Raw genomic sequence first — 72,089 nt, 5'->3', positions numbered from 1 at the left:
TGTTAATTTATATATTAGCACGAATGTGGGAAAGCGAAGAAAAGTTGTTTGCTAATCATGATTCATGACAAGTTACCCACAAAAACTTGAACAAGAAGTACTTAAAATTAAGAGTTTAAATCTTAATTTGGAAGTACAAATATTTTTTCTTGATTGCATTGTAAGAATTTCTACAATCAAATGAGATTTTGAATTGTTTGGTTTTTGAGCGAAATCTTTATGAGGATATGATTTATGTAATCATAATTATTCTGGGTTTTCTATTTCATAAATTTGATTTAGAATTTTATTACTCAAGCACGCCATGGTTAACAAGTGATGGATGTTATATTCTGAATTACATCAAAATTGTGGGGGTGTATTAATAAAAAAAATTAATTTTTCTTAAAATACTTAAAACGTGGAGGTGCTTGGAGAAAAGTAACAGTTCCTGATAGTAGGTCCACAAAGAATCTTATTTCTTTGATTATGACAAAATTGGAGTAGAAGTAAAATGTCTTCGTTAACTTCTAAAGAACACCTCTATGTCTATAATTTGAATTCAGTAATGAGAGTTGTAAGATATATATAACGCAGCGAGTAAAAGGATTCAAACCATACCTTGTGTGATAGAATCTGAAATGAAGAACCTTGTAGATAAATCACGTGCTTCTTTAATCACGAACTAAGAAGACCCAACAATGGGGTGATACCACAGTATGAGTATCATCCACTCTGATATTCTATATATTCAAAATATATAATCAGATATATAACCATATATATCCATCTATCCATATCTCCTAAGGATATGATAGATGTAGATAGATAGAGGGTTATCCTAACAAATAGGATAATCAGGAAATCAAATTCAAATTACATAGGTAATTTGAATAGGCCATGGGTCATGCCACATGGGCACCCAAATTTGGGTCCAATACCCGGCCCAATTTCCAATATCTCCCACTCGCACATGAGTTGGCATGACACTGCCACATCTCTATCTCAATCTCCTAAAATATTTAACAATCTCATACTAGCCAATGAACCGTGTGACCGCTGAGAAACGCCTGCATGTGGGAGCTCTATACTAGAACTCAAAAATGAACCAGCATAGAGACATCAACCTGAAAATAAAAATAGTGTCTCATATACCTCAGAACCATCTAATTACACTGGTCTAAAAAACATCTCTAATCCCTCAAAAGAGCATGTTTGACCCTCTCAATTCTTAAAATATATTCACACTCAATCCGCCTTTCATACAGAGCGATGAGTTGCTGGCAGTGAATATACAACAGTGGTGTAATACTAGATGATCTTCCCTTTACCCTCATGCCATTTAGTTTAGGATTGACCGTTTTTCCAGTGATGTCCCTTAAGGCCGAATCATACATGACCTCAGGCAACATACCAAAGTAGCAGAGCATCAACCCCTTACCTTATGACATAATCAAAAGTCACAAAAGGGTATATAAATGAAAGTCATATCAATAATGACACGTAAGACTCACACGGTGAGGAAACAGGGATCCATTCTCTCACCTCATTACTCGGTCACCAAGCACATGTAGTATGAATACATGCTACGGTAGAATAACTCTTCTAAAGAGTGACGTCATACTTGATACACCGTACAGATCTTAGTCTTGCTCACCTTCCAGGGGCCAAATGAGATCTCGCATCTGGCTAATCATAACAAGCATGAAATAGAAAGTGGGTATTAACATCCATGTTTGGTCCTTAATACGACCTCATCTTGGTTGTAACCAAAGCGACATATATAGTGGATAATTTAAGCCTTTCTTAGCTCCAAATAAAAATAAACCACTAGTCTCATCCTTACTCGCTCCCAAGCGCTAAGGGCAATTGTTCGTGTGACTGAGCCAATCTTGTCTGTTGACATCATCATCTGCTAATCATTATGACACAAACCATAATAGTGTCAACATCCCATTACCTCACAACAAATAAGTGATCAATTTTAAAAAACACAACCACAGTCTGCACAATTCTAGATTCCAAGCATAAGCCTTATCAGCACCTCTTGCGATAAGCATATACAACAGAATCTACCATGTGCGCCTCACATGAAGTGGTTCAAAATCACTACCTCTGGCGTAATTACCTCTCTAAAGATATTTTGGTGACCAATCTGCGTTCATTCAAGATGCACCCAACTAGCGCATTGAATCTTACAAGGGGCAAATTTATATACTACTAGTAAAGCATTCTATCCCTAGTTTAATGAGTAAGGTCAATGTCTAAACTACTCAGTTGACCATTTACCAAAGATAACACTCATCATGTCGAATATGCCCACATAGCGTACTTCAAGCTCCCACAACAACAACAAAAAAAAAAAACAAGGAATATAGGTCATCTGTTTCTCCCAAAGACAATCCGAGGATTCACTTAATAGCTAAGGCTCTAGCTTTTACCAATAGATAAGTCAATGAGTTTGTAATTTCGCATCTAGAATCATTCTAGGATATTCCTTATGTAAGTCATCAAAGACAAACCAGGAATTCTCCCAAAATAATCCCTTAGGATCGTACATCCGAGCATATAAATTACATCACCCATGTCCATCATATCTAAAGCAGAGGACTACCCACCCTAAGTGGTGACAACCTTATAAGTTCCTGGCTCATAATGACTAAGTAAGGAAAAACTTCTTTTGGACTATTGATCATGCCTCAGTGGTCTTTATCAATCATCGTTGGCCTATCATGGCTCGACGAAATCTAAAAACCACTATTTAGATAATTGTTTTAGGCTGTAAAAGATTCATTGGAACTAGCAATCTTTTTGCGCTCCTAACTTTTCACCATAAAAGCAAAAGGTAAATCCCTACAGATCTACTTATCTAATTCTCCAACGAGAAATTGGGTCACAACGTCCACAAATCAATGTTCCGAACTTATGTCAATCATAGCCTAAGTCGAAATAACCTCACTCCCCAGGAGGAAGTCTTCTCATGGTCTACACTTTCCTCAATGGTGCGACTTTTCGATATCTAGTGAGCCTTATGCCTCAACAATGACTATCCAAATTGCGCATAACTTTAGAACAGTTTCGCGTCATAATGGAAAGTCAACCAAATTATAGAAATGGTTAATCCTCAAAGACTTTGTTTTAAACTGCGCAACATTGATCCACTTTTTAAAAACAGGGGACTAGAGCCTTTGGCATTATCCTAGGCTGTTTATCATCTTGCGGAGCAATCATGAGTGTTTCCTTCTCAATCATCCAGTGATGACGTGAAAAATTTTCACATTCGCTACCACGCAACAAAGAATGTAGAGTATTCTTCTCTAATGGAGTAATCCACTAGTAGGCACATCACTCCCACTGTCCCTAGGATATTAGAAATTTCTTTCCATTCTCAACTAGGCTACATAAAGCGCTATACTTAGAATTCTCTATCTTATAGAGTTCCAAAACTCTATTCACGTCACCTTTACTAAGAAAAATTTATGTGACTTAGTTACACTACAACAAAGTTGCTTACCTATATGCACATGACTCGGAGGGTTTACATGACAATGTACAATAATGCGCCACATGACCCTAAGTGTTTACAAGACAGCATACAATAATGCGCCATAGAACCCTAGGTCTTAACTTTGCAACCTTATGAGAATTAAATAAAGATAAGCTGCTTAACGGTTACAAATCGCCCATAGATGGCTCTCCGCTAACCCATTACTCAAATGGAGTGTAAAATCTGATATGGAGGGCACTTAGTTAGGGATATAGACAACAAACTAAAGTGCAATTCCCAATTGGGAAACATTTCGCGCCATCATCCACCTAACATTAACAATACTTAATTTTTTATCTCTACTACACCATTGTGTTGCTAAGTACTAGGAATAATCAATTTTCTAAGCATCCATTTCTCTTCACAGAGTTTTGTAAAATAACTCAAATAGATACTCGCCACCTTGGTCAAAACTAAAAACACGAAAGCTGTTATCTGATTGATCTCGATCTCATATGTGTAATGTCAAAAATCATCTCAAAACTTTTGACTTATAGGAGATCAAATAGTCTTGACTCAGATGCGTATCATAATCTTAAAATGTGTCGAGATTGAGGCTTAGCTATCATACCCTTACACATATCTAGTCACAAATATTATAGTGGACTAAATGCAAAATGCCCTTCTACAGCTTTCCTACTTACTTGTGCGCAACCATTGCGAACAAAGTTACACATTCACATGAGAGCAGAATGTCACAAGCGAGTGGGCCCGAGAGGGCCTACTCAAACCATCCATGTCATATTCTCATTAATGTGATTAAGTATAATAAGCCAGCGGTTCATGACCAACGTCATAAACTAATTTCAATCATCCTAATGTGTGAGTTCTTGAAGACAAGTTTTAAAGGTTTAGGCCTAACTAGGTAATGACCCACGACTAATTCATGTTCACTAGATTATAAAAGGATGTCATGGAGATATTAAGTGCGTCTAAGTCGCAAATTTAACTAGTAAGTGTTAATCCCCTGCACCTTCAAGTCAATTTTATTCTCCATACACTTTACTGCATCTAGTTGAAAGATGACGATACTTCTCTTGCCATCTCTATTTCTCGCTTCATATTTATTTACAATTAATTCTACTATCCACAAGAAGGAGAGAATAAGCTATCAATCTATGACAGCTCCCAAAGTAACTTAAGCGTGAATTAGGCTAAAGAGTCTAATTCAACACAATGCTCTCACGAGCCATGCGTCAAATTCTTAGAGTCACAACAACCTTGTTGGCCTTGACATTTTCATTACTATGCTGCAATGTTTGCGCTTAGTGGTAAATGTTATTCAAAAGCGTTAGCCTAGCTAAGGAATCATACAAAGAAGCACCTCATCATGTCTCACACTCAAGTGTGGAAACAGTAAGTGTCTAGACTTAGACAAGTTGGCAATGCTAATAGATTTTGCAGTTACTTGGCGCTAATCTTTTCACTTAGTGTTAATAGATTTTTGCTGCCACTAAACGCTAATCTTTTAACTTCAAGTGATACTTTAATGTACACTATTATAGTGCGTGAAATTTTGCTCCATCCACTTCCAATAGTTGGGTAGAGAGCAAAACACTACTCATACTGGCTACTCGTCTTACACTTAATGACTAATTCATTTAAGCTCGTATTTCTTGGATGACGTGATTCTTGAATGTTACTTCATCCAATGATGCAACATTATTACAAGTCAAATTACAAAGTCAATCCGCGCTGCTCAATAGTCAAGATCATATACGGATCTATTGAGGGCTTTACTAATTTCACAACTCCAAAACTTGCCAATCAAAACTACGTAGCATGCCGCTAACCATAGCGCACACATCAGTTTTTGTTATGCCAAACAAGGCAACAAAACCACGACGACTTTGAGTCATGTTTCCTTACTTTGGCTCAATTAAGGTCTGACCTAAAGTCTCCAAGATATTTTGCTCATCTAAGGAATATGATTGCATTGTTCACATTTAAACATCTCTACTAAGTCTAGGTCACTCAAATTAACTTCCATAAGCTAAGTCAATTTAGAGAGAAATTCGCATTGGGATTAATTTGATTAGCATAATATAATTTTGCTGCAAAAAACTAAATTAAATATTGACAATATTACACAAGTCGCAAGATCGAAAATTCGCTATGCTCGTAATCATCTCTTGCGCCACAGGTGACAATTATCCAAATTTTAATTTAATTCATGCGCAAAATATTAGTTTTCGAAAATAAATCTACAAAGATTTCTCTCAACCGAACAACCTCCCACTAACTATGGCATGTCTAAAAGCATGATAAAATATTCTAATTTCATACAATAGCATCTTAATGTTGATTCACAATCAACTCATGCTATGTTACATTTAATAATGAAATTTAAATAAATAAAAAAAAACTAATCATGCTATTCTAATCATAACATATTAGAAACTCTAGGCAAAAAATAACAATATGCTGTGTTTAGTATTCAGATTATGCCATAACAGAAAGTATATCACTTCTGAAATTTTTCTGGAATTTTCTAGTATTTTTTGGAATTTTCTGGAATTTTAAATAATTAATAAATATACATAAAATCATAAATGAATATTCTAGAATCTAGGAAAATGCAACAATCACACCAGTAAATAGTATACCATTACAGTAGTCTACTGTAAAAATTTCAGCCTCAGAAACTTAGTCATGCAACACTAGAAAAATTTTAAAGCATAAATAATGAATTATTATTTCAAGAAAAATATTTTTTATTTTTATAAAATTTTGAAAATTTTACAGTAGATAAAAAATTTAATTCTAAAACCAACAATACCAACCATGCTTAAAACAAAGCTATAACGAATTATTTATGACCATTTAATGCGATTCAGAATTTAAAAAAAAACAAATAGTGCCTTACACCCAGCAGCCAGGCCGACGCACAAAATCACGCGGCTTGGCTCGGCGCGCGGCGCACAACGCACTCGTGCGTAGCGCAGACAACTCACGCGTAGAGAGCGCGGATGGCGCGTACGGGTTGTGGCTGATGCGTGGCGGCGCTGACGTCGTTAGATGGCGCATAAGGCTCACGCACCGCCTTCCAGGGTGTTTTCTGATCCAATTTTGGTACTATCGGACTCTATTCTTCAAAATAAAATCAATGGTAGTATCAAAAATGACATTTAACAAACCCAAAAATAGGGTGTGTCATACTCTCTCTCAAATGAGAGTGGAAGTGCATAAATTCTATACTTCATTTGTTTTCTTAAGCCATCAAAAAATACAAAACGAATCCAAATTGCGGTTTGCTTTTTCTCATCAACCGTAAATCGGAATCAGACCCATAATATACCGTTTCGAAGGTATCGAAACAAGAATTCCAAATATATAATTTTCATAACATAAAAACAAAGCATGTAAAACCAAGATACAATCAAAGTTACAAAAAATTTAATATGAATCTCTATTTTTCTCAAAATCCGACCGCTGGATTTTTATGAAACTTGGCAGATATATTTTACATGAAATATACTACATCATATGTAAATTTCAGGTTGATCGGAAAAAGTTCAGAAAAAGTTCAGAAAAATATTAATTATCATGCATATATCATGTGTATATATATATAATTATATACATATTTTAATGTACAAAAACAAGCACGAAAATACCCATTTAAGGCTCTGATGCCAATGTAAGATATATATAACGCAGCGGGTAAAAGGATTCAAACCATACATTGTGTGATAGAATCCAAAACGAAGAACCTTGAGGATAAATCACGTGCTTCTTTAATCACGAACTAAGAAGACCCAGCAATGGGGTGATACCATAGTATGAGTATTGCCCACTCTAATGACAGTGCAAAGGCTGGATCGCTCTCTGATATGGGAGAGAGTTAGAGAGAGAGTATGGGAAAAATGTTATGGGTAAAAACCACATAACGTATTTGATATTCTAAATATTCAAAATATATAATCAAATATATAATCATATATATCCATCTATCCATATCTCCTAAGGGTAGGATAGATGTAGATAGATAGAGGGTTATCCTAACAAATAGGATAATCCGGAAATCAAATTCAAATTACATGGGTATGTAATTTGAATGGGCCATGGGTCATGTCACATGGGCGCCCAAATTCGGGTCCAATACCCGACCCAATTTCCAACAAAAGTGACATAGAACAATGGTAAATCTCAATGAAATCAAAGTGTTTGATCAGAGAGCAAATGAGAGAAAGTTCATCGAGTGGCATGTGATTAAAGCTTATTAATTTTGAATTGCCATAATGGCAACCCAACCTAACTTATTAGAGATTCCAAGATTAAGATTCAAAGGGACAACCGAATTATGGATGACTCACTAGAAATCACTAAAGGAGTCTATCTCCTATCCATTTCTATGATGAGAATGATATCTGTAACATATGTTGTATGCAGGGGACTTAGAGTAAGCTATGCTTTTAATGATTACTTATATCTTGAAAAACCTAGGGAGGTATCTTTTAAGAGAAGTTTTTAAGAGATTCGAAATAAGAATCACCTATATGAGTGTGAAAGGGGCCACTTCTATGAGAATTGATAGGTTGAATTCTCTAAAGCACTCACGAAAACCATGAACTGCCTAAGGCTAAAATGGGCACAACCAAAAGAACTAAGCTGTATTCGGAGATATTTTATATGAATTCTATTGTCTTGGCTTACATATACAGCTGAACAGTTCAAGGCATAATGTCTACTGATTAGCTAGTAAGTCCGATAGTCTTCCACTAAGGAACGTTTAAAGCCAAAAGCTACTTATCCTGATGTAGGATATTTCCATTTTGTACTCTCTTTGTCAATGTCTGTATTTCATTTGCATTTGTGTCATCAATTTCATTCATGTGGGGGATTGTTGAAAAATTTTAGAAGTGAATGGGAATTGATTCCATTTGAATGAAAGGGTTGCAACCCTTTATGGTGTCGCTTCATATGAAAGGGTGTGAACCTAAGGGTCATGACCCTTCTAAAGGTTGCAAATACTTCTATAAAAACCGTTTCCATGGCATTCATAAGTTAAGCAAGTGTTAGGATTCATACATATGTCATAGTCAAGTATAAAAAAGACAGTGCATAACACAAATTGGTTCGCTATACACACAGAAAGTTGTGCAATTTCTATATGGGGTGATCGTTGTATCTTGGAGGCAGGACGTCCATTAATCGCAAGCACTAGTAGCGAGGGTGAAATTCTGTTTTAAAGATACAGTGTTCAAGCATTAGCCTCGGTCATAATCTATATTAAATTTACAGAATTTCTATAAGAAATTTCTTGTATTTTATTTTATTATTTATTTTCATTAAATTGATTTTTTCAAAAATATTTTCCTATAATTTTGTAGTTTGTGGAGTTAGGGTTTCGGTGACAATGTCCGACGTTGTTTCGGCAAGTCCCGACGGTGGAAGCCACAAGATCTGCGAGCAAAGCCCCAGGTTGAACGTTCGCGAGGAGGATAGGTTCCTCTCGCCAATATCAATTGGCAGCGTCAGCTCTATCTATTCTGATCTGCTTTTTTTTCTTTTTCTTTTTCTTCTTCTTCTTCTAAGTCTAGTCTTTTTTTTTTTTTTTTTTTTGATAAACTGTGCGAAATTGTTCATTTTAGTTGTCATTTTCTATACTTTATGAATTGTTGTTGTTGATGGTGGTGTTGATGTTAATGGCAGTGTTGGTGATGATGTTGATAGATGGGAGAGATCTAAGAGATTTGAGGAGAAAGATCTTTGAAATCTATAGATAACAACCCTAAAACTCTCACCCACCAGAATAACAATTTTCAGAAGCTTTAGCAGCTACAACAGTAGAGAATGTGAAGACTTGTGATCTGTTTAAATACCCAGATTTGTTTAAAAATTTTAAACAGATCATTCAACGCTATTGTTGTTGGGCAAAGTATTTCAATAGATTGATCTAGAATTTATTTTTGGTTGTTGTTGAACAGAGAAGGGGAAAATGTTCACAAAAAAAAAATAAGGGAAAAAATTGAATAAATAGTCAAAAATTTTGAACATATAGATATATAAATTTGAACAGATAGAAAAAAATTTGAACATATGATCAAAAAAAAAGTCAATAGATAGTAGGGGTGGTCGCGGTTTGGATTTGAGCGGTTTGCGGATCGGTTTGGACCCGCCCGCACCAATGCGATTTGGAGAATGTCAACCCGCAACCGCCAGCAGTGCGATTTGCGGTTTGTGCGGATAGGGCTCGCAAATGTGCAGGCGGTTTGCGAATTGAACTTTTTTCTTTAAAAATTTATTTTTGAACCTTTTTTTTTCCCATTTCTAACATTTTCTCATTCTTACCAGATGAAGAGTGTAGAAGATACAACAGTCTTAAACTCCGATTTCCTGAATTCATAACTAAAATGGCCATTGCACAAACCGCTTTTGCAGAGCTAAACCATCAACATTCATACATTCCCACATAACATGTTCCAATATAGAAATTCTAAAGCACAATTTTACTACAAAATTACCTCTGCAGTTTGTAAATTTTTGATAAGTACTGACACTTTCCAAATACATCATCTTCAATAAGTTTGTCCTCCAAAACTTCAACCCGTTCAGTGCTAGTCTTGCTCTGTTGCTGCATTTTTAAGACCATTTATATCTGAGCTATCTGATATTGCAAAAGCAATATGTCATTTAGCAAACAAACCCATACTTTGGTATGAAAGGAAATAAGAAAATCTAGACATGCCCATCATATAAAAAAAAAAGAAAACCATAATTTTTGAAATTATTGATAAGCCATATCTCCTCCAATGACAAAGGCATGACAATTTGACTTTAGATAAGCCCCATCAACAAAACACGGGTTAGGGAAATTATCCACAAAATTTTCCAAGAAGACTCCAATACTGTGTGATAAAAATTTGAGATAACAGTTCTTTAGAGTTCACTGTATACACAACTAGCATATTTGTAGTCAAATTCTACATTAAACAAAAAAACAGAAGTGAATAAATTAAATTAATATTCAGGGTCATTCAAGAGGATTAAAATATAACTAACAAACATAAAAAATATAGATGAACAGTCGAGGTTTTTTAAATAAAAAAATTTTTAAAAAAAATGTAAGTGCTGGCGGGCTGTGGTGGTGCAGGTCAAACTCGCAATCCGTCCGCAACCTGAAAATTGATATATTTCAAACCGTACCCGACTCTATTTTGTTTGCGAAACCGCCCATAAGTGTGCAGGTCAGATCAGGTAGGGCGGGTTGTGTGGGTCGGATAATCCTATGCCCAACCCTAACAGATAGATAAAGAATAAAATTTGAAACAAAATGTCTTTCAAAACCAACAAAAAGACTTGTCACCAAACTATTTCACAAATAATAGGCCTCTTATCAACAAAAAATATCTACCGAAACAAATGCCTTAACTCTCATTAGCTTGGGCTTTTCAACAATTTTTTCATTTTTCAATTATATATTCATATCTAACTTCACTATTTCTCCTTGTACTTTTCTTTTTCTTATTCTTCTCTCTCTCTCTTCCTCTCTCCATTCTTTTGTTTTTCTTTCTCCTCTCTCAGACCTATGGATTCAAGGTGGTAAGTGTCAGTAGTGATGGTCTTTGTTAAGGGAAAGGAAGGGAAGAGAAATGTCACGGTGGTAATCGTCGAGAGGAGAGAAGGCAAATTTGGGAGATGGGGTTTAAGGGAAGGAGAAGGATTGAGCGTTTTAGCTTTGGGGGAAAGGGTGGGGGAAGGAGAAGAGAAGCTAGGTGGTTGCAAAAGGCGACGAGAAGGGGCTTTGGAAGTGGAGGTAGGCAACAGTGAAAGAGAAGGAATTAGAGACGAAAAGGAGAAGTTATTTGGTGATCTTAGAGTATTGCTCCACACCATTTATATTTGAACAAGTGTTCTAATGTCTTTTTAAAAGAGACAAATAGGTGGCAAAACCTATAATTTTAGCCAATAATATTCAAGTCGAGGCACTACATAGATTTGTCCCATGAGCAAATTATAATTTCTCGAAGAGAAGGGGTTGGGGTTTACACAGGAGTGGTAGACAGGTAGGGGTAAGGGTATTGGGCTAGAAGAATGTGACGTTGTGCTAGTGTGGTAGGGGTGGTATAATGAGAAATTAGAGATTTAAACGTTGAGGGATTAAATCTTTAATGTTAATTTTAGATAGGTAAAAAATTGTAATTAAAAAAAATTATAAAATAAAATTTGTAATGAAACAATTTTGTTGTGTAAATAGATTAACTTAGGGCATCTCTAACTGTGCATTATATTTTTCACTAAATTTGAGTAAAAACTATCTTTGATATTACCTACTCTAATAGAGAGATTTGACTTTTTATCAAATCACTGGTCGACCGGACAGACGATCGGCCGATTGACCAGTCAGTGCAAAAAATAAAAAAACAACGGCTGAATTGTTTATCATAATAATTATGAAAGAAGAGAAGCATTGTTTGGTTGAGAACGTTTAGGAGTTACCGAAGAAGAACAATAAGAACAAGAAGATACACCAAATTCTCTATAGTTGTGCCAACATCATGAAAGCACACACCCACCTCTTCTCAACACAATATCAAAATAATTCTCAGAATCCAATCATTTTGGGTGAGGAAAGAAATCGGGAAAAATCACACACGAAACTTGCTTTTAAGTTCGTATTTATAAATTATAATCAGTTAAACAAAGGCAACCCGAAAGTATTGAAGGAAACAAAGAGCATAACAATTAAGGTTGTATACATTAGCTAAAAACAAATGGAAGCAGAAAATACTCAGCATCTAAGAAGCACTTGGAAAGCTACTGGCTCAACAAAAAATAAAAGGAAATAAACATCTTTCCCTAATTTTACAACCAACAGAAAAATATAAAAATAAAACAATAGAACAATTAAACAGCATTCTCATACAACGTCTTGAACTAAAGAGATAGAAATCATAAATTTGCACTCTGTATAAATTATAATCTGTCAATCATGGCCTCTTGTGAAAATTTTCTTTTCCTAGAGAGGAGGGAAGGTGCAAGCTGTTTGGTACAAAGAGCATTTTTTTGTAAGCTAGAATGCAAAATCCAAAATTGCAACCCTACCACCATTTCTAGGAAGGAATTAATGTGTCCTAGTGAAGATGGTATGACATAAATCTTCTCTAATGGTTTTGGTAAAAGTAGGACTAATCACAGGCCTCTAACTAAAAAACTAATGCCACATGTTATGTTATGAAACTTTCAATTTGAATTCGTTCAACTCTTCTTTCAGAGTCAATTTCGCATTCACTCGGAAAATGGTTTGATCAACCAAATATATGAAGTGAATCACCACCAGGCAAAGAACGTGTTTCCACCTGGACACACCTCAATTGGTGTCTGGAGCCCATCTCAATTTACGCTCAAAGTTAGCCAAAAGTCATGGTTGCACAAACTATTTTTCCAACACTCTGTGTTACCTATTTTTGTGGGAATTGTTCAAGGAAGAGGATGATCGGGGAGACATCTAGCCGGACGTTCAGTCTTTCATCTAGTGGGTCCTACCTCAACGGTTATGCACCGTAAAATGATAAAAGATGACCCAGATCCTCAATTTGGTGAAATATTTATTATATTCTCAATTTGATACAAGTTTAATGAAACCATTGAAATACAAAAATATTGGAGATGGCCTTAGGAGAAATCAGTGTGGCATTGTTTCAAGTCAAGTGGGTTGGTGGCAATTAAAAATAAAGATGTGGTTAAGGGCATGAAAAACTATTCTGACATAATACATTTAATTATAATTATATTATAGGGATTTTGGACAAATTAAAAGTCTCACTTTATTTATTAACATCTCACTTTAGTTTTTCAGCTTTTAATTTCGTTAGTTTTATTAACAGTAGATTAACGAAAGAACCTGATTAAAACTTGATTTAAAGTTAAAGGAATTAATTCTTACAATTAAAAATGAAAAAAAAAACTAAAGTAAAATTTTAATAGAAGTGTAAGGATAATAAATATAATTTACCTGTTGAATTTTTTAGTTAAATACATTGGTGGATCTTCCCATCTCTCTTAGGACGGCTCTAATCTTAACAAGACTTAAAAGTAAAATCTTAAAGAATAATTATTTCTTATTTGGATAAATTATCAATAAGTCTTATTTTTGGGACTTATCCATTAAATTGATAGATTTATCAAGTAATAAAATTATCAGTCTCTTTTATTTTTATGAATAAATTTATAGTGATAAATTTATCAATTAGGACCTATAAATAAATAAATCTAATTAATAGGACTGATTAGTAAATGGTTCTTTTTCTTTTTGTGTAATTACAATTTGGGACTACTCAAACTTTTTGACAAAAAATTAGGGTTTTGGATTACAAAAACTAATTTTTTTACTAGACTTTGAGATAAAGAGTGATTTATTAAGCCTTTATTAGTGATGGACTTTGGATAAATAGTATTTTTATCATCTTTGCTCTGTTTGGTTAAATTTTCACAATCTATCTCTGAAATTTTTTCAAAAACTAGTTTTAATAAAAAGAAATCAAAAACTCATTATTTTCATATGGTTTTTTATTTCTTTGGGATGAAAATAATTTTAGAAAATTCAAAAAGAATTTTGTTGGCATTTATTTTTGTTAAACGAGTTTTTTTTAAAAAAAAAAAATTTAAAACAGATTCTGAAACTCAACCAAATAGATTATGTCTTTGGACAATAAATTTTATTTTTTCTTTTTTATTTATGGGTAAATTACACTAACACCCGCATTTAAAAATGACAGATCCTCCTCACATTTAAAAAATTACACTTACCCCTGTCAAATTAAAATGACATATTTATCCCTTAACCTTTGTCCAAATATTTTGTTCATGTCATTTTAAGTGAAATAACAATCATATTCTTTGGCTTTACTCATACAAAAAATTGAGTTTTTTTTATTTTTTATTTTTCATTTGTTTTTAATTTTACTGAATTTTTTTAATATCTTAAGCAATTTTTTTTTTTGTTTATTTTTAGATACACCTAATCTAGATATACTTAAGTATAATAGTTTGTAAATTTTTTTTTTTAAATTCGCCAAATACAAAAAATATAAAAATTTAATACAATATCATATTTTGTTGTATTCAATAATTTTTTCAAAAAAAAATTTGTACAAATTTTATACTTTTTAAATATATCTAAATTAAATTGATCTAATCTAGGTATAATGGTGAAAATAAAAATGAAAACTTATATTCATATGTAAAAATTTATGAGTTATGCTAGGAACTCCAAATAAATTACTAAATTTTCTACCAAATCTCTCACATGGGTGTGGGACCTACACACATGTGATTTGTGTAGATCCCACACCTATGTGAGAGGTTTGGTAGAAAATTTGATAATTTGTTTGGGGTCCATAGCATTTTCCAAAATTTATTCCAAAAAAAAAAATCATAAAAATGTTGTGATGGTGATATTGTTGAAAATATAAATTATGTTTATGAGTGTTTTGTTTTAAAATAAAAGGTCACCATTAAGGTATATCATTATTTTTGAAAATACTATATAAAATTTAGATTTGTATATCATCACTCAATAAGAATATATTCATATAGAATTTAATGATGGAAAGTTGTTTAATGTAGTCATGATGATAGGAAGAAGAAATAGTTGAAAAGGACAATATTTAAAAAATTTTAGGGCATGACGTCAACAATCCAAAAGTAATTTGTAATGAGATTACAAACTTCAGAAAGAGGAATGTAATTTTTCAAACACGGAAAAAAATTTGTATTAAACAAAAATTTCAAGGGTCAGTCTAATTTACTATTTATTTATTTATTGTGACTTTGGATGAAGATTTGTTTATTAGATTTTGGACAATAAATTTTTTTGTTAAGACAAAAAAAAGGAGACCTTATATGGCCAACACTGTCTTTTGTACAAATTTAATATATAATTTTAATAAATTGAATTGATTAAAAGTTTGAAGGAGTTGGGGTGTGTGTGTGATTATAGCCAATGGACATATTTTCAAAAGGGTTGGTTTGAATAAATTAAAATGGGGCATCATCATTTTGTGATGGAAAGACGGAGAATGTGCTGTCACGGTTGAGAAGATAAACTTAAAGCATGCAGGCTGCCTTCAATAAAAAAACCAGTTCACAAAATGACTACTTCAACCAAAGCCCTAATAGTTACATCTTTATCTCATTTGGATTTTTAATTTTTTTGTTTTTGTTTTTTATGTTTTGGATTGGTTTCTTGAAAATTGATTTAGCACAATGACCTTGATGAGGCAGTATGGATGATAGTTTACTAGTTATTTAATTTTAGTTAGGATTAGTAAGAAGAAAATGAAATAAGGGCCATTTGGGAATATGAGTTAAAAGTTAAAAGTCAGTTTTTAATCCAAGTCACAACACCTCTTACATAAAATAGTCAAAAAAGTTAAAAAATTCAACTTTTAACCATCTTTTTAAAATATGTAATGAGTTTGGTCCTAATTTTATAGTACCAATATCTAACATTTTTCATCTCTTTTTAAAATTTTATCTAAATTCATGATTCAAATACCGTATTAGGTTGTGTTTGGTTAGAGGATTTGATGAAGGAAATGGAAAAGGAAAGAAAAATAAAAAGAAAATAAGAAAATTAATAGGAGTAGAATTCCAAGCTATGTTTGGTTAAATTGAAAAATAAAAAAAGAAAAGTGCATAAGTGAATTCAAAAGACAAAAAGTGAGATTGCATTTCATTTTTACTTTTTTTCTCCTATGTTTTCTATTATAATCAAATAAAAAGTGAAATTGTATTTTCTTTTTCATTTTCATTTCTCTAATCAAATTTTTCAATCAAACACTATCTTCATTGATTATTTTGTAGTCATATGTGTATTGTTTGTTGTGCAAAAAATGTTTATTAACACATGTTGGGTAATTGGTTAAAGATTGTACTCTTCTTTTCTTCCTAACTACTCTCTTTATGGACCATTTCATTGTCCATGCATTGTGAGATTGTCTTCTAAATAATTTCTAAGTATATGATATAATTGAGTTGAATGGAATTGAAATTATTAAATTTGTAATCAATTTGTCTTGTAACAATTTATTATTTGCTAAAATATAGTTGAAATTGTTGATTATGTGTTGAAATTGATATGTAGTTATCAATTATTTGTAAAAATTGATCCTTTTTCACATTTTTTTTTTTAAAATTGAGTTATAATAAAGGGATTACAATCAGCCGTATATTGAGTTGTTAAAAAAAATCAAGGAATTACAAGATCAAATTGAGCTCAATATTGGTACAAAAATTGAGGAAAAACCAATTTAACATTCCTTAGGATTATCATTAGGCTAGGCTTGTCATGGCACTTTTGAATCGGTAAGACTCATTATGTTTCTCATTTTTTTTTTTTTCTCTTTACCAAATTTTATCACTTTTAGTAAAAAACGAAACTTAAGTTTGGAGAGATGTGTCTTTCTCACAATTGTCTTATTTTTTTTCTTCACAATTTCTCACCTCATTAATTAATCAAACAAGTGATAAGAAATGTCATTTTCTCCACAAAAAAAAAATTTCCCACCTAACCCTCGAACTCAAACTGAATATTAACTAACAATTTTAATTGTGGGTGAGGCATAGCTTTCATTCGATTCGGTAGGATTGTTTTTGGCACGCTTTGATTTTTTTAAAGAATTTGACTAATTTCAAGTGTTTTATTTATGGTTTGTTAAATTTATTATTTTTGTAATGGGGTTTAGATTCTACTATTTTTTAAAAAATTAGTCACCATAAATTATCATATTATTCTCTTTACTTTTTATATATATTTTTATAAAAAATATAAAATTAAAAAAAAATTAAAATAGTCAATTTCTAACTAAACCTATCCTTACTCTCAAATCAGCATTTTGCTAGTTCCGTGACCCGACTGCAATATCGTGAATATGACAACACCCAAGAAAATAGAGACAAACTGATTGACTAGATGATTTTATAAGTTCTTGTCTGTAGGTTATTTATACTGAAAAAAATACATTAATTACATAATTGCCATAAAATAATTTTATTAGATTTATTTTTTTAAAAATAAATAACAATTATGATATAAAAATAAATTATATATTTATTTAAAGATAAAACATAATATAATAAAATAATATAATTATTATTATCAAATTAATTTAATTTTTTTAATAGATGACAATGCAAAAAGCTTTATAAAATAAAAAATTCACATCACTATAATAGAACTCATAAAAAACCCAAACAACACTATCTAGTCACATTCTTCTACATCAAAATTTGAATGAGTCTGTATTACATAATAATACATAAGGGTTTTTTTTTTAAGGTCCCTAATATTATGATTTTATAGCATAAAAGACACCAAATATTTTCATAATGTCTAAGGTCCCTCAACAATATTTTCATAATGTCTAAGGTCCCTCAACCTTGATCCAGAGAAATTTCAGTCCAGAGAAAATTGGTCCAAAGAAATTTCAGTGCAGAGAAAATTGGTCAAAGAAATTTTGGCCTAGAGAAATTTCTCTGGACCAAATTTCTCTAGATGAGTTTCTCTACTTTTCTTCTCATTCACATCCAAATCATTGTGATTCATTAGGTAAGCAACATTGTTCAACTGAATTCAATTGGAAAAATTTCACATTGTAATATGTAAGCAACATTAGAATGGGATAACAATGGCAACTTACCAGAACCAGAGAAATTCTGAAAAAATCTGAGTATTTCTCTGGTTTGTTATTGAAATATCAATTGAGAATTTCTTTGGTTTATTAAAAATAACAATTGAGAATTTCTCTGGTTTATTAAAAATAACAATTGAGAATTTCTTTGGTTTGTAATATCTGGAAAAATTTCTGCAACTTACCCAAATCTGTTCTTCGCTTTTTTCCAGTTGAATTTTTCAATCGAAAGTGTTTCTCTGTTGAACAATGTTCAACTGAATTCAACTGGAAAAATTCCACATTGTAATATGTAAGCAACATTAGAAGGGATAACAATGACAACTTACCAGAACCAGAGAAATTCTGGAAAAATCTGAGAATTTCTCTGGTTTGCTATTGAAATATCAATTGAGAATTTCTCTGGTTTATTAAAAATAACAATTGAGAATTTCTCTGGTTTGAGAATTCACCAGGTTGGTTCCTTTCATTTACAAAAACATTCTGTGAAGATCAATCAAACATTAGCCAAAAAATTCTATTTTCTGTCACCATTCGAATCCAACCACTTAGCTTACTTGATCTTCTCAAGCTGAACCTAAGTATCCTTAGACAGCTGCATTCTCTCAACCTTCAAATGTCAACCATGGCAGCTTCATTTTTTGAGCTTCACACCGCACACACACAGCTTCAACCCATGCACATACACAACCCATGCACACAGTCACACACATACACGGCACACACACACACCACAACACACAGATAACTAGCTATATCAACATTACCTCTCCAGAGAAATTTTGAAATTTCTCTGGATCAATCCAGAGAAATTTTAGCGGCTTGGTTCTTCTCTGATCTGTCACTTATATGCTCTATTACCTCCAGCTGTTGATCTATCCGAACGGCATTCTAGGTGAACCTGATTTTGGATCTTTCAATTCTCATGAATCTGATTTTGCTTTGGAATTAGGTTTTGTTGGGAAAGATTTCAACAGAAGCCCAAAACGACTTAGAGAAGGTGACCAAGATGACCTATGCTCAAGTGGCGATCTATGGTTTCAGCGATAAAGTAGGTCTTCTCTCATTTCCTCAAAGAGAGGACACATTTAAGATGACGAAGTCGTACAACAGCAAAACCGCTGCAATCATCGACAACGAAGTAAGAGAATGGGTGGCAAAGGCATACGATCGCACGTTACAGTTGATAGAGCAACACAAAGAGCACGTAGCTCAAATCGCAGAGTCGATCGATGTGTCCCTGGCGGAGAAGCTGAGTGCAGGAAGGAGAGCAACTGGTCAAGGGTTGGGGATTTGGAGCCAGCGGTGATCAAGCTCAGGACAACGTGGATGGAGAGGGGATGGGGTGAGGGACCTTAGACTACAAAAGAATAGATTGTGGACCTAATCCATTACTAAAAGTTGGATAGGGATCTTAGACCGATTTTTCCTAATATATATATATATATATATATATATATTATGCCCTATAATTTTGTTTAGTTGAATTTTATTGCAAAAAAATAAAAAAATGAATTTTGAGCTTTATAACTTTGTGAAAGTTGTATTTTTATCCCAATGTATACAGAGTGAAACTATTACAAAATTATAGCGTACAAAAATAAAAATTAGGACCAAGTTATATAACACGAGTAATGAATTTATTATGCACATGACTAGGTTACATATGGCCAGCTTAACTTCAAAGATAAATGATAGAGAACAAAGACCAGGTGACCATTCATTTTAAGTGGTTTGAGATTTGGCCTTTTTAAAGATTTTTTCAATTTTTTATAAAATAAAAATAATTAATGTATTTGAAAAAACTATTTTTATTAGCTTTTTAATTATATAAAAAAACCGTGATTGACATGATAATATGTCCTTTTTTTTCATTTGGTACAAAATTAAGGCATTTGGTATAAAATTAAGGATATTAATGGTCTTTTTACCCGATGTTTGACAGCTTTTGACAATTCATACTGTTGAATTTTTAAATTTTGGGGGGGGGGGGGGGGAACACTTTTTTAGGCTTAAAAATCAACCTGTCAAATGAGCCCAGAGTCTCTTTGTATATGGCGAATTTGTCATGGTTATTGATAGGTAATTTAGCCTTTTGATTTAGGGATTGTTTGGAGAGCGACTTTTTCGTTAAAATTGCCAAAGGTATTTTTTGTAAAGCGGTTTAGAGTATCTCTAATAATAAGTTATTGGAGTTATTATTGTCATAATTTGACAGAAATTTACATAAACCTTGCTCCAATGGCAAGTTATGACAGTTGTTAAATTTGACAAATGTCAAAACTTATGTCAAATTTTACACAAGTTTTGACAGTTGTCATAACTATCAACGTACAAGAAAAATATCCCTTCCTCTCTCCCTCCTAGCATAACATCCCACCCTCTCACTCGTCGGCCATTTTTGCATAACGAAAGCTAGAAACTAGTATGTATGGAATGTCCGTGTAGGAACCCACATTTTATGTCCTCGTCATGTTCATGAGCATCGGTATGATTATGGCTTGTTAAGCTTGCATGTGTATGTTTGTGACTTGTTTCGCTTAAGCGAGTGTGATCCATGCCTTGTTTTGAAGCCTTGTGATTTGTCTAAGTGTAGTGTGCTTGTCTTGTTCCTTCCTTGATGTGAAACTTAGGTCACGCCTTACCTGAGTTATGTTAGCCGATGTTATTCCAAGCCTAGGTTACGTTATGCCTAGATCATTCCAAGCCGAGGTCATCCTCAGTCTAGAAATATCTTGGAACCCCTTGTTGACCTCCGTCCTTGCCTTGACACATTAGCCGAGATGTTACCTTGCACCCAAGTGATCTCGTCCTGGAGTGGTATGACCTAGACCGAGGTGTGGCGCATCTAGGCCAAGATGTGGCACAGCTTAGTCAAATGTTGTCCTTCCTAGCCGGGGTCATTGTCACCTTAGTTGCCGAAGTCCTTTTGTTAGCCGATGTCACCCCTTGCCGGAGTGCCATTCCGTGTAGCTTGTTAAATACGCCTTGTTATTAGCCGATGTCATTGCCTCGTCAGAGAGCCCATACCGCTTTACTTGTTGAACACCCTTCCACCATGCTTTGTCTGGTCTGTAAGCCACCTTTTCAGGGAAAACCCAACCAGTCGCCGCCACGTGTCTCAGTAAAGGGTTAACCCCAGAACCGGGTAAAGAAAACTATCATTTGGTATCATAACCTTGCCTTGTAGAGAGAGAAACTCTAGGAGGAAGGAGTTTTAGAGTGAGAAAGTAGATCTTCAAGCTTGATTCCTAGAGATCGAACCGTTAGATCCGTGTTCTAAGGTTAGATTCTTGATCTGCTCATGATGTTCTTTATATTCATGTTATTGCATTGCATGATCGGATATGATTTGTAAGCCATGCATTGTTTTGAAGTTCGGTTTTAGAAAGAGAAAATGACATTCATGTGTTCTTCAAGAAAAAGTCTTGTTTTGATCCGAAAGCTTGCATAAAGAATCATGTTTTTGTGTTTATTTCCGCAAGAATTCCAAGTACGGGTACCCAGGTCCATGTTTTCAAACTCGTAGCATGAAAATCCCAGATTTGTGATAACAGATTGTGATTGAACATTCATATTTTTCATGTTTTCACACTCATGTTCTTCATGTTCATCAGCAGAGGGAAACCCAGAGTTTCCCGACCTCTTTTCCTTGCATGTGGCCCTCGGGAACACACCTCGGCAAGGAGGTGTGGAACCTCGGCCTAGACCTGGTTAGTGCCCAGCATGCTTTTCCGAGATCATTTGCGTACATAAGAGACTTGTTTGAAAGTGCATTCAATAGGCTTTGCCCTGTGTTTGTAGGACTTGGGCTTGTCTCGACCCCGACGTGTGAAGAACTAAGTGAGTGGTATTTTTAATAAAGCTATGTTATACTTGTTTTGATAAATCTCGTTTTGCTTGGTTTTGACAGAAAGTATTTGATTTTAGCATGAATGACTATCCCTATTTGTATATCAAACACTATCTTGTTTTGATGGCATGTCTTGAAAGTCCTTAGTTGCAGGGGACTATAATGCAACTGCACTCTTGTCTTGAAAGTCCTTAGTTGCAGGGGACTATAATGCAACTGCACGCTTGTCTTGAAAGTCCTTAGTTGCAGGGGACTATAATGCAACTGCACTCTTGTCTTGATATGCCATCACCCCTGGTAATGTGTAAATGTTATTAGCATCCAAGGAACTTGAAAGGCCGGCAATGAACTTGATTTTCCCTTCGATTGTAAAGTATGCTATGTTTTGTTTTGAAAGAAATCTTGGATATCAATCATGCAAAACCTTTATTTCTAATATCATTCACTGAGTATCCAAGCTCACCCTCTCTATATATATGTAGGTGATGAGCAAGAAGGCAATGAGGCCTAGACGTGTAGCCGATGTGTTTTTGGGTGCATTGCCGACGTGTTTTGGATTAGCATTTTGTACCATCTTGAAGATTATGCTTCTTAGCTTATATTTCATGTGCACTTGTATATGTCGGCTTGAGAAGCCTTTTGGTCAAGATGTATTTTGTATCTCATTCCCTTATTGTATCTAAGTTGTAAGACTTTGTAAAAATGTATGTCATTTCATTGGACTTAAGCACGGCTCTCACGGACTATTTAGATTCAGTATATATATATATGTTGCTTCCGCACTTGTAAGCCCCATATTTTATACTCTGATTGTGTGAAAATCTTGTAAGTCGGCCTTCGGTAATCTCGGATTACTGGCCATCACGGCACCAAACTACTAGGGGCGGTTTGGGGGCGTGACAGTCCGACCAGTTGTCCGCCCAAACGTCCTATACATACCAATTTATGTGTTAAAATGGAAAAAATGACAACCCTCTATTGGAGCATCATTACTATAATTTTATCATTTTCTACTATTCATTGTCATAATTTGGCAATGTCAATGCTATAATAGCATTTGCCATTGGAAATGCTCTTATAAGTTAGTTTTTTATTTTTTATTTTTTAGCTTATTTGAGTTACATTATCTTTTTATTTTTTGCACGTCTTTTCATAATAAGTAAAAAAATTAATTTATTTTATACTTCCCAAAACAACCCAAAAAGCCAAACCAAATTATCACATTACTCTCTTTACTTTTTTATATAATTTTTTAATAAGAAGTCAAAAAATCAACTCAAATAGCCAATTTTCAAATGAGTTTAGTCTCTCTTTCTCTAAGTTTGTACTATTGTCTACTGAGGTTTCACAATATTATATGTGACAATAATATCACATGACACTATCACATTTAATGGACAATCTCAATTTATGATACTTTATGATAAGGATCACAATATTATTGGATGTCTTGGGATTTCATAATTTTTTTTTTTTTTTTTTGGGTGATAGTTTAATTTTTTGTATGAGAAAAATAATAATAAATGTGTTTGAGAATGATTATTTTTCTACTTTTTCGATATTGGAATTATTAATTTTTGCTCAGTAATTTGTAAAAAAAATAAAAATAAATTATAAATACATTCCTTAAAATTTACTTGAAATAAATTTTGTCTGTGATTCTAGAAATTACGTTATTTCTCCTTAATTTTTAATTTCATAACAAATAATCCATTTTATTAATAAATCATCGAGTTAATTAATAGTTTTAATGAAATCAGAAATTTATTTCAATTAATAATTCTAGTAATTTAATCATTGTATAAGAGAGTAGTTAAGAATTTCATTTTTTCAGTTGATTCTGTTAAATAAAAAATTCTAACAAGAGGGTAGTAATTTTTCAAATCACAAGAGACAGTCTGTAATTTTAGCAAACCTCAAAGAGTTTATTTGTACTTTACCCAAAAAAATATGGAGTAAGTCTACTTACACCACTACTTTACCTCTTTACATCCTCCATATGAGGTTTTTTTTTTCTTCTTCTTCCAATTTTACTCATGTGTGAAATTACCTTTAAGTACAAAATACTAAAATTAAATATATTTTATTATCTCTTTACACCCCTTAGTCCTCAATCTCTACTTCTTTTCTTCATTTCTCAATTTTTTTTCTCTCTTGCACATCTCTTTTCAAAAAGTGAGAATTATAGAATCATAGTGTTTTGATTATAGAAAAAAGTAACGGATGAAGAAACGGTAGTGTAGAACCATCAAAAAAGTGAAATAGTGAGTTTTTTTTATTTGTTTGGTATGTTTTTATTTCGTTTTTTCAGACTGTTCTCCTACTTTTGTTTAGTGTTTCGAAATCAAACAAAATAAAATAATCCAGTATCACATTACAAAAAATATATGTCTGGTAACCAACTACCAAATAAAATACACATTTCCGGTAACTCAAGGCCGAATTTTTAAAATTTGCTTAGCTACTCATTATCATGTATTTCTAGTTTCATTTTTTATTATTATTATTATTATTTTGCTTGGAAGGATTATGCTTCTACCGATTGTAACAATGCAAGTACTGCATTATTAGTGGACTTTAATCATAAATTCATTACAGACGAGATTTGTTAATTTTTTTTATGAATACGATCTTTTCTTATTTTTAATTTGTGTTAAAATTCACCTACTACACACCTACCACTACCACCTACTACACACTCACCTACTTCACCTACTCCTCACCTACTCCTCACCTACCCTCTTCTATATATAGGAATCATGAATCATTGTAATATATATCAATACATCAATCAATAATATACATCAATTTTTACATGGTATCAGGGCTATAAGATTTAGGCCTATACTCCTTTCTTTCCGGCGGGCAGCCGACCGGCAACCTTGCATTCGCTGCTCGCGGGAGTTTTTCAACACATATCACAAACACATACCAGAAACTCTTCTTTCTTTGTTTTCTCATCTTCATCGTCACTAATTTCTTTCTCTATGGTGACTCCACCCGAGACATCCCTTCTCTCTCCTAATCTACCTCCAAAAAAAATTGCATTGTTCCTTTAGCCGGGTGCATGAGCTTCACTCTCAAAGCTGCTCCAGAGTAATAAAAAAAAAAAAAAAAAAAAAAACCTACCCTTAGCCGGAAGCCGGCGGTTCGGCCGGAGCAAAAGAAGAACAAGCCGTTGGCGTCGAGAAGTTGTATCCCAAATGTACACCATCCGATCTGAACTACCAGCTGTGACCTTGCTTCCATCAGGTGACCATCCACATTTCAACAAGTTCTTCTCACAGTTGTGTTGATGACCTTCCAATATCTTCACACAACGATTTTGAGGAGCATATGGCCTCATGTCCCATATGCAGAGCTTACAATCCTTGCCATTGGTAAGAAGGTAGGACCCATCTGGCCTCAATTGCACAGAAAAATTTCTTTGTCATGTGAGCCAGATGCAATGACTGTTCCGGCTGGATTGAACTTCATCGTGTATATAGCACTCTGATGACTTGTTAACAACATGATAGGTGATTCCAGACTTGATGTTCTCTGCTTTCCCAATCCCTTTTACTCTTTTTTAAAACCCCCACTTTACCTTTCTTTATTTTTTTTTTCTTCCCTTTTCCAACCCATGTGCACTTTTGTTTTTATTCTACTTTTTGACCCATCATTCCACCACCTCCCTCTTTTTTTTTTTCTGCCCACTCCGTGATGCCTATTTTTTTATTCTTCTTATTATTATTATTATTCTTCTTATTCCAAAAAAAAAAAAAAATTCCAAACCCCATTGCAACCATTTTACAAATTTGCACAACCAGCCCATATTTTATTCATTTTAGGAATCAACTCCGATCACCATTTTACACACAAACAAAAAAACAAAAAAAAAAAATCAAAAAAAAAAAAAAAAAAAACAACAACAACAACAACCACAACAAACCAAAACACAACACCAAAAGATTTGTTTTTTTTTCTCTGCCGACGGCCACCCACCGACCTACTCTGCCGCCGGTCTCTTCTTTTTGCCTCCGTCCTGGGCGGTCCTTAACAGTGTTGCCTCCGTATTTCCCACTCCACTGGGCATGATCACTACTCCCTGCTCCTCCACTGCAGAATATGGCAGACCTCCAAAACGGAACATCACGGTGGCCTTCCGCTTCAGCTCCTTATTTTTCGCCTTTAGCACACTTATCTCTGCTCGCGCATCCTTATACATGCGTTGGAGCAGAGCCAGCTGGGCGTTTAACTGCTGCACCTCATTTGTCCTACTCTGCAGCCGGTTCGACAAATTTGTAACCGCAGTCATGGTTTCCACACATGACTTCAATGTATACTGATTGGCCTCCACATCCGACTGCACTGCCATTCTTTGCTCCACAGACCGCATAGGAAAGTTCAACGGAGCAAACTCCGGGGCGCTTGGTTGAGGTTCCAGTGCCACCGCACCAGTTATCTCTCTTGTTGACTCGTTGAGGTCAGGAAAGAGAGTGAGCAGACCGCGGGAAGACGAAGCCATTTTTCTGGGCAACAGAGTGTTACAGAGTATCTTTCTCAGCAAAACGAAGAATTTTTCAGAGGTTTCTCTCAGTTTTTCTATCTCAGCTTCTGCCTCAGCCTCAGCCTCAGCCTCCGTCTTGGTTAAATAGCCGAGGCAGCCACGCGTATCGCGCGCCACTTGACGCCAGACGACAAACGGGCGCGCCAGCCAAGGCACTCACGTGTCTCGCCATCATATCTGGCACGCCTTTTTATGGATTGGGCACGCCTTTTGATGGCACGCCTTTTGAAAGATTGGGCACACCTTTTGAGGGTGCGACTTTTTAGGGGTCCGACTCCAAACTCAAGTTGGTTAGTTCCTATCCCCCTTGAGTTTGCGGGGGCTGTTAAAATTCACCTACTACACACCTACCACTACCACCTACTACACACTCACCTACTTCACCTACTCTCCACCTACTCCTCACCTACTCCTCACCTACTACACACTCACCCTCTTCTATATATAGGAATCATGAATCATTGTAATATATATCAATACATCAATCAATAATATACATCAATTTTTACAATTTGTATTGAGTTTTATTAATAATTTGATGTATAAATGTATTTATTATCCTTAGATTTTTAATAGCTATCAAGCATTAATTAAATAGGCTTCTGACGTTGGGAAGAAGATTAGATTTGTCATTGTTATAAAGACATCAGATGTGGGAGGTAATAGCAGAAAACCAAGACTTACACTTGAGCTGCATTCGAATGTAGTGCATTACGTGCAACTATTTGGTTCATAGGAAATGGTTGATAACCTTACCTCTATCTTATCCTACTTCGAACTTGGCTCTGGATTTAATTATTGGATGACTATGCTCAACATGGGCCATTTGATAGCATCATACTATCGAGTCATTGTTTATTATTTATTTATGCAACAATAGTGCTTGACGTTTCTGCCACTTAGATCAGTATCGACTGCGACACCTGATCAAAGAGATATCTACATAGGATTTGCAAATATGGAAACCATTCCGTGCAGGTATAAACTACCGAGCCTACTTAGATCATTACTATGTCCTATTTTGTAATTCTACTTATTGATGTCTTTGTTATAGATTTATCAGCAACCTGGTCATTTAGTACTTCCGATAGGAAATAATTGAATTCATTTTCATCACCCATGTGCTAGTAGATGGGAGAAAGCATATATTACCCATATTCATCAATTCTATACGCTTGTCAGCCCTGATGTAGTAACTTCCAAAACTATCGATATAAACAAATTGTGATAACATGTTTGATTGATAAATGCAAACAATGACAGATTTTATGGATGCTTTTATAGATGCTCATACATTTGATATTTTTATGGATACTTTTAGGGCTGTTCAAAAATCCATTCAAACTGGTAATCCAGACCGAACCAGACCGAATCGTACGGTTTGGTTCGGTTTTATTAAGAATTGGTTTGGTTTCGAATTAAGAAATATGAGAACCATAAAAACGGTTCGGTTAATGGATTTTATAAAAAAATCGCGGTTCGAACCGAACCGAACCGAATTTTAAAAGATATATATATATATATATATAATATCAAGTTTTATTTTTATTAATTGGTTTTTTATAATTTTAATGATATTAGGATGATATAGATATGTAATATTAAGTAATGCCTTAATATTATTAGTTTTTATCATGAGTTAAATGTAATTAGTTTGAGTAATTATTTTGCTAATATTAACAATTTGTTTTTGTAAATAGAAATTTTTGGAATCGTAAACCAAACCGAAACCGAACCGTTTTTTCGGTTTGGTTCTGGTCCGGTTTTACAAGTGTAACGGTCTGGTCTGGTTCTCAAAATCACAGAACCGTTAGGATTGCTTCGGTTCTTGGATTTTCTCAGAACCGAACCAATCCGGACCGTGTACACCCCTAGATACTTTTTAAGTATGCTTTTAGTGATGCGTGTTTGATTTATGGATGCTTGAAAAAAAAAAGTAAATCTTTTAACGTACAACGACAGGTGACTAGACAAATCTATTATATTTTGTAGCGATCCCGATTTTGACCCGGTCAACTTACAGGGGTCGAGCTGCCCGGTCAGCTTGTCGAAGCAAAAATGCAAAATGCATTCGAAATTGCTTATGGGAAAGTGTATTTCATGCTCGAGCGAACCATGTTATATCAGTCCGTAATGGGAGATTTCAAATCACTTTTTCAGTTATCTCTCTCTCTCTTAAACTCTCCAAAATTTCCAGATTCAGAGCTTCTTTCTCTAGAAGTCATCTTTTCTCTTTGATTCCTCCAAATCGGTTGGGAGTTAGACCGAAGTTCTTCATCAAAGTTGTGTAACTTCTTGAGGGGTTCATTGTGTGCGGTCGAGATCGAGTTTCGACACCGTAAATTTTGGGGTTTCATCTCATTTCTTCTTCAAAACTTGAGGCAGGGATTTTCTTAGAATTATATATATATTTTTGTAAGATCTATATGATTTTCGAAATCATCTTTCGATAGCTTTGAAAATTGATTGTTGATTCAAGGAGTTGAGCAATTTTGAAAATGGGTTTGCCTCTTGTTCTTTTAAAATGATCTTATGGGTTTTGATCTTCGTTGATTGAAGAAAAGACGATTTTGAAAAGTTTTCTTTCAAAAGATTTGAGTTGTATAGTTTTGGTGAGAAAATCTAAAATTTGGGAATATTTTTTTTAAGAGACTGAAAATCCATGAATGATATTGTTATATTTATTTTGTGCGTCAAAATAAATGGATGTTTGGAAAATTTCTTATTTATATTTATACAAATGATGGATTTCAGGGAATATAAGAATTATTGTTCATTCTGAAAATTATTGTTCAAAACATTGAAATAGTCTTGAAATAACTAATTGTTAAGAATACTTGACAATAGGGAATTTTGTTATTCCTTGGATGATGAATTGGAATAAAAGTATTTATATTCATCTTGTGTTATTGGCATATCAATTCATTTGATTACATTAAACTTTAAAAGTTGATTTGAAAACTTGCATTGAGAAAAAAAATGTTGAGAAACAAGTTTTCATGGAATGGTTTTGGGGTAAATACATTGGTAAGTCTTGATAGGTGGTGTAGATAATATTGAATAAGTTGGCCTGAGAGTCCGGGGTGAAAAACCGAAAATCCACCAGGATAGGTGTCGAGCCTTCCGGTTAATACCGGTAAAAATGACAAATTGGTAGTACTTGTATAGTCTACTTGCAGACACCGACCTAGGGATTAGTAGAATCGTATTTACTGCTCTTGAAATGAATTGTTAAGTTTTGAAAAATTGAAATTGCATGACATCATTGAGCATAATGATTTTCAAAGATGAAGATGTGATTTTCTTTCAAAAGGGCATAGCATGACATGTGCATTTCATCTCTTGAGATTTGTATAAAATGTATATACTTTGTTAAGGATTTTCTACTGGGCTTTATGCTCACCCTATGGGATTTTTGTGCAGGAAAAGATGTGGTGATGCCGTCTAACTAAAGGTAAGGAAATGTGTGTTGAGAGTACGAGACTCTCATTTTGTTGTGACTCTGTGTGTAAGCTAAGGGCTATATTTGTGTAGATTTGAATAATCATTTTGTGTAACCAGGCCTAAGCCTTGGAAACTTGTAAACCGTTGGGGGTATCTATTTGTTTATGTTATTTTGATTTGAAGTGAATGTATTGTTGCATAAAGAACTATTGTATCATGTGATGTAAGTTTGGAGATTTATATTTGATTTTTCTTAAAAGAGCCATGATTATTGTATTATCATTTGGGCTAGAAATTTGGAGTGTTACATATTTTGGCAACATGATACTAAAGTAATCTAATTGGTATAGTAATGTATCACCAAACAAGCACTTCACAAGTGACCTCGAATAATTGTCTAGTAACAAGGCACTAGATTAATTCAAATTCATTAGCAATGTATTAACGAAACTTGGCCCAGCACGTGCGATGAAGCTTGGCCACACGTGCGGTGAATTGGCTGGCTTGAGTTTTTTGCTTTTCACACGGATAATCCGCTTTTGCGCTCTTTTTTGATTGAATTTGCGTATTTCCTATCAAATCTATACAAGTGCACTAAACACATCATCTCCATTAAATAAACAAAATTGAAAGACTATAAATGTAACTTAAGTGACCTCAATGTGGTACCTTTCGGCCTACATCATTAACAATAGGCCCGACACAAATTTAAAAATCATTGTTTGAAAGAAAGTGGCTTTGTAAATGTATAGTAACAAAATGCTAGAGAAATCTAGTTTTTCCGGCAACATAACACCGGAGGAATGTAAATTGTTTAGCACTGTATGACTGAACAGGCACTTTGTTGTGAGCTCCACTGACTATCTTCCTTGCTTCTTTCTCTTTCCCCTTGTTGCGTCTTTCTCTATTCCCTTATTTTCCCTCCAAAAACTTTTGGTATAAAGAGATGAAAAAGTTTTGAAGAGTCTTAGGGTTAGTTTTGGTAATATAATAAGTGTAGTGGAATCACATTTTTTTTAATACAGGGCCCGTTTGTTTTGGGAGATAGAATGGATGGGATTGATAGTGAGGGGATTAATAGTGAGGGGATTGTTAGTGAGGGGATTGATAGTGAGGCCCCGTTTGTTTTGGGCTATAGGGAGGGTATTGGGACTAGTAATACCAAGGTATTACTAAAGTCCCTGTTTGTTTGCAGAGAAAGGGTTGGGACTATTAGTCCCTTGGTATTGCTAATACCCTTGGAAGGGGGATTGGTAAGGAGGAGGTAGAGATGGTATTAGAAAATAGTGAGGGGATTAGAAATTTTTTTATTTTTTATATATTGGGAATTTTTTTTTAAATATAATGTTTAATTTTTTATATTTTTTTATTTGTTTTATTATTTTATATAAAAATAATTTAACAATTCCTCATTATTAATCCCCTCACTATCAATCCCCTCACTATTAATCCCCTCACTATCAATCCCCTCACTAACAATCCCCTCACTATTAATCCCCTCACTATCAATCCCCTCCATTCTATCTCCCAAAACAAACGGGCCCTGAGGGGATTAATAGTGAGGGGATTGATAGTGAGGGGATTAATAATGAGGAATTGTTAAATTATTTTTATATAAAATAATAAAACAAATAAAAAAATATAAAAAATTAAACATTATATTTAAAAAAAAATTCCCAATATGTAAAAAATAAAAAAATTTCTAATCCCCTCACTATTTTCTAATACCATCTCTACCTCCTCCTTACCAATCCCCCTTCCAAGGGTATTAGCAATACCAAGGGACTAATAGTCCCAACCCTTTCTCTGCAAACAAACAGGGACTTTAGTAATACCTTGGTATTACTAGTCCCAATACTCTCCCTATAGACCAAAACAAACGGATGGAACGTGTAAAGGAGTAAAGTAGGGCTGTAAGTAGAATTATTCAAAAAATTATATGAACTGATAAAAAAAGAAATTAAAAAAAAAATTTTGTTGTATAAGTAGAACCTGTCCTTGTTAATTGTCATGGTTACATTAGTATAGAATTGTCATGGTTAATTGTTTTGAATAGTAACCTCTTTTATATCTTAATTGTACCAATAACTTTGTGAAAAGGTCAAAACATACAATAGATTTTAGAATTCAAGGTACTCGTTTGAATTGATTAGAAATGTGAATAAAATAAAATATAAATATAATTATTTTACAATAATTTCATCTATAATGATATAGAAGGGGTCCTAATTATTGTGTACAGAACTCTCATATGTCTTTGGTGAATAACATTAAAATGTATGAACATTGTATAATATTTGAAAAAGCTCTCTGCAATAGATAAAACACGTATCTTAAATATATATATATATATATATTTTTTTTTTGGATACTTTCCTCTATTTATTGTCTGTGTTGGATTATCAATCACATGATCCTTTTCCTTGATAAAGAGGGGAAAAAATTAACATGATATTTTTAAAGATTTTGATGACTCGCCAATGGATATTTTGTTTTAGTTAAGACCATCTCCAACGGTGAACCAAAACTGATATCAGATTTAAATTTTGATGAAAAATGTACTTTTCCATGCTCCAACCGTTGCATCAAATGAATATCAAAATGAGAAATCAGCAAAAAAAGTATCAAACTGAGAACAAGTTCTGGATTTTACCAAATCACTGTTACTGACCGTTGAAAGAGATACATCGGTTGCCCGGCCGGTTGCCCGGCCGGTTGACCAACCGGTCAACCGGTTCCCTTTGAAATAGCTAGGTTCAAACCAGTCGAAAAAGGTTCAAACAGGTAAAAAATAAATAAATAAAAAATAAAAAATTGCCCAAACCGGTCGACCGGTTGGTCAACCGGCCGGTCGACCACCCGGTCGACCACCTCCCCAAATCTGCTTGATGCTCACCGTTGGAGCGCCTCGTATCAAATTGAAAAAATCGTCATTTTTTTCGACAGATTTGATGAAAAAAGAAGTGTAGCGTTGGAGATGCTCTAAGTGATACATTAGACATATCATTCTATCTAAATAAAATAAAAATATGCACATTTCAACTCTTATGCTTCCATTTTGAGAATTAAAATTAAAAGCCAGATATTTTAAGTAAAATATAAATATTGTAATGCAAAGACCATTTCTATTATGAGGGCTAAAAAGAAAAATTCTAGCAATTTTGAAACATTACCCTTAAATTTAAGGCAAATAATGTTGCAAGGTTGAGTGGCATGGTTGAGTTTTAAACTAAAAAAATAACGTACATGTATTATTTCATATCACTGTAAGTAAATTTAAGAATTAAGTTTTAAAGATCTCAAATACAAATTAAAGTCTCTATGTTTAAACAACAGTGATGCATACCCTCAGTGGGGGTCGCACCCCCAGTGAGGTGTCGCACCCCCACTGGCTGAAATCCAAAAAAAAAAAAAAAAAAAAAAAAAAAAATAGTTTTTTTTTTGTCAAATGATGGACTGCCACCTCACTGGGGGTGGGTGTATGGGGCATTTCTGATGTTTAAATTTGAACAAATTTTTTTCATCTAGAAACCAATTTTAACAAGTCAATGGCTAAATCTAATAGCATTAGGTGAGTTAGAGGCTCAAACCGAATTTTAACAAGTCAATGATTAGAGGCTGGAGGTTCATACACCCTCACTTTATTGTATCATAATTTAAATCTTTTTAATCCAAACATAATGCAATAATAACCAAATTGACAAATTAGGGAGTACAATGAAGTGAAGAACCCAAATTACTCTCAAAATAATGTCGGAATTATTACAAAAATATTTAAAATAATAACAACCTCATGGTGTATATATCTAAAAAAAAAAAAATACACAGAAGATTTGAACCAAAGAAAAAAAATGTTGTAACAACAATAACAGAGTATACCCCCCAAACATATATCACCCACTGTAGTACTAAATCTTTGTGCACTATGTTCTCTACAACCAAACAGACCACCTGAACAACTCTTCTACCAAAGTTTCACACTGTACTTGCAATCTTTGGAAACAATCTTCGCCGCCGGCGTTAAACTATCCACCGTCAAGTCACACTTGACCTTAACGGTGATCGTCCACGTCTTAACGGCACCGACCTTGATCTTCACGGGAGCTTTCAGGTTCAACTTAAACGGCACCGTTCCACTCTTCTGTTGAGCCACCAACGCCGAGTGAACGCTGCTCTTTAACAGAATGCTCGACCCCTTCAACGCCATCTGGAAAACTGTTAAGTTCTTTGACGGCTGGTAAAACGCCGGCAAAGCTCCGTTACAGAGATCGACGTCGGAGTAATAGACGCTGACGGAGCTTCCTGTCTCGTAGTAGATTCCGATCTTCTTGTTAGGGTTTTGAGCTCGGATAGTGACGTCAAATTCCGGCGAGATCGAGGAGACTGACGTCAGGTTGAAGCCGCTGATTGCGATGTTGTCGACGGAGTATTTGGGGGCTTGGGGGCGGAAGATGAGGTAGAGGACGCCGGCGGTGGCAGCGAGGAGGAAGATGAGGAGGAGGAGGAGGGCGAGGGACCAGCAAATGCAGCGGCAGCAGCAGCTCCGGCGGGGCTTCCGGCGAGCGAGTTTCTGCATGCGGCGGGCGTTTTCCGGCGGAGGATAGCGATAGATCTGGTCTTTGGGGACTTGGATGACGTAAGTTGCCGGCGGTGGGACTGGCTTCTCGGGGACGGGGTGGGAGGGCTTCAGTGGGAGATCATTGCGATGGGCGGAAGACGACGTCGTTGATGCTTCGCCGGAGGAAGGTGGAGAGTCTCGGGGGTGAACTCGATCGGCCATTGTTGTTGATGTATGAGATCGATTCGAAGCTATGCTCTGAAAAATAGATAGAGAGAGAAAGGCTTGAAGAGTTAGATGAAGAAATAGAAGAGATAAGTGAGATTGTTGTGTGCTTGCATATATATGAAAGTGTGTGTGTGTGTGTAATGAAACCGCGTGCAAGACTAACGCGACTTTTGCTCTCATTGATTCGAGCAGTTTCCTCTTTCCATTTCATATTTCTTTGTGAGTTCCAAATTCACCCTTATCTATCTTGATTTTAATCAAAATTATCGTTTTAGATTTATTTTATATATACACTGTATATATAAAAATTTAATCATAATTACACTATCTCATTCGAGATAGATAAAGGTGAATGCCTAAAATTATTCTTTCTATTTTTATTTTATTTTATTTTGGATAATTTTTTCCAATTATGACTAGTTTGCAAAAATACAAATAAAATTATAACATAAAAGTATATTATTATTTAAAAAAAATTCATAATAAATATTATTATCTTAAAAAATTATTAAGTGTGTCCTGTGTATATGATTTGATTTCGTTTAAATTTCAAGACAAACAAAAGATGTCAAGTGTAATAAGATAATAATTCAAAATGATTAACTATTACATTTTGAAGTTTATAAAAATAAAATACAAATAATTCATAGTGTAGAAAGATAATTTACCTATATATCTTTTAATTTTTGTTCATATTTCCATTTTTTCTTTCTTTGGCAACTATATTTCCACGGATCTTACTAATGACAGGATTGTCATTAAGATGTATTGAATGTCAAAATATTTATAATTTTAATACACTATTTTCCACATTTCAATATATATATATATATATATATTACACAATTTTTTAACAACTCTTAGGGTTGTTTTTAACAATTTTCTATTTTTATTTTGATGATTTTATTTATTTATTTGTGTGACAAGGATGGTTGGGTTTGTGCCGATCTTTACACCATTGAACTCGGTCTAAATTCCAACAGTCATAATGCTTTTGTTAGGGAAAATGTCACAGTTGATTCAGTATATACACTATGAATTTTTTTTCGACCTAGCTAATTAAAGATTTAAATTTCCATTCTCGTCTTTATCCCAAAAGAATAAGGCCAAGTTTGGGAAGACTAAATAAGTGTACTTTTTGACTTTTCTTGTATTATGTGTAGAAAAAGTAGAAAGGAAATGTTGATTGATGTGACCCAAAAAAGATAAAAAGATGAAATAAGTACACTTTTTTAGTTTAGCCAAACTTGGCCTAAGTTATTTACTTAAAAAAAAAAAAGAAGGTAGTAATAATTTTTCTCTTATATTTTAATTTTTTTTTTCTATTTTATACTTTGATTGTTCACTTTTGATTATTTTTTATATAATATATTGGATAAATTATACTAATAGTCCCTATAATGATATCTTCAATTATCCTTATTTGGAACAAGATTCAAAATTCATGGTCAAATATGTCACAATTGAAAAGACATGAACCAAAATGACACAAGTCCCAAACTATAGGGACTATTAATATAATTCACTCTAACATATTTTACAAATAAAATTTATACTTTATTTGCCTTATTCTTTGCTTTGTATCTAATATTCCTACACATGCTTTATATGATTTTAAAAAACAGAAGTCAAAAATGAAAACAAAAAATGAGACACACAGGCATAAGATTTGAAGCCCAAAATTTAAATAAAAACAAAGGATTTTGCATCCATCCCACAAATGGAGTGCACGTTATACAATTTGGAATAATTTGATTTCCAATTTATTTGGTGAATTGGAGACATGTGTCGACTATAAATCTTATTTTAGTAATTTAAATTGATTATTATTTATGGAAAAAAAAAATCAAACTTATTTTGATAATCATCACCATATCAATTCATTATATTTATCTTTTAAAAAATTAACAATTTATTTTAAAAAATATATTTGTTATCAATTTTTTCAAAAACAAATATAACAAAATAGATGATTTGTGCTCAAGAATTGACAAGATTAATGATTTAAAAAATTAAAATGAGACTGAGTCGTAAAAGTCTAATTCCACGATCTAGTCCAAGCAGTGAATTAACAAGCGTCATCCATGTAATGTAATGTATATTATCATGATTAATATCAATTGTTAGTATTATACCATTATTTTATCAAGGTTGTTATTGCACAAACTTGTAATAATTAATCTAGCCTGAAAGTGAAAGGAATTTAGAAAAGAGTGGTGATTCATCCCACTAATTTTTGGATCACTAATAGCTCTAATGAACTTAAAAAAAAAAAAAAAATTAAAATTTGATGTGACTGAATCCTACTTAGAATAAGTCTAATTCAAATAATAAATTTCCAATTTTTTTTTAATACTTTATCGTGTAAATTTATAGAAACTAGTCATGTTTGAGAAAAATTACTTAGGCCTAGATTGTTAATAGGTTATTTTTTTTAAAAAAAATTAAAAAATATTACAAATTATCACATTACTCTCCATTTTTTTACATATTTTTTTAATAAAACATTAATAAAATAACCATTCTCAAACTACTTAGTAGCAATCTCTCCCATCTTTTGTCTTCTCATCATTTTTTTTTTCTTTATCTTATTTGGAATTGAGATTGCACATCAACAAATCCATCAAGCTAAAATATTTAATTCTTGAGCCATATGCTTTGAAGGATTCCTAATTAACTGTACTAATTCTTGAGCTATATGCTTTGAAGGGTTCCTAAAATCCAAAATAAAAGAAGAAAAATAAGAACTTGAAGTAGAAATGTAGGATGAATCTCAAAAAAACAGAAGATACATATATAGAGAGAGAAGATTAAATTACCTGAAATGAGAAGAATGAGAAACAGAACAAACTTTTGTCTATGTGGTGGTGGTGTTTGTTTTTTGTTTTGGTTTCAGAGATATAGAAGGGTAAGAGAGAGAGAGAGAGAGAGAAAATGTTGAGCAATTCAGAGAGATAATGTAAGATATATAGTAGTTAGATGAGGGAGGAGAGTGGTTGGGGATTGAGAAGAACGAGTAAAAAATGGTGTACAGTTCATTCTTCAGTGTCAAGATATGGGAACTCTCCTCTCTCTCTCTCTGTGCAAAAAAACAATTACACAACAACACAATTCAAAAAAAAAAAAAAGTCATGCAGAGCTTCCCAATTCTCTCTCACTTAATCACTATTTGTTGGTATTTGCTTGATCGGTGGAACAAAAAACATACAAACAAACAACCTTTTGGCGGACACGGCTTTCCTATTTTATAAAGACCAAAATACCCTTCATGTTGTGTTTAGTTAACCGAATTGAAAAGAATTTGAAAAATAAAAGAAAAAAAAATGTGTAAAATTATATGAAATATAAATATATTTTATTCACATTTTATTTATTTTTTTTCTCTAAATTTTTTCTCAAATCTCTTAATTAAACACAACGTAAGCTAGGGGTGAGCATGGTCCGGATTGGATCGGATTGAGATAAAACCAGAACCAATCCGTTATCTACGGTTCTTGAAAAATTGGAACCAGTCCAATCCGTTTAAATCATGGATCCAATCCGAACCAATCCATTTAAACACGGATTGGATCGATTTAGGACCACGGATTCACATAATTAAATAATAAAAAAAAAGCACTATAATTTCATAAAAACATAAACATAGTGCTATAGTAGTTCCACAATAGCAACATATTTTTCTATAATAGCGACATACTATTATAGAATTTAAACAATCATAAAAAAATTGATTTCATCATAAGTATTTAAACCATTACAAATTAAAACTAAAAACTAACAAACAAAAGTAATAAAAGAAGATATTATACAGGTTTAGGTTTGAATTTTAGTTTTATATAGAATAAGAGAAGATACTATGGGGGAGGATGTATAATAAAATATGGACTATTTGTATACGGTCCGAATCGGTTCCAATCCGGAACTGTGGGTTCAATCCAGAACCAATCCGTGGACTACGGATTTTTAATTCTTCAATCCGGAACCGAACCACAGATTCAAAAAATCAATCCAAACTTATCAGATTAGACTGGACTAGATCGAATTACAAATTTTACGAATTCCTTGCTCAGTCCTAACGTAAGCGTTCCTACCTTGGTTGCTTCATCTTTTGCTCTCCATTTATGTAATACATACAATAATTGGCGGTTCAAAATTTTCAAGGGGAAAATTGCTTATTAGTGGACAGTTTTAAAAAATAAAAACAAAAATTTATATATTACATATGAGAATATTTTTAGGAGTAAGTTTGATACACATTATACCCAAAATAAGATTATATTGCACTAAGGCTTTGTATTGTACAATCAAAAATATTTTTTGTGTATATTGATTTTGCAGCTCAAAACAAAAAATTCTTTATATTTTTTAGTTTCGCTAACAATTGAAATATATATATATATATATATATATTAAGGGCCCTGCTGGAGACCCCCAGCAGGGGAGACCCCCAGCACCCCCCACCTCCACGTGGGGGGCTGGTAATGGCTGGAAATCACAAAAAAAAAAAAAAAAAAAAAAACAGTTTTTGGGCCAATAGGAAGAGACCCCCAGTACCCCACTGGGGTCTCATGCATTTTCCATATATTAATTGTATGCTTTGGATGGGAGTCCATAAACAGCCACTCTTTTAAGAAATTATTTAGTAAGCTTAAAAAAATATGTGTTCATGTGTCCGGCCATGAAATGTTATAATTTGTCTAATATTTCCTTATTATTAAGATCATATATTTATTTAGACCTTTGTTATTGGTTGGGCACATTACCAACGTAAAAATTTTGAAAGATAGCATAATTACTTCACCTTTTTATCTTTTGAAAGATTACTGTGTTGAAAGCAAGAGTGTGCGTAATATGGTTCAAGTGATTTAAAAGTAAAATTATAAACCAAACCATGAATAACAAATTAGCAAATAACCAAACCGTAGTTTGAGATGATTTCAATTTGCTAGTTGATTGAAGAATATTCATAAATAATTATTTAGCATTTTCATAATATATAACACAAAAATGCTTTAGAGCTCTAATATAGGAGCTCTAATAGCTCTAATGGGAATGTGGGACCCACTCTGATGTGATATTTGTGCCTTGCCTTGTTTTTTTTTTTTTTTTTTTATTGCTTGGACACATCACTAGAGCTCAAATTAGAGCTCTAGATTTAGAGCTCTCTAGCATCCCGAACTTACATAATATTTTTTTATATATATAACACAAACTAATTTCACATCTTAAATCTCTCTCTCTCACTTATTTTTATGGAAAATACTTGAGACCCCCAAAATGGGAACCCCCAATGATGTATGGACTAATCATGTGTTGTGTTTTTTTTTTTTTGGGGGGGGGGGATGTGGACCAATCACGAGTGAGGGGTGGCTGTGGGGATTGTATTTTTTGGGGGTCTGTAATATTTCTGTATTTTTATTTTGATATTGGGCATTGATTTAGACCCCTTTAAAACACCCACCCCCACAACCCCCTCACACACATGAAGGTTGGGGATTGGGTGAGAAGAAAAAAAAAAAAAAAGGAAAAGTTGACCAATCAAAACTAAAGGGGTCAAGGGAGTGACCCCCAAAGGGGTCTCAACCTTTATTCTTATATTTCATTAAAGGTTAAAAAAAAATATGTGTTGACCATAACGAAACGAAGTGGTTTCGAATGCGGATTATAAATTTCAAAATTTAATCTACAATTAGCAGATAAATAGATAAGGCTTGGGTTATTTTGGTGGATTTGATAATATTTTGCACAACCTTAGTTGAAAGGGCAGAGCTGGAAATTAATTTCTTAAAATTGACTTGCCAAATTTTTGTTGATAAGTCATTTTGGAGATTATGATAAAAAAATATACATATATATTTTTTACTTTTTTTATGTTCAACTAAATAATAAAAAATGTGTAAAATAATTTTGGAAAAATTATAAAAAAAATTCAAGATTTGTGGCCCATGTAACAAAATAAACCATACATTTTTAATTTTGCCAATTTAAATTTTAGACTTTTGATTTATTTTCAATCTAAACATTTGTTTATTTTTGTTACGTAAAGTAACGAAAAAATAGTATTTAACTCATTAAACTCAACGCAATGACTGTTTTAGGAATTTTATGTATACTTATATTGAGTTTAATGATTATAATATTATTTTTTCATCAATTTTACTTTACAAAAATAAATTTATAGTTTAGATTAAAAAAACAAATCAAAAGATTTAGATTTAGATTTGAGATTGACAAAATTAAAAATTAAAATTTTATTTTATTAGAATCAAACTATACACTAATAATTTTTAGGTCAAAATAAACAAAGCCCAAACACAAGATAAATTTGAGATTATCTCATTTTGTGCATACAAATACAATCATGGGCAAACACAAGGGTAACTTCTCGGAAAATTATTCATGTGTTTAATTTCAATTTTTTGGATTTATTTTTTTGAAAATTGAGTTCTTTTTTTTTTAATTTTTCGTGTTTTTTTGTTTTTAGTTAATATTTGTAAAATTTTAAGATTTGTTTTTTTACTTTTTTAAATATACATTTCTTAGATGTATCTAAAAAATAATGTACTGAATTCTCGTAATTTTTTTTTATATATCTTCGGTATTTAGTGAATTTTTTAAAGATCTTTTTTTCACAAATATTATATTTTTTAAATGTATTTATGTTAGGTGTATCTAAAAATTAAAAAAATTACTTAGAATATTAAAAAAAATTAGTAAAAACAAAAAACACATAAAGCAAAAATTTTTAATTTTCTGAAAAATGAATCTTGAAAACTCAAATCAAGCAAGCTAATTAGATTGGATGTGTTTGTTTGTAAATTGTAAGACACATTAAAATTAAGAATAATGATATACTAATAAAATTTTGTGTAAAATTTTCGTGGAATATGATGAGGTTTCCAGTAATCTCCTCATTTTTAATAATAATAAAAAAAATTATATATTCATAATTTAAAAAATATCATTAACACATTATTTTTTTTGTATTTTTGTATAAATTTGTGCTTGCAAATCATTTTCTTAACATTAGTGTTTCTAGTAACTCTTCAGGTAATTTTTTCACTCGTTAGTTGATAAATCAAAATTATTGTAATTAGTTTTTGTGTTTTGTGTAAATCTTTAGAGAGAAATTTTCCTCTTTTTTTTAATTTTTTTTTTATCAACGTGAAAAAAGTACTTGTATTGGCCCTGTTTGGTAGAGCTGTGAGAAGGTGCTTATAGCTTATGCCTTAGCAGCTTATAGCTTATAACTATGAACATAAGCCGATTTCTGACTTATAAATTAAGCATCTCCTGCCCCACTTAAAGAATAAGCTGATTTCTGACTTACAAAAAGCTATAAGCTGCATTGTTAAGCTAAACCAAACACATCAAAATAACTTAAATTAAGCTGAAAGCTGAAATAAGCAGCTTTTAAGCTGCACCAAACAGGCACATTATGTTTTTCTTAGGAGATTGACTAATAAGTTCCATATTTTGGACTTGTAATTTATATAATCTCATATTTTGGGTGATTCTCCTTACACCACTATTTAACCTCTTTACACCCTCCATCTTATTACACCACTAAAAAAAATATAATTCTCATTACACCCCCAATATATTATCAAAATTAACCCTAAATTAACTATTTCATCTCTTTACACCACTAATTTTGGTAATATGATGGTAAACAATTTACATTATTCCGGTTTTATGTTGCTGAAAACAATAGATCTTTCCAACATTTTGTTGCTATACATTTACAGAGACACTTTCTTTCAAACAATGATTTTTTAATTTGTGGTGGCCTGTTCGGTAATACAACGCTAATTAATTTAAATTATTCCAGTGCCATGTTACCGGACAATATTCTTTTTCCCAATATTATGTTGTCGTCCAATTAGATGATGATAAGAAATTAATTTGGGCCACTTGTAAAGTGCATGTTCAATGATACATTGTTATACAAATGGAATTACTCTAGTGTCATGTTGCCAAACTACGATAGAGTTGTCTAGGCCCCTGTCGTTATACAAGTATCCAGAAAAAAATTCATAAATCAAATACGCATCCATAAAATCATACATAAAAAAGTATTCATAAAAACATCAAATGTACGAATATACATAAAATATTCATAAAATCTGTCATTATTTGCATTCATCAATCAAACATGTTATTACAATTCATCTTGGTAATTTTTAAGTAATTTTCCCCCTTAATAGAAATAGATATCCATACTTTTTATAACATGTCAACCTCGATCGTTCCCCCTTGATCTTCTTGTTATCTCTATAGTAACCACTTCTTTTACAAGCAAGTGTAAGTCTTGGTTTTTTGCTATTGCCTCTCGCATCTAATGTCTTTATAACAATGACAAATCCAGTCTTCTTCCCAACGTCAGAAACCTATTTAATTAATGCTTCATGACTACTAAAAATCTAAAGATAATAAATATATTTATACATCAAATTATTAATAAAACTCAATATAATTGAAAATAAGAAAAAATCGTATTCATTAAAAAAAAAAAAACTTAAAAATCTCGTCTGTAATGAATTCATGACTAGAGTCCACTAATATTGCAGTACTTATGTTGTTGCAATGAGTATAAGTATAATCATTCTAGGCAAAAAAATAAAAAATATAAAAAAATAAAACTGAAAATACACGGTAATGAGAAGTCGAACAAATTAAAAAAATTCGGTCTAGGGTTACCGAAAATATATCTTTTATTCGGTAGTTGGCTACCATACTTATGTTTTTTGTTCAACAATGTGATGTCGGACTATATTATTTTGTTCGATTTCGAACCACCAAACGAAAGTCAAACGAAAGTCAAACTCCAGTCCAGAAAAATAAAACAAAAACCTACCAAATAAATAAATAAAAAACTCACAATTTTCACTTTTTTGATGGCTCTTCGCCACTGTTTCTTCATCTATTAGTTTCTTTAATGATCAAAATATTATGATTCTCACTTTTTGAAAAGAGATGTGTAAGAGAAAAGAAAAATTATGAAATGAAAAAGAAGAGTATGGATTGAAGACCAAGAGGTATAAGGAGATAACAAAATATATTTAATTTTAATGTTTTGTCCTTAAAGATAATTTCACACATGGATAAAATTGAGAAAAAGAAAAAAACTCACATGAAGGGTGTAAAGAGGTAAAGTAGTGGTGTAACTAGAATCACCCCATATTTTTTCTTATGATCCATTTAATTCTTTTGGATATGTAAACACTCATTTGCTCGCCACATTGGAGTGCCACATTTAGAAAAAGTACACTAAAGAGTTTTTTAGTGTCATATCATACCCGCCACATTAGAGTGTCACATTTGAGAAAAGTACATTAAAGAGTTTTTAGTGTCACATCATATCCACCACGTTAGAGGACATGTCACGTTTGGAAAAAGTACACTAAAAGTTTTTAAATTTTTTAGAGTGTCACATCATACCCGCCACGTTGTCACGTTTGATAAAAGTATATTAAGGAGTTTTTATTTTGTTTGAAGTGTCACATTATATTTGCTACGTTGTCACATTTGGAAAAAAATACACTAAAGAGCTTTTTTTTATTTTATTTTAGAGTAAAAGTTTTGGAATGTCACATTATACCGTTACGTTGTCACATTTAAAAAAAAAAGTACATTAAGGAGTCTTTAATTTTTTTGGAGTGTTACATCATTAAAGTGTCACATTAATACCTACCATATTTTAGTGTAACATCATACCCACCACGTTAAAAGTTTTGGAATGTCACATTATACCGTTACGTTGTCACATTTTAAAAAAAAGTACATTAAGGAGTCTTTAATTTTTTTGGAGTGTTACATCATTAAAGTGTCACATTAATACCTACCATATTTTAGTGTAACATCGTACCCACCACGTTAGAGTATCACATTTAAGACAAGTACACTAAAGAGTTTTAATTTTTTTAAAGTGTCACATCATACTTACTACGTTGGAATGTCACATGTCACGTTTAAGAAAAGTACATTAAGAAATTTTTAATTTTTTTAGAGTGTCACATCATACCCGCCACATTGTCACGTTTGATAAAAGTACACTAAGGAGTTTTTATTTTTTTTGAAGTGTCATATCATACTTGCCACGTCATATTTGGAAAAAAAACACTAAATTTTTTTTAATTTTTTTGGAGTAAAAGTTTTGGAGTGTTGCATCATATCCGCCACGTTGTCACATTTAGGAAAAGTACACTAAGGAGTTTTTAATTTTTTTTTATTGTCACATTATTAGAGTGTCACATTAATATCTGTTACATTAGAGTATTACATCATACATGTCACATTAATAAAAAGATATAGCTGTCTACCAAAATAATACCAAAATAAAAAATAGAACTACATAAAAAGAAACTCTTCACTAATAGGACTTACACTACAACAAAATACACATTTGGCGACCCAGAAATTGGTCACCAAAAGTACACATTTCGTCGCCAAAAGAATCTGCGACAAATACACAATTTGTCGCCAAAGGCCTGTCACTAAAAGTATTGGCGACGAAATAAGAAATTGTCGCCGTATGTAGACATTTAGCAACAAGAAAATTTGTCGCCAAAAATCATATATTTTGTTGCTATAAAATTACAATTTGTTGCTAAAAGGTTGAAATTTGGATAGGCCCTGTAGTTTTAGCGACAAATAAATGCGTCGCCAAAAGTACTATTTAACGACAAAATTAATTTGGTCGCTAAAAATCACGTTTTTAGCGACGAATAAGTTTTGGTTGCGAAAAGTTCTTGGAATAACCACTAACTTTTAGCAACAAAAACAATATGTTGTCGCCAAATATATTAACAGCGACCAAAATACCACCTGTCACTAAAAATTCAGTACATAAATTTTGATTTTAATAATTTTCATGTTCAAAATAATCCAAAACACCTGTTTTCCTGTGCACAATATATACACAAATGTAATGTGAATAATAATACACCTGTGCAAGACATTCATACTAATTCAAAATTAATAGCTATGAAAAATCTCAATAAACATAATTACAATTCTTTGACAATCTAAAACATGCATGCCAAAGTACGTACAAACTACTAACATCAAACCCATAAATACATTACCAAATGCTATGTCAAAATATTTTCAAAATTACAACCAAATATTTTGATGTTAAACATCTAACCAACAAGTCAATTACTAAAATCCTATGTCAAAATATTTGCAAAAATACAACACCAAATATTTTGATGCTAAACATTTAATCCATAAATCATTTACCAAAATCCTATGTCAAAATATTTCCAAAAACACAAAATCAAATCTTCTGATGCAGCCCAAACTATTTTCCACCATTGCCAATCTGTCACATGAAAAAACAAAACAATATTAGATTGACAAAAAAAAAAAAAAAAAACAAAACAAAACAAGCTGTCCGTGCTAAGTTTCGATGGTTTCGGTGGTCATTTCACAGTTTCGACCCCCGAACGGGCCTTTTAAGTCTTGTATTTTACAATTTTCCTTCTAATTTTCTAACCGAAGATCCAATTGAGGTCCCGTTTGTTTCTACAAGTCTATTTAGGCCTTAACCAGCTGTCCGTGCTAAGTTTCGATGGTTTCGGTGGTCATTTCACAATTTCGGCCCCCGTACGGGCCTTTTAAGTCTTGTATTTTACAATTTTCCTTCTAATTTTCCAATCGGAGATCCAATAGAGGTCCCGTTTGTTCCTACAAGTCTATTTAGGCTTGAACAAGCTATCCGTGCCAAGTTTCGGTGGTTTCGGTGGTCATTTTGCAATTTCGGCCCCCGAATGGGCCTTTTAAGTCTTGTATTTTACAATTTTCCTTCTAATTTTTTAACCGGAGATCCAATTGAGGTCCCGTTTGTTCCTTCAAGTCTATTTAGGCTTGAACAAGCTGTCCGTGCCAAGTTTCAGTGGTTTCGGTGGTAATTTCGCAATTTTGGCCCCCAACGGGCCTTTTAAGTCTTGTATTTTACAATTTTCCTTCTAATTTTCTAACCGAAGATCCAATTGAGGTCCCGTTTGTTCCTACAAGTCTATTTAGGCCTTAACCAGCTGTCCGTGCCAAGTTTCAGTGGTTTCAGTGGTCATTTCGCAATTTCGGCCCCCCGAACGGGCCTTTTAAGTCTTGTATTTTACAATTTTTCTTCTAATTTTCTAACCGAAGATCCAATTGAGGTCCCGTTTGTTCCTACAAGTCTATTTAGGCCTTAACCAGCTGTCCGTGCTAAGTTTCGATGGTTTCGGTGGTCATTTCACAGTTTCGGCCCCCGAACGGGCCTTTTAAGTCTTGTATTTTACAATTTTCCTTCTAATTTTCTAACCGGAGATCCAATTGAGGTCCCGTTTGTTCTTTCAAGTCTATTTAGGCTTGAACAAGCTGTCCGTGCCAAGTTTTAGTGGTTTCGGTGGTCATTTCGCAATTTCGGCCCCTGAACGGGCTTTTTAAGTCTTGTATTTTACAATTTTCCTTCTAATTTTCTAACCGAAGATCCAATTGAGGTCCCGTTTGTTCCTACAAGTCTATTTAGGCCTTAACCAGCTGTCCGTGCCAAGTTTCAGTGGTTTCGGTGGTCATTTCGCAATTTCGGCCCCCCGAACGGGCCTTTTAAGTCTTGTATTTTACAATTTTTCTTCTAATTTTCTAACCGGAGATCCAATTGAGGTCTCGTTTGTTCGTACAAGTCTATTTAGGCCTTAACCAGCTGTCCGTGCCAAGTTTCAGTGGTTTCGGTGGTCATTTCGCAATTTCGGCCCCCGAACGGGCCTTTTAAGTCTTGTATTTTACAATTTTTCTTCTAATTTTCTAACCGTAGATCCAATCGAGGTCTTGTTTGTTCAACACAACCAGACATATTAAATGAAATGCTTGTGCTAATTTGAAAAGTAAATTATGAAAAATATACTTACAAAAGTGTTTGTCAATAAGATTCCTCTGATGAATAATTATTTTCATCAACCTGCATGCCTGCCTGATCCTTGGTCATCCTCATAAACTTCTCAATCTCTTCAAATCTTTTGTTTTGCATTTCAATCATTTTAGCTTGCTCTTGTGCTACCAGGTTTTGGGCTGCAATTTGTTCTTGCTGGATCTCGGACAAATTCTTCAATGACTCTAGTTCTTTTTGTAGGCTCGAAACCACCTCAGTATGTGCTTGTGCAGTAACAGAAGATCTGGATGATGATGGTTTTGGACCAACTCCAAAGCCTTTTAAGTATCCTGATTTCTTTCCAAGAATCTCAATTGACAGCTGCTCCTGAGTTAAAGGTATTGCCCCAGGCTCTAAAGACTCATCATGTCGCTTTTTCAAAGCTTCCTATCAATTTGTAAACAACTTCAACAAATACCATCATTTACATAAATATGTAACTCTATTAATTGGCATACTTACATGTAATTGACCACATATCGGGGCTACCCAATCCGACTTTCTCTTGCTCCAATGGGAATCTTTGTAGAAGTCTACAAAGTCAGTCTTCTCGGTACCCTAATTCCATTTAAAAGTAAGCATACATAATTAATTTCAATCATTATGTTAGATATAATAAATGCATCACCTGTTTATACATTGCAGCTTGAAATGACTTGGAGCCCATTGTATGATTATATGGTAACCTCGCTCGACTATCCCTTGCTTTTTTAGCCAAGTTCTGCAAAATTAATTGATTAGTAAAATTAAATTGAAATTACAACATGATTCTTCAAATTAGGAAATTTTACCTGATAATCTTCATCAAGCCATACATGATTGATCATGTATACCCAAGCCTCAGAATCGACCCCTTTGTATGGTTTACTATAAGGGTCAATACCAGCGTCTACCAACTTCGAGTAATGAGTCTTCATCTTGTTACGCCAACTTCTGTAAAGAGTTTTACACTTTTTATTGACTCCTTTCCGAACCTCTTCATCCTCATCATAATCAACAATCTCAAATTTATCCTACAAATATAATGAATGCTTTTATTAATATCAAAATGCAAGTAATGGCGATAATCTAATTATCTGAAAAGTAGCAAATACATGTACCCGAACTGCTTGAATGATTGGGGCTTTATGAATCTCATCAATCTTGTCCCACTTTTTTATACCAATGATTGGTGCAGCCATCCTTATCTGTAAGCCAAGTTCATTTGCAAATGGAGTGGCATAAGGTCCTACTGGCACCTTCGCATCTGCAGGGATCCAAACAGGAAGTTTTTTACCACCATTGTTAGCTATGAGACGTGCTATGCTCTTCCCTCGAGTCTGACCCCTGACTTGTCTAGAACGAGTACGCAAACTAGTGGTAGATGGCACATCATGGGTAGTAGTTGCATTTGTAGATGGTGCAACCTGGGTAGTTGCATTTGTAGATGGTGCAACCTGGGTAGTAGTTGCATTTGTAGATGGTGCAACCTGGGTAGTAGTTGCATTTGTCGGTGGTGTAGGCTGGATACTTAGAGCATTTGTAGATGGTACACTCTGAATTGATGGGGTTAAAATAGGTGGTGCATGCTGAGTAGGGGCAGCAATTCTAGCTGCAGCTTGTTGGGAAGGTAGAGGAACTTTGGATGATGCTGCATGTCGAACTTTACCAGGGCCTGCCATCTAGCACAACAACTCAACAATTACATGTGTGAAGCATATGTAAAATAAGCAATTACATTAATATCAATGGCTATATAATAGAATCAATGTCAGAACATAAGTAATAACTAAACAATAACATAACATAAGAAACAAAAAAAATAAATTAGACAAAGAGAGACAGATAGCCATCAAACTCAAACTCAAAGGCACTTAAACAACAGTGTCATCAAAACATATTACAATCACACAACAATTAAAGTTCTATGTCAAAATCTATATTACAATCAAAATGATTATGTAGCTCATCTTCTCGAATAGTCAATGCTCGTAGTAATCATCTTCATTATCGCACCCCTCTTCCTCATCAACACCATCGTTGTGTGCTCGGTTAACTGATTGTAAAACCACCTCACTTGGGATAATTTGAGGATCAATGTCATTCCTATGAAGTGAGATTGTCACGGGGTCTTCAACGCTCACTGGGACAGCATCAGTTGTTTCATTTTGTTGCAATACATTTTCAGGTTCAAAGCCATCTTGTTCTGGTACATCCCATATTCCTCGATGTTGTAGTCTTTCTACGACTTTCCAATGTCCACCTAACTTTGTATCATCAACGTAAAAAACTTGTTTCACATGACTTGGTAAGACAAATGGATCATCTTTATACCATCGACTTCTAACATCAATACTTGTGCAATGTGTATCGGTATGTAATGTTCTATTGCTACCGGTATTGAACCATTCGCATTGGAATAAAACAACTCGATGTCCAAGTATGTAATGCATCTCCCACACTCTATTCAAGTACCCATAAAAGTTAATTGTTTGTCTCTCATGCTCCCCTTCCACAACTAATCCACTATTTTGGCATTTATGAGTACTATCACGATCCTTACTATGAAATCGAACACCATTGGAAATGCAAGCTGAATACAAGTTAACATTCACACTAGGACCATTTGCTAATGACCACAAATCATCAGTTGCTTCTGGTAATCCTTGAGCTCGTAATTGGTTCATCTACATAACGACATCAATTTCAATCATTATGTTAGTATTCATATAAGTGTAGCTGAATAAAGTTTGGGATTATATCTTACATGTTCTTTGAACCACTTGGGGAATTCCTTTTTCTGTCTATTTGTGATGTCACGTACACCTTCATTTTCTAAAAGATTCTTGTGTTGCCTACTTACAAACATATGATTCATAAGTAACATATTATATTGAAAACATAATTCTACAAAAAAAAAACAAGATTAAGAACGTACTCTAGATAATGGTCAAGCTCGAGGCTATTATTCAAGACAAACCAATGAGCCATTTCACGTTCTTTTTTAGACACGTTAGAAACCCTTGTTATTAGCCCAAAAGGACGAACATTTTGCGCGAAGACCTCTAACCCTGACTCATGCACACTAACATCGACATTCTATTCCTCTCGATTAAATACAGTTTCAATCCCACCCACATACATTGAGCAAAATGTGAGACACTCCTTGACAACATAAGCTTCTGTGATCGAACCTTCTGGACGAGCTCGATTTGCAACATATCCTTTTAAAGTTCCAAGCAGCCTATGAAACAAACAATAGAATAATCTTATTACACACACACTCACATTTTTATAAATACATATGCAGGTTGTGCTACAATTTAAGTATTCTAGTGTTTTAATAAGTTAGTAAGTACCTTTCAATGGGGTACATCCACCGATATTGCACAGGTCCACCAAGAATGGCTTCACGCGGCAAATGAATCGCCAAATGGACCATCACATCAAAAAACGCTGGTGGGAAAATTTTTTCTAACTTGCATAGTATGAATATTATGCGATCTTCTAATATTTCCAAATTCTTCATCTTCAATGTCTTTGAGCAAAGCTCTTGGAAGAAATTTCCTAACTCAAATAATGCAACACAAATATCATTGTGAAGATATCCACGCATTCCAATGGGAAGAAGTCGCTGTGTGAGGACATGACAATCATGACTTTTTAGGCCTGTTAACTTATCACCTTTTGTGTTCACACACCTTGAGATGTTTGTTGCATAACCATCAGGATACTTAATTGACTTTAAAAACTCACAAAAACCATATCTTTCATCTGAGGACAAAGTGTACAATGCTGGGGGCTTTTCAAAAGATCCATCGGTACGCCTTTTTAAGTGCAACTCCTTCCTTATTTTCATATCTTCCAAATCCATGCGTGCTTTTTCTGTGTCTTTGTTCTTCCCATCTATACTCAGTAATGTTCCAAGCAAACTATCACATATATTCTTCTCTATGTGCATAACATCGAGGTTGTGTCGGAGTTTAAGTGTTTTCCAATATGGCAACTCAAAGAAGATGCTTTTTTTTGTCCAATTCAATACTGGATTTTCCTTTTTTCTTTTCTTATTGGTTGGATGCTTTCCAAATGGTTTGAATGTCCCTGAATCCAATTGTTCTAAGATTTGTTCCCCTGATAACTGTAAAGGTCTTGACAGGAACTCAGTCTTACCATTATAAAGTCGACTCCTTCGCCAAGGGTGGCCATCAGGCAGGTAACGACGAGCGCCTGTGTACCCTATCTTACCTCTCAACCGTTGTGAAGAAGCATTTTTGTTACAGGTGGGACAAGCCAAATACCCTTTCGTACTCCATCCCAACAAGTTTCCATATGCAGGAAAGTCATTAATTGTCCACATAACAGCTGCATGCATTTGAAAACTTAATTCAGTTGAGGCATCATAAGTAAGCACACCATCTTCCCACAAGTCCTTCAACTCATCAATTAATGGTCGCATGTAAACATCGATATCTCTCCCTGGTGCTTGTGGTCCAGGGATAAGCAATGACAGCATACTAAATGCTTGTTTCATACATTTCCAAGGAGGCAAGTTGTAAGGCATAACAATCACAGGCCACATACTGTACGAGTTGCTCATGTTTCCAAAAGGATTGAAACCATCAGTGGCCAACCCTAACCTCACATTTCGACTCTCTTGGGAAAACAAAGGATGTTGCCTATCAAAATCCTTCCATGCCTCACCATCAGCCGGGTGTCTCAATATCCCATCATCTACTCGTTTCTCTTTATGCCATCTCATATCTATTGCTGTTTTTCTCGACATATATAATCTCTGCAACCTTGATGTCAACGGGAAGTATCTTAAGGTCTTGTGAGGAACTTTTTTACCTTTTCCATAATTCGACTTGTATCTAGACTCTTGACAAATCGGACAATTCTCTAAATTTGCATTCTCTTTCCAGAAAAGTGCACAATCATACTTGCATGCATGAATCGACACATATCCTAAGCCTAAGGCACGTAAGAATTTTTTGGCTTCATAAAGGGTCCATGGAATCACTTGATCACTTACCGGTAGAAGGTCCTTTAATATCCCCAACAACATGTTGAAAGACTTATTGCTCCACTTGTTCAACACCTTCACATGAAGCATCTTAACAACAAATGATAAAAGAGAAAACTTACGACACCCAGGGTACAACTCTCTTTGAGCATCATTCAACAATTTGTTAAAGTTGGGCACGCCCTCTTTTTCAACATTGTTAGCCACATCATCGTCATTGTCATTGTCATTGTCACCTTCCTCCTCATCCTCTTCATTTTCATCATCATTTATGGTAGTCCCCATGTAAACATCTTCTAACAAATTTAGGAATTCATCTTGATCTTCGCCTGTCTCTGCTTCCATTCTATCCCCAACACTTCCAAAGTCATTGTGGTTGTCATTATTCAATGCATGAGATTGATTCATGGGAACAGATTCCCCGTGATGCACCCAAGTCTTATAAGAAGGAGACATCCCTTTCACAACTAAATGATACTCCACAATTTTACAAGTATGTCGTTCACAATTCAAATAGTCCATACATGGGCAACGAATCTTATCATTTGGCTCTACATTCATCATTGCAAATTGAACAAAAGCCTTCACCCCATCTCGATACTGGGAACTCATCCTATCCCTAAGTAGCATCCAACTCTTATCCATATTTGGTCACCTACAAAGCCATGGTTATGTGAAATTCCTTTGAATTAGAGAATTACATGTCAAATAGTTCCTTGAGTCATATAAGTGTTTGTCATATCATGAATGCTCAAAACATTAGGTAAACATTGAGAAACAATAAAAAAATAATATTTTCTCTCAAAAAAGCCAAACCTTGTAATACATTTTTTTAATTTAACATTTAATTTAAAGATGCTGCATGTACACATGATGACATTGTATAGTATAAGAAACTATAAGTCAAATTATATGGTGATCTTCCAACATCCTATTGGCCTTGATGGCTGTTTTCCATTGATATTTGAACATATATGTTTTTCGTAATATTGTTAGCAAGACTTTAAATAGACGTAGCATTGCTCTTAAACTATTCTTACCTAATAAACTATAAACAGAAACTATACAAAACAGTTTAAATTGATTCTAAAAATAATAAATAACTATAAACAACTCATATAAACCATACAAAACAGTCCCATAATGTGGCATGAACCACATATAAACTGAAGGGTAATTTACAGTTTGCCCTTTTATTTTTTATTTTTTTAATCAACAACAAATAACCCTTTATTGATGATGGATAACCTTACAGAAAGGAAGAAAACATCAACAAAAAGAGAGGGATGATGCAAGCAATACAGCAACTACAAACCAAAATAGAGGCATGCAACCTAATCCAAATACAAACAAAACAAAAAGAGCCATGGAACCAGTGCTAGCATAGGCCAAAAACAGCAACAGACACACATCAGATTAGCAGATTAGCATCAGGTTATCACCCAACAGATACAGACCAGCCACACAGCAGCAGAGAACCAGATTAACAAAAAATCAGATTATCACCCAACAGATACAGATTAGCAGATAATCAAATTATCACCCAGTAGTCCCAGAAACAACCCTCATTTTATATGATGTGGCAGGAAACATGCATTTTCTATCTAATTTTGAACAAAAGTTAGTTTTAGGAGTAAATTAAAAAAAAACTTGAAACATGAATGATCAAAATAAAAAAAATAAAAAAAATGACTAAAAATAAAGGGAAAAAGTGCAATTTATCCTAAAAACAAAAAGATAACTGATTATTTCTCTTTTCTTTTTAGGCCTGTTTGGGACTTATATTTTGGGTAAATAGTCAATAGAAAAAAATAGTTAATAAAACAAAATGTCATGTCCTATACATTAATCAACAACTTTTTCTTTTACAATTATCTATTCACCTACAAAAAAAAAAATCCACAAATCATCCAAAACATAATTCTTTTTCATTTCATAAAAAAATAAAAAAATCAACTAAAATATTAAAGTTGCTAAATGACGTATCTAGTCCCATTTTTTTTGACAACTAGACTTATTAAATTTAATAAGGTTATATAGTTTCAAGATCATAGGTGTAGAAACTAAAATGACTAACTTGATAAATAAATTTAAAATGCCCTAAAATATAGTCAAAGCTTACTTGATGTAGTAATTGCCCCCAACGAATGATTGCAGCTTTTTTATCTCTTCGCATTAGCCAATAACCTATAATATTTGAATTGTAAATCAAAGTTTAAATTAAAATCGCACTGTACATGAAATTAACGGAGAGTGGACATGAAATGAATGTTATATGATGAAATTATTAAAAGGGTCACCGATACACAAAATATCTATAATTTTTTGGGCAATGAATAGTTGTAACTTGTAAGAATATTCAACACAAAACTGTGGTCCACCCTCATGACACACCACTTGAATAAAAATACAAAAAAAATGCAAGTTCCCTGGTTCATTCACATACCCAACAAAACAAAACAAGAGTCATATTTTGCATACTCCATCTAAACCAATGGCAAAGGTGATCTCAGCCAATGCTCTTGAATATCCCATTAACATATGCTTCTTAATGCCATGTCATGCTGTGTGCTCACAATCGATGGATATAAAAAATGGATCTAAAAAATGGGCTTATATATCATTTTTCCCTAAAGAATACTTAAGTTTGATTGATGAGTATTGCTATTCTAAGTCCAAGTTAGACCCAACCATGTGGCAATCAATTAGAATATTTATGACACCATTCTCTCTCGTATGTTCTCTAATTATTAGTTAATCGCCTCTCTTAAATATCATTGAGTATAGAAAGTGGGTCTAAAAAATAGATTTGTATATTATTTTTCTTAATTTATTTACATAAGGAGTTGATTTAAAATGCCCTTCCAAATATAAGTAAAGCTCAAATAGCGAAATTACTTGTACAACCCAAGCTGTACCACAAAATTATCCATTAGTTGAAATATATAAACTAAATTCATTTTGAATGTGACGAACACTGTAATAAAATTTTAAATTTACATAAATTCAAAGTCTAAGAAATTTTTTTAAATAATTGTTTTGAGTATAAAATATTTCTGATTTATTATTTTAGTAAAGGGAAAAAAAAATTATACATTTTTTATCAGCACTATTACATCCACACAATTTGTTCTACCTATATGTACACAATTGAAACTCTTACGGGTCAGAGTCTCAATTGTCTGCATTCAGGCAAAACAAATTGTGTGAATGAATCATTAATCATTGTTTATATACCAATTCAACAACTGCCTACTGTAATAAACATATATTCATGTTAAGTAATTGCATAAATAAATAAATTTGAGGATTCCAAAATTTGTTATAAATATAATCAACCGACCAGAATCTCAGATACATTGAGGTAATAACATAATAAACAAAACTCTGTTGACAAGTGATTCAAATAATGTGCTGATCAAAAAATAATAATAAAAAAGTGATTTAAATAATGTACATGTTTATATATATATATATATATATATATATATTAGCAGAAAACAAATAAATGAAGATCAATGTGTGTGCCTTAATCATATTACACACCTAGAATCTGCAAGGTTCAACTAGAGTGAGTGATATCAAATATGCATTGCAGAGCACATGTATGTAGTCAAGCAGAACATGGGAATAGACCAAAATTCCCAGTTCCACAATTAAAGTTAAACACCTAGAATCTGCAAGATTCAACTAGATTTTGTTTCTTACAAAAATCAGTCCAAAAATTCCGAACATACCAGTCCCGAAAATTAGTTTCAAAATCAGTCCAAAAATTAGAATAGATCAATCCCGAAAATCACAATATCAGTCCGAAACTCACAATATCAGTCCGAAACTCTCACAGTGTGAGTGAGTGAGAGTGAGAGGGAGAGGGAGAATGAGAGGGAGAGGGAAAGAGACGAAGAAGAGGGAGAGAAAAATACCTGTTTGGGCCGCTTCTGTTTGTGCCGCTGCAGATTCGGAACTGAGAAGATGAAGAAATCTCCTTTTAGGTCACTTTTGTTTATTCACTTAAAAGTCATTTAAAAAAAAAAAAAAAAAAAAAAGACAGATTCGAAACTCTCACAGTGTGAGTGAGTGAGAGTGAGAGGGAGAGGGAGAGGGAGAGGGAGAATGAGAGGGAGAGGGAAAGAGAGACGAAGAAGAGGGAGAGAAAAATACCTGTTGTGCTGCCTCTGTTTTGTGCCGTTGCAGATCCTGAATGAGAAGATCAAGAAGTCTCTTTTAGGTCAGTTTTGTTTATTCACTTATTATTAAAAAAAAAAAAAAAGACAGATTAAAAACGACGTCGTTTTGATATAAATTTATTAGCGACGACAATAATTTCGTTGCCATAAATAGCACTCAACTTTCAGCGACTAGTTTAATTCTGTCGCCAAAAAGTCAAAAATTGGCGACAAACAGTTTCGTCGCCATATATTAATTGCGTCGTCAAAACTTTTTTAGCGCTCCCGCGCGAAAAATTAAATTGGCGCCAACCATTTTTCGCGACGAATTTAAATATTTGTTGCTAATGGTGTATTTTTTGGCAACCAACACGTATATTGTCGCCAAAAAAATACAATCAGCAACCAAATTCAATTTTGTTGCTAAAAAACGTCGCAGAAAATGCTTTTTGTTGTAGTTTTAAAAGATCAATAAAAAAATTTTGAAACTAATTGAAGCACTTAATTATGAGATGGATTTTCTTGATAAATATATTTTTTTGATATCTTATTTTATTTATTATTTTTCTTTTTTTTACAATGTGAAAAATATTTTGTATTATCATCTTTTGATAGAATTTTGTTGTGAATTTTAAATGCATGAAGTTCGCGCTCTATACAATTGTCCGTAGGTTACATTTAAAGTCTGTCTACAGGCACGCCATTTTCTACGATCAACTCATAATGGGAATGAATCTCACATCATCAATTAGCATGGGCCCACATAGGCTACTTTTAAAATTTGACTATAGGCACATTATTTTTTAGGAAAATTGTAGGCTATTCACACAATTTTTTATTGTGTTTTTTACGGTAAGCAACCTCACATCATGAATTGGCATGGGCCACTCTCATTGCAGGTAAGCAATAGAACGTGTTGACTGTAGGTAAGCAATAGAACGTTTTGCTAGTATTATTGCTACGTGCACTTATAATAATGTTTGAGAGTCACAATTTGTGTGACTTAAATGGTTTAAAATTGTTAAAATGATATCGTTTTGGTATATTTTATACTCAAAACGACATCGTTTTGGCAGTTTTGAGCCATTTAAACCACAAAAATTGTGGCCCTCTACCATTGCCCTATTGCTACGTGCACTTATTAGTGATGAGAATAAATAAAATTATATTTATTTTGATGATAATTGTTAATATAGAAATTGTTAAATTATTTTTATATAAAATATTAAAATAAATAAAAAATTATAAAAAAATTAAACATTAATGCTTAAAAAAATTCTCAATATGTAAAAAATAAAAAATATATAAAATTTTTTAATTTCCTCACTATTTTTCTAATACCACATCCACCTCCTCCATCTTAATCCTCTTTCCAACCTCCATCTATAACCTCTCATCCATTCTAATCACTTCCTCAACTCTACAAACAAACACAACACTACATAACTCCACCTCCATCCCAATCCCCTCCCATCTATTACATCCCAAAACAAACGAGGCCGTCTCTAATGATTTGTTATTAGAATTGTTATTATTATAATATAATAATAGTGATATTTTAATTGTAAATATAACGATTATTAAATTTGGTAAATGTTAAAATTTATTTTAAATTTGACACAAATTTTGTCAGTTGTCATATTCACTAATTTAACCAAAATCAACTATTTCCCTCCCTTCCTTCCTTTCCTTTCTCCTAACAAAATAGATACATTTTTGTAGAACCAAACACAAAAACTGATATCGTCTCAAACACACCAGTTTCTGTGTTTAGTCTTGCCAAAATGACATCTAACCATTAAAGCACCATAGCTATAATTCTACCATTTTCTACTATTCATTGTCAAATTATAGCATTGGCAATGCTATTATAGCATTTGTCATTAGAGATACTCTTAATTAACTATTTTCAACTATTTCATAATTTTTTTTTTTAGAAAAAAAATCTGAATTTTGATTGGATTAATCCAAAATCAAATAAATTTGGCTAGCATATGAATGAAAATTTGGCATTTTAAAATTGAGTTTTTTTTTTCCTATTTTTTAATTTGTTTTTAGTGAATATTTTTAAAATTTTAAGTATTTTTTTTAGATGCACCTTAATTAGATGCATCTAAAAAATAAAATATTTATAAAAATCAATAAATACACAAGAATACAAAAAATGCACTGAATCCCAATATTTTTTGGTATTTAGTGAATTTTCTAAAGATTTTTTCATAAATATTATATTTTTTAAGTGTATTTATGTTAGGTGTATTTAAAAAAAAAAAATTTACTTATCATATTAAAAAAATTCAATAAAAACAAAATATATGAAAAAAATAAAAAAATTTAATTTTCTAAAAAAATGAATCTTAAAAACTCAAACCAAACAAGCTGATTAGATTAGTTGTGTTTGTAAATTGTAAGGAGTCGCTCCAACTTATCTATTTGAAGAATTATAACACATTAAAATTAAGAATAATGATATACTAATAAAATTTTGTGTAAATTTTTCATGGAATATGATGAGGTTTCTAGTAATCTCTTCATTTTTAATCAAAACACAATTATATTTTCATAATTTAAAAAATATCATTGGCACATTATTTTTGATGTATTTTTGTATAAAATTTGTGCTTGCAAATCATTTTCTTAACATTAGTGTTTTTAGCAACTCTTCTGGTTATTTTTTGGGAAAATTATTTATAAATCCTATTTGGAAGATTTATTTAATGTGAAGTCCTATAAATATTCTTGTAGAGTTTGAAGTCCTATTTAAATAGGAATGTGTTCCATAAGGTCTTATTAGTTGTAAATGAATGATATTAGTGTACTATTATATCCCTGATTTGTTTTCATATTATACCTTATTTTCTCATTCATTATATCACATTTGAGAAGGCTTTTAAGAAAGACAAGTCTATAGGCAATGAATGTACGAGTTTTTTCCGCCTTGATCATAGGATTCCACTGCATTTTCAAAATGTTGCTTAAATGGATGTGGATATAGTCGATGATAAGATGAAGTTTGAGGGTTGTGTGTTGATTCCTTCAACAGATTTTGACTCCAATCCGATTTAGGGAAGAGGTATGGTTTTTTTTTTTGTTTTTTTTTCTTCTTTTTGAAGTGTGTTGTTGTTTGTTGAAGTGTGGATTATTCATCTTTAATAGGGCATTAACAATCTATTACACTCATTGATATGCACACTTTGGCCAATGTTCTGATTGAATGTGTGTATTTGACATTATGATGGTTAATGTGTTTTGATATATTCGATGTATGGGGTGGTGTGTATGGGTTCAAGGATTGGGTTTGGGGTGTTTGGTTTTGGTTGTTAATTGGATGTTGAATGTGAATCACGTTGTAGAATGACAATTGTACAATTGGACCTAGATAATCCTGTTACGATGCATGTTACATTTAGTGTGTAACATTAATCTACATATTTGTTCAATTGTATATGTGTTGCATGTGTATGGTGTCTTTATTATAATTAGTGTTTATATATATGTCACAATACGTTGCGCAAAATTATTGGGGATTTGAGTTTGTAATTGAATGTGGATTGAATCCCATCACTCGATGTTGAAGTTACGTTGGGTTCAGGGTGATGGTGGTTCAATACATGGGTTGGGTTGTGATGTTACATGTTACATTTAAGAGGTTACATTATTCATAATTCAATAGTAGAGTATTGGAATGTCACGTTGGGTTTGGGATGAAAAGCATATGGGATTGTCACGGTGGGTTTGGGATGTTACATGTTACATTTTCGTTGGGTTTGGGATGAGAAACATATGAGAATGTCACGGTGGGTTTGGAATGTTACATGTTACATTTACGCTGGATTTGGGATGAGAAGCATATGAGAATGTCACGGTGGGTTTGGGATGTTACATGTTACATTTATGTTGGGTTTGGGATGAGAAGCATTTGAGAATGTCACGTTGGGTTTGGGGATGTCACGTTGGGTTTGGGGATGTCACATGCTACATTTACATTTTAAATTTCAAATTTCAACTATATAAATATGATCACAATTTATGATAATATTAGATTTCTCATATATGATATTGCCATTAATTAGATTATTTTGAATTTCAAATTTTTAACCATATAAATATTATCACAATCTATAGTAACATTGGATTTTTCATATATGATATTGCCATTTAAGTTATTTTGAATTTCAAATTTCTAACCATATATAAATATGATCACAGTCTATCATAACATTTGATTTCCTATATATGGCATTATCATTAATCAAGTTATTAATTAATTAAGACTGAAGGTAGATATGTCTACAAGAAAAACACAGAACCTATGGTGTTATAAATATTTTCATAAAACTATATTTTGTATAAGTTTTTCAAATAGAATTTATAAATAATTTACTCTTATTTTTTCACTCGTTAGTTGATAAATCAAAATTATTGTAATTAGTTTTTGTGTTTAATGTAGATCTTTAGAGAGAAAATTTCCTTTCTTTTAATCAACGTGAAAAAAGTACTTTTATAATGTTTTTCTCTTGTTTGTCTGCCTGTTTGTTTTTCTTGTCTTTTTTTGTTTTTTTGTTTGTTTGTTTACAATGTGAAAAAAATATTTGTATTATCCTCTTTTAATAGAATTTTATTGTGAATTTTAAATGCATGAAGTTCGCCTCTATAGAATTGTCCAGAAGTTACATTAGATCTCGTTTGATAAAAAGTTATTAATAATTTTTTTAATCTTTTATAAAAAAATATATATATATAAAAAAATAAAAAAAATAATGTAATAACTTATAATAACTTTTTAAATTTTTAACTAAAATTATTATTTTTCCAAATGAGACATTAAAGTGTGACTATAGACACATCATTTTCTATTATTAACTCATAAGAGCATCTCCAATGGTTTGCCATTGGAGCTGCTATTGCTATAACATAGCAGCTGTGTTGAATTTTGATGCTTCAATGGCAAAACATAGCAGCTGCCAAATTTGAGAAATGCCAAAGCTCGTGTCAAATTTGACATAAACTTTGGCAGCTGCCATTTATGCCAACTCAGCCAAAACCAACTGTTTCCCTCCCTCCTTCCTTCCCTCCCTCCATCTCTCCCTCCCTTCCTCCCCTAACAACTGTTTCACCATTTTTATGTTTCAGAATTCACCAAAAAAATTCATGAATAATGCAACATTTTACCATTTTACCCGAAATCAAATGGTAAAAAAACAGATTCACAAAAAAATTATAGATTCAAAAATTACAGATTCATCAAAAATTACAGATTCATCAAAAATTACAGATTCATCAAATTCATCAAATGATTCATCAAATTCAAACAGACTCACAGGGAAAAAAAAAAGATTCAGAATTCAGATTCAAACAGATTCATAGGAAAAAAAAATTCAAACAGATCGGAATTTACCATTTTACCCGAAATCAGCACATTCAGATTCACAGAACAGATTCACAAAAAAAAATTAAACAGATTCACTGAAAATGAGAAATACCTGGTTTTTGAGCATCTTTTTGGGCATTGTAGACACCCCATTTTGACCGTCCTCAAGACTTGGACGTCACCGTTTGAACACCCGGTGATCATCCATGTTTGTGTTCGTTTGGAGTTCCCGGAGGTCTCGGCTACGCGCCTTGCCTCAGGATCTCCAAACTCGACCGTTTAGTGTCTGGTTTTGCACCAAACACTTGCATTTTGCCTTGGAGGAGTGGATAATGCCTTGTGAGGCATCCCCACACACCACCGGCCACGGCCAGACGCCACCGACTGTTTTTTGTCTCCATCGGCGATATATATTGCCGGTCGGCACTATTTATTGCCGGCCGGCACTCTTTTTTGTCAAAATGGCAATTTTGAGCAGCCGACCACTGTTCATCTACTTTATGTAGATATTTTGTGCCATCTGCGATAGCTGGCACCAACTCTGCTTCCCTTCATACACGTGTATGGAGGGATCTCCCTCTAAGCAAGCTTGTTGTGTAAGCTTGGCAAGAGGGACCTCTATAAGAGGAGAGGCCTTCTCCTTGTTCTAGGTTACAGATTTTAAAGGCAAAACCAGGGCTCATACATATAGATACACCATCTCTCTATATTTCCCTCTCTCTCCTCCCTTGTGTGTGTTTCTTGGCCTAAAAGTGTGTTTTTACCTTACTTTTGCACTAATACACACACCATTACACCTTGCTCCGAGATTGAGGACTTTTGAGAGTTGATTCTTGAGTTTTGGGGCTGTTTTTGATCAGAAGAAGAGGGCTGCATTGGCTGTTCTTGAGGTGTGCTTCAAGGGTGAGCATTTTGCTTTAGTTTCCCCAAACTTGCACTAGTCTTTTACCTATCTTGCTTGCTGATTTAGTTTTTGTGCATAACATAAAAAAGGCTTATATTTTCATGCTTTAGAACTTTCATTAAGGATCCTTTGTGGTTTGAGTTCGAACTCACCCTCTTAGGCCTTATTTGGCCCTTTTGGTGCTTCCTTTGTGAGGCCTTGTTTGCTTGAGTGTTTTGGTCTTCTCACCACTGAAAACCTTTTCAGTGGGTTTTCAGTGGTGAGGAAGATGGTTTCTAGTCTTGCATAAGGGGGGAGACACCCCTCTCCCTTCATTGTCTTATTTCCTTGTATTTTGGCTAAAAGGGTAACATGCATGCTTGCTTGGTTTTGGCCCTTTTTTCAGAGGTTTTTGGGTGTTTTTAGGTCATATGTCATCTCTGTTTTTAGTCGTATTTGTGGCCTTTTGCATGCTTAACATACTTGCTTTACATCCCCCTATTTGGCCTAGGAATGCATCTCATGTTTAGGCCATGATTCTTGCATGTGTTGGCTTAGTTCCATGAAGGTGTTGGCCTTATTTTACCATGTGTAAGGTCTGTTGGCCATCTATTTCAGTCATGCTTGCCTTATTTGGTATCCTCCCTTTGTGTTTTGGCTTGTAAGCTTTGAGCATTTTGACTTCTAGCATGTGTAGCTTTGATCATCCTCATGATTTGGCATCATTTAGGACCATATTTCAGCCCATAAATCATGTTTATATGTGTGCATGTGTGACCTATTTCATGCCTTGAGGGTGTGCCCTCTTATGCCTAGAAATGAGCTTCGGTGCATACGCCTCTTTGGAGCCACTTTAGCTGCCATGTAAGTAGGTTTTGGGGTCCATTTTTGCATGTAAAAATTCTGTTTTTCCTTGTCTAATTCATGCCATGATTGGTCGTGTTGGTAGAAGTAAAGTGGCCTTTTTGTGCCTTAGCTTTAGGACCATTGGCTTGCATGTTGGTATGAGAGTTTGTCCATCAATTTGGGCACTTTTTGGCACTGTTTTTGAGGTGAATTAAGGTCTGCCCCTTTACCATTTTAAGCTACCATTGCATGCTTGTTCCATGTTTGTTGCATGGTTGCTTCATGAGGTGTTGTAACATGTTGGTCCCATTGCTTAAATTGTCCATATTTGTGTTGCATTTGCATCTCGCATGCCTAGCATTGCATACTTGCCATATTAGTTGCATGGCATTTGGCATGCCTTGCATCTCCATCTCCTTGTTGCATTGCGAGCCATGTTTGCATAACATGTATTGCATTACTTGGTTTGGGGTGTCAAACCAAGTGTGAGGGTCAAGGGGTGTTCATACTATAAGTGATGTAATGCGCCTTGACTCTCGGTCACCGGAACCCTTGACTTCAATATGATAGGGTCTTGGTCCTCATTTGTGTGATTGCATGCATTTTTACATCAAATGGCAAGCTTGATCTCTTGGGTTATCATGCACGATTGATGGCTCGAAGATCGAGGGTCATGCTTCCCTGAGTTCAACACATGATGGGAAACATGACCAAGCTCACATGTGCCTGAAATCCTATGCCATATGCTGTCTGTCCTCTGTTGCTGTCAAAACTGTCTTCTGCAGGAAGTTTCTGCCGACCAGCATAATTCAGTGCCGACCGGCCATTGGTGAATGGCCGATTACTCAATTAGCTGCCGATGGGAGTTATACACTGCCGGTGGCCATTTCCTCCAGCCGGTGGTATTCTGCAGTGTGCAAGGAACCTGTCCCAGAATTTTGGCATTTTTCAGAGAAGCAAGGCAGTAAAAACAGAGGCAGCAATGGTATGGTGCGGGCTTTCCGGGCGAGACGGGTTCGAGCATGCATCACTCGCGCATCCCGAGGCGGGGGGGGCTGTGGCCACCTTCCTTTCTTTTCTTACATTTGTTCTGTTAAATAAGCTAGAAATTTTGTAACAATTTATTTGCTTATCATTCAGACTGTAATATTTATTTGGTCCCTCCGGGTGAGGGCAAATCTGTAATAAGTGTGTGTGAGTGGTGTGTATGTCTTCCAATCCCCACTTCTCTCTTCCCTTTTATTTACCTGCTTATGATGGTAGACTAGGGCATATTTAAAATCAGCATACCCTATGCTATGCATGCATGCATTCATGCATTCGTATTGCATGCATCAGGCTCGGTACATCACGCTAACTGCATTTGTACTTCAATTCCAAATTGAATACGTACATCAATTGATCGCATTTCACATGCCACGCTTAGGTCAGCCGAGCCTACTTTGATTGCATTCTGTATGTGTTACATTAGGCAATTTGACATGAACTAGGACCATACATGTTGGCTAACTAGTTTATTGTTTTGGCACGGAGTACGATGTAAGTGTTTATGCTTTAGCATCCCGCATGCGTGTAAGTGTTGCCATGACAGTATGCTTACCATGTGGCTAGATGCTTATGTGTTATAAACTGTTTGAATGCCTGTGGGTGAAGGTTGGATTGTTTGAGTTGGGAAAACTCGTTGAAATCCGTATTTTAGCCTACTTGCGAGTAGCAAATTCCAAAACATTTTTCCAAAACAAACGGATATGCAATGCTTATTTCCAAATTAGGCAATCTAGTCTATACTTGTTTGCTGCGCGCATAACATAGTAATTCTAGGCTAATAACCGGAATAAGAACGCATAATGTTTTCAAAAACGGATATCACGGTTAGTAGAGGCCGATCTTCGGATCGTGCGAGAGGGGGTGCTCATAGCTGACCTTCCCCAATCGTACCCTAGTTCCCGAGCCGAGACAACTCCGGTGGTGACGGACATGTGGCCTTCGGCACCGAGTCAGGGTTTCCTAAATTCTCCCATTTTAAAATATTTAGGTGGCGACTCTGTATCTGGCAAAGCAGTCCATGTTTGGCACTTCTTTTCAAAAAATATGTTTCTCAAAACGATTTGCCGGATTTGGACTTTTTGGTTCAAGATTAAGAACCGTGACAATTCGAGAGTCCGAGCTGTAGAAACCCCAAATGAACGGAACGGGACTCACCCTCCCAGGGCGTTCGGGGACGTCTACAGTTTCTGGCGACTCCGCTGGGGATTAATAGAGAGCTTGACTCGAACTCATGATATCCTGTTTTGATTTCATTTATGTGTCTCTTTACATTGCATGTGCATTGGTGTGCCTAGGACACCGTGTTTGCCATCTGCCATTCCTGAACGGTTTGCCGGAGGCTTGTCTTGTCAAGGCATGACCATAAGGCTAACCGGTTATGGGCTCTAACAGTATGGGAACACAAACCCCGGTTGTTACCGGGGCACCCTTTTCGACCATTCGACCTAGTGCATATTCGGATCCATAGTGACCATTCCAAATTAGGATAGGCTGCTTACCCGATGTTAGGTTGTTTGAAAACTGCTGCGTGCATAGTGAAACCCTAGCTCCTGACAAAATAGGACAGGGAAACCCTACCCTAACATAGGGGTGTTTTGGTTCTCACTTATCTGTTATGTGCTTTAGAGTGTCTCCCTACAGGAGCGTACATGCCAGTTTGCAAGTTTGAGTATTAGGCCCGAGGGCATCAGTATCAGTTTATGAGAATCAGTTATCTGCAGGTATCAGGTTCAATTTTGGGAACAGTGGTTCTGGGGAACAGTGAATCAGTATCGGGGAACAGTGTGTTCGGCTTACCAACTGTGTATTGTGAATACCCTATTGCGCGTTGTATGTGTTTATTTTATGCCGTTGTGCCGTCCGATTGTTTGTTTATTTACTGCTTTATTTATCTTTTTGCTAGGTAGTTTAGTACCATTGCTTCCAACCCGGTAGATATTCCCCAAGCACTCTGGATCAGAGGTCGTCGGCTCCATCGATCTGAGGATCTGGTAGACGGACAATCAGTGTACCGCTCCCTACCCCCGGTTACTAGACGGAGGACAGCTAGGCAGAGGGCATCAGTTCAACAGTCAGTTCAGAGGGCCTTATCTACCCCACCTGAGTTCAGTAGGGATCAGGGTCCTATTTCACTTACAGAGAGGGAACATATACCAGTAATTCAACCAGAGCAGAATAGTATGGCTAGTTTAGAGGAGATGGTGCGCTAACTCCAAGAAAGCATGAAGATGATGCAGCAGGATGCTGTTCGGCAGGCAGAGTTCGCCAAGCAGCAGGCCACGGTTGTGAGCGAGCAAGCAGAGTTAATCGTGAGGTTACAACAGCAAAACGGAGCATCTGCTTCGCAACAAGTTCCTCCCCCACCAAGGGTTCCGATACCCGAAGAAACACCGAATGCCCGGAATGTCCAAGAGGATACCGACCTTCCAACGGGGCCAGCTCCGCCCCCGATTCCGCCACAACTATCCAAGGCACCCACGCCTGTCAATATATCGGACTCTCCTTTTGAGTTCGAAATGGACCCCACAGCCTTAAAATTGAGTAAGTTGGAAAAGATGTTCAAAAGATCCCAGGGAGTCAAGACCATCCCTGACATCGAAGATGGGTATACCGATGCAGCCGTGACGCTGCCTGACAGATTCAAGATGCCGCACATTGATCGATTTGATGGGTCTGGAGACCCCATGGTGCACCTAAGATTGTTTTCAGACATCCTAAGGCCGATGGGCCTCACTAGACTGCAGAAGCTGTCTCTATTTGGCCGAACCCTGTCGGTTGTAACGGCCATATGGTATGCCAAATTGGAGGATGACGTCAAGAGAAGTTGGGACGAGATGGTTGAGGCCTTCATCTTGCAGTACTCATACAACACACAAATCGAGATTACGACCCAGGATCTCGAGACAACGAGACAAGAACCCAAAGAGAGCTTCTCGGAATTCGTAACCAGGTGGCGGGCTAAGGCTTCGATGATGACCTTGAGGCCCACAGACAAAGACCAGATTCGGATGATTATGGGCAATCTTCAGCCGAAGTTAATGTAAAAGATAATTGTACTCCCCTTCCCTACCTTTTTCTGATCTACATGAAATGGGAGTGCAAATTGAGGATGCCTTAAAGCAAGGATTGATTGATAATGACCGGGAGCAACCCCGCAGAACTTTCAACCGTAACGCTAATGCAGGCCCGAGTGGCACTACAACTACCAGGACCTCCGAAGTGAGTATGGTCACCACCAACCCTCCCCCAAGGAATATGGCAGCCGCGCCATTCTCCGGTGCGTCTGGAAGCAACTCACAAACAGTCAAATACCCACCCAAAAACACCAGAACCTTCGCTCCACTTTATATGCCCCTGTCCAAAGCTTTGGGGGTCTTAATCAGAAAGGGACATCTGAAGCCCCTAGAGCCGCGGCCCTTACCAGAAAGACTCCCCGCTGCCCACAATCTAGCCAAGTATTGTGCATTTCACCAGCAGCACGGTCACGACACCGACCTGTGCTTTCGATTGCGTCATGAGATTCAAGATCTCATTGATAACGGGGTGATTTTACCTCCCGAGAAACCCAATGTTACTACAAATCCTCTCCCCACACATAACCAAGCTCCACCACCCAAAAGAATCAATTTCATCCATACTGGGGTCGTGTCCTACGATCCTAGTATCTATATCACACCTTCCTACCTACCTAAGCCGGAAGTTTTCCTTCCTGATTGCACCGATTTGTGTATGATGGACGTCTCCATAACCCAACCCAAGCCAGCGATGGTGACCATCGAGAGCAGGAGAGAGAAGACTCCAAAGGAGAAGGGGGTTTTTGAGCCAGAGTCTGCGGAGTCTGGGAGTGATGTTGGAAATGCTTATAGTCCGAGTGACTACATTTCACCGATGGGCCAGAATAGACCAGATGTGGAATTTCCAGCAGGAGGAGAGCTGTGTGCAATCCAAGGGGACAGTCCAGGACAGGGAACTGATGATTTGACAGCTGTGGAGGAGGATCTTGCCAAGTTCCAGTTTTACAGTAACCAAGATCCAGAAGACTCAGCCGTCAACTGGTTCGATTATGAGGAATCGGCAGAGGCCACGGGATGGTTGGACGATCAACCAGATGTGGTAGGAGAGTTTCAGTCAGAACAAGGCCCGGCAAGGGCAGGAATGTCAGTAATAGCCGGGAACGTCGAAGAACAGAGTACATCGCTGGGGAGCGCCGGTGTCGAGAGTTTCGCTCGGGAATGGAGCATTTTGAGTACAGGGATTATTGAACAATCTACTGCATTGACACAGGCGGAACAGGGAAGATTCGAAGATTCTGAGAGAATCAGGAAGGCAAAAGCCCACGTGGGGGTTGCGACCGACGCAAGTACAGAAAGGGGGAATGCCGCGAGCATAGGGATAGAAGGTACTGCGAGTATGAGAACAGTCATGCCAGAACCGGATAGGTGCCTGTCGGCTGCAGATGGAATGTGGTGGGAAGACGATGATCTATGTCTTGCCCACACGGACGAAGATTGGGGGAGTAATCAACCAGATGACACCTGGTATATCGGCGAAGTCGATCACATGACCAGGAGTGGACGGTATTTCAAGCCTCCACATCTGGATCAACCAGAAGCGTCTGGAAAAGATAGAGAGGCAGAAAAGCAAAAGGAAAAGCAGCTCGAGGATGAGGCCGTGTTGAGACAATTGAAGAAGATACAAGGAGACATCTCCATTTGGGGGCTGCTTATGGCTTCTCGAGTACATAGGCAGGCTATCCTTTCAGCCATGGACAAAGCCAAGCTTTCTATAGACACCACGCCCGAACAGTTGGTGGGCCTAGTCTTTTCGGGAGGAGCTACCCCGATGCTAACCTTTTCCGACAAAGAATAACCACCTGAGGGTGCGAACCATAACAAGCCGCTCTACATCTCTGTGGAGTGCAGAGATAAATGGATACCCGTGGTGCTTGTCGACACAAGGTCCGCCATCAACGTCTGTCCGGCAAGAACAGCTTACGCGATCGGTTTGAAAATCGCGGATTTTGTGCCAACAGCCCGGGTAATTCGGGCGTATGACAACACAAGCCGGGAAGTAATGAGAACAGTTAAGATTCAAACAAAGGTTGGGCCGGGACAGCATGAGATAGATTTCCATGTCTTGGAAGTTCCTACAACGTTCAATCTGCTTTTGGGGCGGCCGTGGCTGCATCAGGTAAAGGCGGTCTGCTCTACCCTACATCAAGTGGTGAAATACCCCTATGGGAAGGGAGTAGCCATTATTTTCGGAAACTCATCAATTCATCCGCCACCAGAGGTGTCTACGCCTGCTCTAGAGATCAGGCACGGTATGGAAGATGTGTTCATATCGGGTTTTACCTTGGCTGAGGCTCGGGTTGTACAGGGCATCATGGCAGCTAATGAAGGGGTATATGTCAGTGCCCAAGCAGTCTATCTCATGAACAAACTCCAGCACATTCCCGGGATGGGATTGGGAAAGAGCGGCCGGAAGGGCGTCGCAGCATTGGCCGAAGTGCCACACAACCCTCATACCTTTGGATTGGGTTATCTACCCACCAAAGAGGACTGGATAAGGAAAGGAAAAGAGATGGCCGGAAGGGCCAGAGCGAAACAAATGGGGAAGCCCTTTGACTTAATGCACCGGCCCATTCAGAGTACCCTAAACGGACGCTTCGTCCAGGAGGGAGAGGACTTTCCGTTCTGTGGCTTCCCAGAGCCGTGGCTGAACGCGGAGAGGAAGCGCGTACCGGGATTTGAGATTTTCTTTGACTTGCAGCTACCTGAGAATGACATCGCCGAAGAGTAGACAGACTCATTAGCCGAGGCTGAGCAAAGTAAGGAAGTGCCGTCTGAGGACGTTGAAAATGAAATGGGGGTAGCACTGGCATGTCTACTTTCAGATCCTCCGATCGAACAGAAGTGCTTGGGGGACAACTCCTCGGTATGCATGATCGGGAATGAAACGGCTACGAGCCTACCATTAGCTATTTTGGATGCATTCATCGCACCTTCTCTCATCTGGCAATACGAAGAAGGATTTTTGTCCAGCAGCACTAGGTCAGGTAGTGAGCCGGAATCTGATTCCACCGAATCTTGTGAGTCGGAATCAGGTTCCAGCTCAACTGAGTCTGAGTCCGATATTCGTGGGGGTGATAACTCGGATGCCACAATCCTGTCTAGGTCGTCATTTTCCTTCTCTTTTGAGTCTGTTGTAACAGAAGAATCGGACGGCTTGGAAGTATTTAATGAGAACAATGTGGATGTGGTTTCTGAGTATTTTTCTGTGCCTTTGATTTATTGCTTAAATCAGGATTTTCAAAATTTTGATGAAAACGACAAGGAAGAAATTCCTCCGGTTTTGCAACGATTAATTGATCAGGAGCAGGAAAGATTTGTTAAACCCTTAATGGATGAAATCACTACTGTGAATGTTGGTACTGAGAAGGACCCACAGCTGGTCCAGATCAGGTCCACGTTGTCTTCGGAGGAACGCGAGCGCTTAGTCGCTTTATTAAAAGATTTTAAAGACGTTTTCGCGTGGTCCTACGAAGACATGCCTGGAATCGATCCTGAGATTGTACAGCACCGGATCCCTCTTGATCCCGAGGCCCGACCTGTCAAACAGAAACTCAGAAGGATCCGTCTTGATTGGGCCATTAAGATCAAGGAAGAGGTCACCAAGCAAATCGATGCAGGCTTCCTGCTAGTATCCGAATACCCGACTTGGTTGGCCAACATTGTTCCAGTGCCGAAGAAGGATGGCAAGATCCGAGTATGTGTGGATTTCAGGGATTTGAATAGAGCTAGTCCGAAGGACGACTTCCCCCTGCCGCATATTGATGAGTTGGTAGATTTTACAGCGGGGCATGTTTTGCTTTCGTTCATGGATGACTTTTCAGGATACAACCAGATAGTGATGGCACCCGAAGACCGAGAGAAGACTGCTTTCACCACTCCGTGGGGGACATACTGTTATAGAGTGATGCCGTTTGGGCTGAAGAATGCTGGAGCCACGTATCAACGGGTTGCAACCACGATACTGCATGATATGATCCACAAGGAGGTTGA

At 34.9% G+C, this 72,089-nt stretch overlaps 3 protein-coding genes and 1 pseudogene across 3 annotated transcripts; all 4 read right to left on the bottom strand.

The window, feature by feature from the left end:
• Positions 1–24,854: 24,854 nt before the first annotated feature.
• On the bottom strand, positions 24,855–32,020 carry LOC145814096 (uncharacterized; annotated as a pseudogene).
• Positions 32,021–33,726: 1,706 nt separating this feature from the next.
• LOC114280581 (NDR1/HIN1-like protein 13) lies at positions 33,727–37,864 on the bottom strand. The gene is made up of 2 exons (XM_028222966.2): positions 37,614–37,864; positions 33,727–34,824 (listed from the first exon to the last, which is right to left on the bottom strand). The coding sequence occupies exon 2, from the start codon at positions 34,786–34,788 to the stop codon at positions 33,973–33,975; it is 816 nt and encodes a 271-aa protein (XP_028078767.2). The 5' UTR covers positions 34,789–34,824; positions 37,614–37,864; the 3' UTR covers positions 33,727–33,972.
• A 10,592-nt stretch (positions 37,865–48,456) lies between these two features.
• Positions 48,457–49,674, bottom strand: LOC145814095 (uncharacterized). The gene is made up of 2 exons (XM_082910620.1): positions 48,811–49,674; positions 48,457–48,723 (listed from the first exon to the last, which is right to left on the bottom strand). Exons 1-2 carry the CDS (start codon positions 49,369–49,371, stop codon positions 48,457–48,459), a joined length of 828 nt encoding a protein of 275 aa, XP_082766746.1. The 5' UTR covers positions 49,372–49,674.
• On the bottom strand, positions 49,672–53,357 carry LOC145814093 (uncharacterized). Its single transcript, XM_082910619.1, has 4 exons — positions 51,049–53,357; positions 50,832–50,933; positions 50,457–50,544; positions 49,672–50,376 (listed from the first exon to the last, which is right to left on the bottom strand). The coding sequence occupies exons 1-4, from the start codon at positions 53,355–53,357 to the stop codon at positions 49,672–49,674; spliced, it is 3,204 nt and encodes a 1,067-aa protein (XP_082766745.1).
• Positions 53,358–72,089: the final 18,732 nt, after the last annotated feature.

This window comes from Camellia sinensis, unplaced genomic scaffold (genome assembly GCF_055761805.1).
Source record: "Camellia sinensis isolate YWXY unplaced genomic scaffold, ASM5576180v1 Unanchor1, whole genome shotgun sequence".
NCBI classification, from domain to species: Eukaryota; Viridiplantae; Streptophyta; class Magnoliopsida; order Ericales; family Theaceae; genus Camellia; species Camellia sinensis.
This window is presented reverse-complemented; position numbering and strand designations above follow the sequence as displayed.

What these genes read in the sequence shown, in the direction of transcription:
- LOC145814095 (XM_082910620.1), bottom strand. Translation starts at nt 49,371, where the DNA reads ATGGCAGGCCCTGGTAAAGTTCGACATGCAGCATCATCCAAAGTTCCT. An exon ending in CAATCATTCAAGCAGTTCGG is followed by an intron (nt 48,724 to 48,810) that starts GTACATGTATTT and finishes TTATATTTGTAG; the next exon opens with GATAAATTTGAGATTGTTGA.
- LOC114280581 (XM_028222966.2), bottom strand. Translation starts at nt 34,788, where the DNA reads ATGGCCGATCGAGTTCACCCCCGAGACTCTCCACCTTCCTCCGGCGAA.
- LOC145814093 (XM_082910619.1), bottom strand. Translation starts at nt 53,357, where the DNA reads ATGGATAAGAGTTGGATGCTACTTAGGGATAGGATGAGTTCCCAGTAT. An exon ending in TGGATGTACCCCATTGAAAG is followed by an intron (nt 50,934 to 51,048) that starts GTACTTACTAAC and finishes TTTGTTTCATAG; the next exon opens with GCTGCTTGGAACTTTAAAAG. An exon ending in CCAAGTGGTTCAAAGAACAT is followed by an intron (nt 50,377 to 50,456) that starts GTAAGATATAAT and finishes GTCGTTATGTAG; the next exon opens with ATGAACCAATTACGAGCTCA.